The 72,089-nt window shown below is 43.0% G+C and overlaps 2 protein-coding genes across 3 annotated transcripts; one reads left to right on the top strand and one right to left on the bottom strand.

The window, feature by feature from the left end:
- The first annotated feature begins 17,635 nt into the window (after positions 1-17,635).
- Positions 17,636-33,160, top strand: spata2l (spermatogenesis associated 2-like). Of its 2 annotated transcripts, XM_060837620.1 has the most exons (5): positions 17,636-17,734; positions 21,433-21,598; positions 22,180-22,481; positions 31,037-31,346; positions 31,664-33,160. In XM_060837620.1, the coding sequence occupies exons 4-5, from the start codon at positions 31,038-31,040 to the stop codon at positions 32,678-32,680; spliced, it is 1,326 nt and encodes a 441-aa protein (XP_060693603.1). In that variant the 5' UTR covers positions 17,636-17,734; positions 21,433-21,598; positions 22,180-22,481; position 31,037; the 3' UTR covers positions 32,681-33,160. The 2 variants fall into 2 exon arrangements, with proteins under 2 accessions (XP_060693603.1, XP_060693602.1); XM_060837619.1 differs by lacking the exon at positions 21,433-21,598.
- Positions 33,161-41,245: 8,085 nt separating this feature from the next.
- Positions 41,246-68,779, bottom strand: cdk10 (cyclin dependent kinase 10). The gene is made up of 14 exons (XM_060837618.1): positions 68,611-68,779; positions 60,140-60,212; positions 56,564-56,635; positions 54,979-55,081; positions 53,445-53,526; positions 53,155-53,222; positions 50,920-50,972; positions 48,686-48,755; positions 48,189-48,248; positions 47,892-48,015; positions 46,142-46,281; positions 45,178-45,230; positions 42,323-42,445; positions 41,246-41,635 (listed from the first exon to the last, which is right to left on the bottom strand). Exons 1-13 carry the CDS (start codon positions 68,695-68,697, stop codon positions 42,351-42,353), a joined length of 1,080 nt encoding a protein of 359 aa, XP_060693601.1. The 5' UTR covers positions 68,698-68,779; the 3' UTR covers positions 41,246-41,635; positions 42,323-42,350.
- Positions 68,780-72,089: the final 3,310 nt, after the last annotated feature.

Below are 72,089 nucleotides of genomic sequence, written 5' to 3'. Positions count from 1 at the left end.
CCTTGTTGCTGTTGGAGGGGTGAGGTTTGAGGGCAGAGGTGCAGGACATGGATGAGATATGTTGGAGGGTATCTTCAACCACGTGGGACGGGAAATTATGATCTTTAAAAAAGGAGGCCATCTGGTGTGTTCTGTGGTGGTCTTCCTGGGAGCAGATACGGCAGAGGCAGAGGAATTGGGAATACGGGATAGCACTTTTCAGGAGGTAGGGTGGGAAGAGATGTAATCCAGGTAGCTGTGGGAGTCGGTGGGTTTGTTAAAAATGTCAGTGTTAAGTCAGTTGTCATTGATGGAGATGGAGAGGTCCAGGAAGGGGAGGGAGGTGTCAGAGATGACCCAGGTGAATTTAAGGTCAGAGTGGAATGTGTTGGTGAAGTTGATGAACTGCTCAACCTCCTCGCGGGAGCACGAGGTGGCGCGGATGCAGTCATCAATGTAGCAGAAGAAGAGATGGGGAGTGGTGCCGGTGTAACTACGGAAGATAGACTATTCCATCCAGTCAACAAAGAAATAGGCATAGCTGGGGCTCATGTGGGTGCCCATGGCTACCCCTTTCGTCTGGAGGTAGTGGGAGGATTTGAAGAAGAAATTGTTACGGGTGAGGACCAGTTCAGCCAAACGAATGAGAGTGTCAGTGGAAGGGTACTGGTGGAGACATTGGGAGTGGAAGAAACGGAGGGTTTGGAGACCCTGGTCATGACGGATGTAGGTGTAGAGAGAATGGATGTCTATGGTGAAGATGACGCATTGGGGGTCAGGGAAACGGAAGTCTTGGAGGAGGTGGAGGGTGTGCGTGCTATCTCAAACATATGTGGGGAGTTCCTAGACTAGGGGGAATAGGACAGTATCGAGGTAGGTGTAGATGAGTTCGGTGGGGCAGGAGCAGGCTGACACAATGGGTTGGCCGGGGTAGTCAGGCATGTGGATCTTGGGAAGGAGGTAGAACCGGGCAGTGCGGGGTTCCCGAACTATGAGATTGGAAGCTGTGTGTGGGAGATCCCTTGAGGTGATGAGGTTATGTATGGTCTGGGAGATGATGGTTTGGTGATGGGGGGGGGGTCATGGTTGAGGGGCAGTAGGAGCTGGTGTCTTTGAGTTGGCACCTGATTTCAAGGGTGTAGAGATCACCACGCCAAGTACCACTGCAAACCCTATATCTGCTGGTTTGATGGCGAGGTTGGGATTGGAACAGAGGGAGTGGAGGGCTGCGCGTTGTGAGGGCGAGAGGTTGGAGTGGGGTAGACAGGTTGAGGCAGTTAATGTCTCGGTGGAAGTTGGAAATGAAAAGATCGAGGGTAGATAATATGCCAGCGGGTGGTGTCCAGGTGGATGGAGTGTGTTGGAGGCGGGTGAAGAGGTTCTCGGAAAGTGGGCGGGAGTCCTGATTGAAAAAGTTAGCTCGGAGGCAGAGGCAGCGAAAGAAGTGTTCAACGTCACGACACATATTGAATTCATTGATGCGTGGACAGAGGGGGATAAAGGTGAGTCCTTTGCTGAGGACTGATCATTCATCCTCAGTGAAGGAGAGGTCTGGGGGGATGGTGAAAACTCGGCAGGGCTGGGAGCTAGGACTTGGTATAGGTGTGGAGCTGGGAGTGGGGGCAGGGCCTGTAACTGGATTGGGAGTGGTGGTAGGGGGAATGGAGCTGGAGTCATTAGCAGAGGTGATATTCCCCTCAGGTGAGGGGGGGTGCGCAGGATGGTGACAGTGGGATCTGTGCAGGCGTGTTGGCAGTATGCAGGTGAGTGGCATTCGTGGGAGCGGAAGTGGTGGCGAACACAGCATGGGGGGGTGGAAGTCGGAAATGCGTGACATCAACGATGATGTGAGGGTGGAAGTGATGTCACGCGTGGTGCATGTGAAATCAAGAGGGGCGGAAGTTACATTATTGATCGCCGTGGGAATGGTGGCTGTATCAGCCTCATGGTTAATGGCGGTTGAGCTGTTCCGGAGGCGGGGAAGCTTCTGGAATGTTTGAACAGTGCTGGTTATGGAGGTGGGTATATAAAAGTTTGTTGTACTTAGAGTTTTTGATGATTGAGATGGTGTAGAAATACTGTTTGTTGAGAGTGTGAATTCTTCTTAGGAAAAAGTACAGAAGGGGTCCTTTGCAGTTCTGAGAGAGTGTGGCTCTCAGTTGAGGCATAGCTGACTGTGGAGTGGTTAGGTGGAGGCGCATGGCTGCGAGTGTGGAGCAGAGGATCCTGAAGGAGAACCATAGTTGGTGGTGTAGTCTGTACTGGTTGTCCTGTTCAGATCCAAACTGTGCTGGTTCAAATGTAGTCCGGAGTCCATGTGGGATCAGTTGATCGCGGAGGCAAGCACTGAGGAAATAGATGTGGCTGTGGTAGCAAGTCTGTTTTGAGACATGGTTGAAGAGCTTCAGGGCAGAGGAGATGACCTGGGGGTTGCAGTGAGATAGAGACTCACTGAGATTCTTATGGAGAGAGGAGAACTTCTTCAAGGTATCTAATCAAGCCATTCGAAACATCTATATACTCTCAAGTACTCAATTCCTTATAACAACCAACAAATTGGTATTCACAACACAATGGATTGAATTTTTACTCTAGAATGATAGATAGTCCCTGAATCCAGAGGCTTCCTGCCCATTTTCAAGCGATCCCTTTTTAATGGGTAGGTGAAAGAGAACGGTGCATGAATCACATAGGCAGGAAGCCCAAACTCAGTATCCTGCACCTACTGCCACAGTGCAGAAGCTCCACCATTTGTGTGAGTTTCTACCTAGATAGACAGCATGAACCAAAATATTTCTTCCGGTTATCTGCCACAGGAGTCAAAATTTGGCCCAGTTAATCCTTTAAGCTCTTTGAGCTGCCATCAAACTGTGATTTCATATGAAGGTAATCATCAGTTGTTTGAAGCCGCCAAACATTAAAAATGACATAAGGTAGTCTTTGGAATCATGTCAACAAATAACGATTGTAACTGTTAAGACAAATATTTTATCTTATCTCACTGATGCATGCAGGTCATTTTTCTTTTTTCTCTCTCTTTATCAGAAGTGCACTTGCACACAACTGAATTTTTTTTCATCATCAAATCACCCGTGTTATTTTTTTCCCCATTTATTAACCACCACCAGCAAATCAGCCACATTTTCCAAGTGAATAGTTATGTGTAAAGTCCATTCACAGTAAGGAAAATCATCAAAGGGTGAAGAAGAGGTAGGGAGAGAGGGGAGGGAGCAAAATCAAAGTGGAACTGGAAAGGCCAGGCTTTTTTTTTAAAGGAGTAGAAATAATTATAACCACGTAAGGATGAGATTTTAAACCCCTTTGGTTGGTCACAATATGGATTTTTAAGGCTTTTTAACAAGCAGCGAAATTACACGATAAACAACAATTAAAAGGTTAGGCCAAATTTTGAACTTTTTTGGCAAATTTGACTTGTGTTGAAGTTTTGGAGAGTTGTTTGTCATGAGGCCTAATGGGTTCTATATCTCGCCTCATTAATGATCTACCTTGCCTTTACGGCATCATTCACATCCTCCAATTTATGCCCTATCTCACTACGTGCTGTTCCCAGAACAACTCACCTCTCAGAAAACACCCCAGAATTCACCAGCTTCCTTTGCACCTGCACAATCTTTTAATGCCCATTGTGCAGTCAGACAAGTACTGCCAGTCTGTAATTGCCCTGCACAGTTCCTGACATTTGTCCTGGACGTGGCAGGCAGGGGGACATCAGAGCCCTGCTTTGTGGGCAGGGGCCTGGAATTCTGGTGGATGGGGTGACACAGAGGCAGGATGTCCCCCATGACTGGTTGGGGAGGCTGCGACCATCAGACAATCCATGGTTGCCACTCAGGTCAGTGCAGGCTCAGCTCCCTGGCAGAATACACAGCACTGGAGGAAGAAGATCAATATTCTTCTCCATTCTGCCAATATAAATATCACCATCTTTTCTCTGATGCCTCACACTTAAGCGAAGGCCGACTGGTATTATAGCTGGACTGTTAATCCAGAGATCAAGTTAATGTTCTGAGGTTTGAGGTAAAAATGCTGGGATGCAGAGGGAATCACAATGGTGAAGGAAGGAATGGCAGATGGTTTAATTGAATTCAACAAAAGAAATGGAATTAAGAGTCTAATTATTACCATGAATCCATTGTTGATTGTCAGAAAACCCAACCTAGTTCACTGGTGTATTTTTGGGAAGGAATCTGCTATTCCTAACGGGTCTGGCCCTCATGTGATTCCAGATCCACAGCAATGTGGGTTGATTCTAAAAGTGCCCTCTGGACAATTAGGGATGGGCAATAAATGTTGCCTAGCCAGTTATGCCCGCATCCCATGAATGAATAAAATTTTAAAAACTCTGCGCAAGTGTTTCTTAGCACACATCATCTCAAGCCTGGATGTTGTCAAAGTCATGATTAGATTAGATTAGATTACTTACAGTGTGGAAACAGGCCCTTCGGCCCAACAAGTCCACACTGACCCGCCGAAGCGCAACCCACCCATACCCCTACATATACCCCTTACCTAACACTACGGGCAATTTAGCATGGCCAATTCACCTGACCTGCACATCTTTGGACTGTGGAAGGAAACCGGAGCACCCGGAGGAAACCCACGCAGACACGGGGAGAACGTGCATGTTGCATGTGGGCATAGGCTGCTTCACTATCTGAGGAATTACAATTGGTACTGAACAGAACACAATCATCATCAACAGTCTCTCCTCTGATCATATGCTTGAGAATGATAATTGATAAAGTAGCTGAGGATAGGTGGGCCGAGGACCCTATCCACAGGAATGTATTCAGTTTTGTCACCAGGTTGAGAGGATTGACCTTTGTAAGAAACAATATCTTTATGATGTTTTGAATATACAGACTAAAAATGCAAAAACATGAATAACATATTTAAAAATTAGTTACAAGGATTTGTTTGCAACCAGTAAGGTAAATGTTAGCTCAGTTAGCTAGATGGCTGGTTTGCAATACAGAGTGATGCCAACAGTGCAGGTTCAATTTCCATATCTGTTGAAGGTGCTATGAAGATCCTGCCTTCTTAATCTCTCCACGTGTCTGAGGCACGGTGACCCTCAGGTTGAACTGAAATGATTCCACAGAGGCCGATATCCCATCACCAAGATGCCCTTTATTTATAGATGGAGAGTACTTGACACTGGCCCACCTTCCTCAGAACTAGCTCTCAGAATGAACAGAATCTCTGACACTCCTGTTCATATAGAGTCATAGTCATAGAGTCATAGAGATGTACAGCATGGAAACAGACCCTTCAGTCCATGCCGACCAGATATCCCAACTCAATCTAGTCCCACCTGCCAGCACCCGGCCCATATCCCTCCAAACCCTTCCTAATCATATACCCATCCAAATACCTCTTAAATGTTGCAATTGTACCAGCCTCCACCACACCCTCTGGCAGTTCATTCCATACGCATACCACCCTCTGCGTGAAAAGGTTGCCCCTTAGGTCTCTTTTCTATCTTTCCCCTCTCACCCTAAACCTATGCCCTCTGGTTCTGGACTCCCCCACCCCAGGGAAAAGACTTTGTCTATTTATCCAATCCATACCCCTCATAACTTTGTAAACCTCAGCCTCTGACGGTCCAGCGTGTTCAGCCTCTCCCTAGAGCTCAAATCCTCCAGCTCAAATCTTTCAACCCTGGCAACATCCTTGTAAACCTTTTCTGAACCCTTTCAAGTTTCACAACATCTTTCTGATAGGAAGGAGACCAGAATTGCCTGCAATATTCCAACAGTGGCCTAACCAATGTCCAGTACAGCCACAACATGACCTCCCAACTCCTGTACTCAATACTCTGATCAATAAAGGAAAGCATACCAAATGCCTTCTTCACTATCCTATCTACCTGCAACTCCACTTTCAAGAAGCTAGGAACCTGCACTCCAAGGTCTCTTTGTTCAGCAACATTCCCTAGGACCTTACCATTAAGTGTATAAGTCCGGCTAAGATTTGCTTTCCCAAAATGCAGCACATCGCATTTATTTGAATTGAACTCCATAAGCCACTTCTCAGCCCATTGGTTCATCTGATCAAAATCATGTTGTAATCTGAAGTAACCTTCTTCGCTGTTCACTACACATCCAATTTTTGTGTCATCTGCAAACTTATTAACTATACTTCTTAAGCTCACATCCAAATCATTTATATAAATGACGAAAAGTAGTGGACCTAGCACTGATCCTTGTGGCACTCCACTGGTCACAGGCCTCCAGTCTGGAAAACAATCTTCCATGACCACCCTCTGTCTTCTACCTTTGAGCCAGTTCTGTATCCAAATGGTGAGTTCTCCCTGTATTCAGTAAGATCTAACCTTCCCATGGGGAACCTTGTCGAATACCTCACTGAAGCCCATATAGATCACATCTACCCCTCTGCCTTCATCAGTCCTCTTTGTCACTTCTTCAACAAGTTCAATCAAGTTTGTGAGACATGATTTCCCATGCAGAAAGCCATGTTGACTATCCCTAATCAGTCCTTGCCTTTCCAAATACATGTACATCCTGTCCCTCAGGATTCCCTCCAACAACTTGCCCACCACTAAGGATCAGGTTCGCTGGTCTATAGTTCCCTGGTTTGTTCCTTTCTTGAACAATGGCACCACATTAGCCAACCTCCAGTCTTTCAGCAACTCACCTGTGACTATTGATAATACAAATATCTCAGCAAGAGGCCCAGCAATCATTTCTCTAACTTCCCAAAGAGTTCTAGTTTACACCTGATCAGGTCCAGGGGATTTATCCACATTTATGTGCTTCAAGACATCCAGCACTTCCACCTCTGTAATATAGACATTTTTCAAGATGTCACCATCTATTTCCCCACAGTCTATAGCTTCTATGTCCTTTTCAACAATAAATACTGATGCAAAATACTCGATTAGAATCTCCCCCATTTTCTGCGGCTTCACACAAAGGCCGCCTTGCTGATCTTTGAGGGGCCCTATTCTCTCCCTAGTTACCCTTTAGTTCCTAATGTATTTGTAAAAACCCTTTGGATTCTCCTTAATTCTATTTTCCAAAGCTATCTCATGTCCCCGTTTTGCCCTCCTGATTTCCCTCTTAATTATACTCCTACTGCCCTTATACTCTGGTAAGGATTCACTTGACATATGCTTCTTTCTTTTTCTTAACGAAACCCTCAATTTCTTTATTGAAAAATGTGTTGCTGGAAAAGCGCAGCAGGTCAGGCAGCATCCAAGGAGCAGGAGAATCGACATTTCGGGCATAAGCCCTTCTTCAGAAGAAGGGCTTATGTCCAAAACGTCGATTCTCCTGCTCCTTGGATGCTGCCTGACCTGCTGCGCTTTTCCAGCAACACATTTTTCAGCTCTGATCTCCAGCATCTGCAGTCCTCACTTTCTCCTCCTCAATTTCTTTAGTCATCCAGCCTTGCCCATACCTACCAGCCTTTCCTTTCACCCTAACAGGAATATACTTTCTCTGGACTCTCGTTATCTCATTCCTGAAGGCTTCCCATTTTCCTGCCATCCCTTTACCTGCAAGCATCTGTCCCCAATCAGCTTTTAAATGTTCTTGCCTAATACCATCAAATTTGGCCTTTCTCCAATTTAGAACTTCAACTTTTAAATCTGGTCTATCCTTTTCCATCACTATTTTAAATCTAATAGAATTATGGTCGCTGGCCCCAAGGTGCTCCCCCACTGACACCTCAGTCACTTGCCCTGCCTTATTTCCCAAGAGTAGGTGAAGTTTTGCACCTTATCTCGTAGGTACATCCAGATACTGAATCAGAAAGTTTTCTTGTGCACACTTAACAAATTCCTCTCCATCTATAACTTTAACACTATGGCAGTCCCAGTCTATGTTTGGAAAGTTAAAATCCCCTACCATAACCACCCAATCCATCAGCCATGGTTCCCTGATTGGACCAGATTAACAGCCCCAATCAGGGAACTCATATTCATTGAGGTCCATCTGGCTGACCTCATTACAATCATCACAAAACCATCTCTCAATTGAGAGCAGCTCTATGAGACTTTCCCTTTGCCTATATTCTTACGCTTCATATCATTCCTGCTGTTACACCCAATTGTGAGTTTTGAAACAAACCTCTCACACTATTCACACCACTAGTCTGTAAACAGATTGTGATTCTGTTGATCCCCCTCTTTTTAAATAGCGTGTGCATATTTCCCCCACAACAACACAGTAATAAAGTTAAACTAAAAGTCAAGTTTATTTCACACATTCTTATAGTCTAGTGAAAGTCTTGCAAAATAATGCATTTACAAACCTATGAGGAAATATTGGCTTTGATATCTGATGACTAGATAATCGTTGGAGAAGCCCACTGGTCCCAACAATCCCTCCAATTCACTGACCACAACGCACCCACCTCCCTGACCTACCTTAAGCAAAATTAAAAATCACACAACACCATGTTATGGTCCAACAGGTTTAATTGGAAGCACTAGCTTTCAAAGTGCTGCTCCTTCATCAGGTGGTTGTGGAGTATAAGATTGTAAGACACAGAATTTTTAGCAAGAGTTTATAGTGTGATGTAACTGAAATTATATATTGAAACAAAAGCTGAATTATCTTAAGTTTCACATCTGTTAGAATGATCATGTTGGTTTCAGTTCTTTCATATGTAAATCACAAAACTTTTTAAAAAGTTACATTCTCAAGTGAACTTTAACACTTGGTACACTCCAACCCAACACCAGCATCTCCAAATCATGACTACCCTCAACACTTCATCACTTTCATGGCATTCTACCCACCTGGTACTCTAACCCTTAACCAACAGCCACCCTACCCCCACATACAGCAGCTTTCAAAATGTCTGAAAGAAATGCAGAGAATGCTGGAGAAACTCAGCAGGTCTGGCAGCTTCTATGGAGAGAGTCTGGTATGACTCTTCTGTCAAAGTTTGGCATTTAACTCTCAGATCAGCACACTGCTGCAAAACAAAATCGGTATGAATTTCCCTAACTATCCCACAATAGAGGGAAATTGTGTTAATTCCAGCTACATTTCACATTTCTGAAGGAGTCAGGATCAGATTTCTGGACTAAAAATACATAGCTCTGTCCTGGGATTGTCCCTCCTCATAATAACCAGACAACAGAATTTAGATTGATAAAGGGATTATTCAATTTGTAATGACTTATATATTAAATGTCTGGGGGTTACCCATTTATCAATGTTCTAACTTTTTAAGATGACGCCCAAAAGTCCAAAGTTGGAGGTTACAGTGTGGTTATTCTTTGTTAGGATGGATTGGTTGGTTGGCCAGCAGTTGAGGAATTATAGGCAGTGTCTTCTATTCAAAAATCCTTTTAAAGTCTTCTGACGATGTTTTGCTGAAATGTGTCTTCTGCTTCACTGTTTTGATGAAAAAAGGCTTTTACCTTACAGAGTGGACAAGTATCAGCTGGTGGCTACATTTTACAAGTCAAACTTTTTTGTTTTTTAGCCCAGAGACAGGGGTGTTGATTTTGTCAGTAGGTGTGGTATGATGCAGCGCTGACCCCTGAACTATCTTTCAAAATTTTACAGTGAAGAAAGCAGCCCTGTTCAATATTGTGGGACTCATGTAATTATTCCCCCTTTCTGCATTGGATGTCAGCTTGGATATACCGGAGTCAAAGGCTTGCATTGCAGATATCCCATGGAATGGCCCATAGACAGTTGTTTAAATGGAAAGTCTTCAGAATACCTTCCTATAAGATAGTGTAACTCACAATTCTATTGAGTAGAAGGTTTTCCTGAAGCAATTATCTCTCTGTCAGCTTATAATGCATTAGAATAATATTGTAGCCTCATCAGGATCTACAACTGTCATTATCTGGCTGATGTTGACCTATGAGAAGCTTCCAGAAAAGCATTGCTGAGTTCAGTCATGTGATTATAATAGCCATTTTGTTGGGTTGTTTAATTGATTATTAAAACAATCATTAAGTATATACGCAGATAAGTAGTATCAGCTGTTTGTCTTCATTCAATTCATGACACTACTAACAAACTTCCAATAACATATTTAGATTAGATTAGATTACTTACAGAATACCTTCCTATAAGATAGTGTAACTCACAATTCTATTGAGTAGAAGGTTTTCCTGAAGCAATTATCTCTCTGTCAGCTTATAATGCATTAGAATAATATTGTAGCCTCATCAGGATCTACAACTGTCATTATCTGGCTGATGTTGACCTATGAGAAGCTTCCAGAAAAGCATTGCTGAGTTCAGTCATGTGATTATAATAGCCATTTTGTTGGGTTGTTTAATTGATTATTAAAACAGTCATTAAGTATATACGCAGATAAGTAGTATCAGCTGTTTGTCTTCATTCAATTCATGACACTACTAACAAACTTCCAATAACATATTTAGATTAGATTAGATTACTTACAGTGTGGAAACAGGCCCTTCGGCCCAACAAGTCCACACCGACCCGCTGAATCTCAACCCACCCATGCCTCTACATTTACCCCTTACCTCACACTACGGGCAATTTAGCATGACCAATTCACCTAACCCGCACATCTTTGGACTGTGGGAGGAAACCGGAGCACCCGGAGGAAACCCACGCAGACACAGGGAGGACGTGCAAAGTCCACACAGTCAGTCGCCTGAGGCGGGAATTGAACCCGGGTCTCTGGCACTGTGAGGCAGCAGTGCTAACCACTGTGCCACCGTGCCGCCCACGAAATATACCATATTTCTTTTTATTCTCCAAACCGCTCCTTTCTCTCCTTTGTTGAAGAACTTAACTTAAGTGACTCTCTGGAATGGAATTTTGTTTTGAAAATTGTTCCCAATTGGGAAAACGGGAACGTGTGTCACATTTCCCATGAGATTGAAATCGAAATTTAAAGTGTTTGATGATGTGCGTGGGAAACATGGCTGAGTGGACAGCAGGTCATGCTTCTCAGTAGTGAATGCTGGTGTCAAATGATACTGCAGCAGGTACAGGTAGACTATAAGAAAGACTTATATGCAAACAGGGAGGCTATGTATAATGGCCACAAAGTTTCTGTCCAATTCCATTGTAATTAGGGTAAGACTTCTTGTGAGCACAAAGGTCAAGCTGGTGCTTTTTTTCAATCTCAGATTTCATTGGTAAATAATTCACATTAGATTGGTTTCAATTTATTTTTGTGCACATCATGATTTGTTGAGCCTAACTTAAAGAGCTGACGACACAGGAATGCCCTTATGCTTGGCACGCATTGACGGCATGAAGTATTTCTTGTGAAAGGAAACAATGCTGTGTTTGTTCTGGGAGAAAGTGAGGACTGCAGATGCTGGTGATCAGAGTTGAAAGTGTAGTACTGGAAAACCCACTAGGTCAGGCAGCATCCAAGGAGCAGGAGAATTGACATTTCGGGCATAAGCCCTTCATCAGGAATCAGGAATGTTTGTTCTGGCCCTCTCTCCCAGTTTTATAAAGGACACTGTATGTGATAATTCTTAGCCACGATGATTGAGATGCTTTAGATGAATGAAAACCCTGTAAGGACTCTGTCAGTCAACACCATGTGATGGACCAACTTTTAGACAATATTGACACTGTACTTTAGGTTCTATATTTTCTTACCTTCCCTGAATTTTCCTAATACAGCCTAGACACCAGACCCTTCCCAATTCATTCCTCCAAGTCCTCCAACCTCACCCTCCATCCTCCCTTGGATCCCTGTATGATGCCTCATTGTCACTGATCTCACTTTATACTCTCCAACCATCCTTCACCATCTTCTTCCTGCAGATTTTCTCCATTTAAATAATATTCTGTTCTTTGTTCTCCCTTCCAAAATGAGCAACTTTACATTTTCCCACATTCTATACCATTTACCAACTTTTTGCCTATTTATATAACCCATCAATATTTCTCAATTTTCCTCCCATAGCTTGCCTTTCCACCTAAATTTTGTCTGTGTAATGATGGTAACGAGGTCAGCCTGCTGAACCTCATGAAATATGATTGGGACTGTTAATCTGGTCTAATCAGGGAGCCCTGGCTGACAGAAAAAAAGGGGAGTGTCAGTGATATTGGTATCCTGGAGCTGACTTGGAAGATATAATGTGAAAGTCTAGTGCTGCATGTGTAAATGTAGGGTGACATGGTGACAGGATACCGGCCTGTGTCGAGTTATTTCAGTGGCGATGAGAGTAAAGCACTATCCTGAAGAAACTCACTCACAATAGTTGTCTTTGAGTTGGAGCAAGCGTTTCTTACATCATGCCTTTGTTTGGGAAGCTTGACTCATTTGACCTTGTTGTCGAGGACTGGGCCCAGCATGTGGAAAGAATGCAATATTTTTTTTCTGTGCAAATAACATCATGGCAGATGAAAAACAATGATTAATTCTCCTGTCAGCCTGCAGAGCCATGGCTTTTTCTGTTTTTAGGAGCCTAACTTTCCCTGAGGCTTCAGATACTGAAACCTTACAAGAAGTGATGAACATAATTAAGGAATATTAAGACCTCAAGCCTCCTCTAATTCTGAGACACTGCCATTTTTACTGGACAATTCAAGAGCCATGGGAATCCATATTGGGATCTTTGTCGAGATTAAGATGACTGGTAGAAGCCTGTGACTTTGGTTTAACCTTAATTTGGCATGTGAGATTAATGATGTAACCATGCAAAAACACCAACTTGCTGAAGCTGAACTAGACTGCAAACATGTACAACAACTGGCTTTACTGGAAAATGAAGCACATGAAGCATATGGGTTGCTGGGTATTCCAGTAGAAGTGGACAACCTTGACAGGCTGATTGAGCTTGGGGAACACCACTTGAGTGTAAGCAATTGCATAGCCTCACTCAGGACATATCCTGATCTGAGTTACTCTAAGTCAGCCCACAGCAAAACCCTAAATCAAAGCCAAGCCTCAGCCAAATGGTTAAAATTTTCTTCAGGATTGTAATTGCTGCCTGTATTCAAACTTGACAACTAAAGAGTCCCACTAGACCTAAATTGAGTAAGATAGCTCATAGGCTGATATCCAGGAGAGTGCACACCCTTGAAAGTCCATCTTGTTTGGAACAGTTAAATTGGTTAGCAACATCAAAATCAGAACTAATCAAATTAAATGTCTGGTTAAACAGTCGTCTAGCTCTAATAGTGCACAATACTGGTGTGGCTATTTCAGTGATCACAGAACTGGTTGTTGACAAGATTCACACTGGACTCCAACTCTTAAGTATGCGCAAGACCTTGATTAGGCTGAGAACCTATACCAAGGTATATTTACAGATTAAGGGTACACATTCGGTTCTGGTCTCCTATGAAAAGCCACTGGTTTAGTTGCCATTGCTTGTAGGCTCATCGAGATTGCTTCAACATTTTCAATTATAAAATGGCTGCCTGAGTGATGTCCTAATTAAATACCCGAAAATCTTCTAGGAAGGTCTACGGACTATCAAAGAAGCCAAGGCCACCTTGGATGTTGCCCATAAAGCAATTCCATGATTCTGCACTGCCCACCCAGTGCTATTTGCCTTACAGATGGCTAGAAAGTGAAGGAATCATCAAACCAGTCCTGATTGAAGAATGAGCAGCACTGTTTGTACTGAGTTGGAAGCCCAATGTGTGGGTTCGCTTTTGTGGGGATTTTAAATAACTATTAAACTGTTTCTCACAGCTGGGTAAATACCCAATCCCTCACATAGATGATTTATATGCAAAGCTGGCAGGGGGTCAGTCTTTCACGAAACTGGACATGAGCCATGTGTATTTGTAATTCCATTTCAACAAGGATTTACCAGAAGTATGCTTCAATTAATACATATAAGAATTTGTACCACTATACAAAACTGCCATTTGGGATATCATCTGACTGTGCTATTTTTCAGTGGACGATGGAGAACATTTTACTAGGTTTATCTTAAGTCATCATTTACCTAGATGATGATCTAATAACTGGGAAAATTAATAATGAACACTTAGAGAATTTCAATATAGCTCTAAGGGGCTTTTTCAAGGTGAGCCTAAGAAGAGAAAAGTATGTGTTCCAGACCTGCAAGTGATCCATTTGGGTTACAGAGTTGACAAGGCCAGATTACACCCATTGGAAGATAAAGTGAGAGCAATCAAAGGTGTGTCAGCTTCTGTGTTTGTCCAGGAGCTTAGATCATCTCTTGGGCTGATAGATTATTATGGAAAATTCATATATAATCTGGCCTCCAAACTGGCACCTTTGCATCAATTCCTGAAAAAGGGCAAGCATTGGAAATGGTTGCATAAACAAGCCCTAGCCTTTAGTGAAGGAAAGAAACACTGTCATCTTCTAAGATATTGGCACACTATGATCCCAAGAAAGATCTGGTATTGACATACAATGCCTTCCTGTATAGCATCAGGGTAATATTAGCTCATAGTTGGCCCAATGGAAAGGAATGCCCAATAGCATATGAATCCAGGATTTTGGCTAATGCAGGATGTAAATGCACCCAGATAGAGAAAGAAGGATTGGCAATCATATTTGGAGACAGGAAGCTCCACCAACACGTTTATGGATGAAAGTGATAATAACAGACCACAAACCCTTACTTGGTCTGCTTAAGGAGGACAAGGTACTGCCACTCATAGCTTCAGGCTGCATTCAGCAGTAGGCTCTAATACAAAGCACTTATAATTACAAGTTAGAACACCACTCGGGAGACCATGTAGTGAATGTAGATGCATTGCGAGCTGCCTCCCATTAGCAGATATACCATAGATAGTACACCCAATAGAACAGTCCGTAAAGATTTTCTGGTCACACACCCAGTCACAGCTGACAATATCAAGACTTTGAAAGATCTAGTCCTTTCAAAACTGAAACAACTGATGATGGGGAAAACCAAAGGGCCATCACAATTAGAACTGAGATCTTTTTGGACCTGGAGATACCAGCACACAGTGGAAGATGGCATATTGTTATGGGGAGCAAGAATGATTGTCCTGAGCATAGGTTGCTGCCAGATTCTGACTGAACTCCACTAGGTTCATCCAGCGGTTTTCAAAATTAAAATGTTGGCAAGAAGGTTTAGGGAATGCTGGATGATGAAAGAAATTGAGGGTTTTGTTAAGAAAAATAAGGAAGCATATATCAGGTATAGACAGGATAGATCAAATTAATCCTTGGTAGAGTATAAAGGCAGAAGGAGTATAGTTGAGAAATTAGGAGGGCAAAAAGGGGACGTGAGATATCTTTGGCAAATGGAGTTAAAGAGAATCCAAAGGGTTTTTACAAATACATTAAAGACAAAAGGGTAACTAGGGAGAGAATAGGGGCCTGCAAGGATCAGCAAGCCTTTGTGTGGAGCCGCAGAAAATGGGGGAGATACTAAATGAGTATTTTGCATCAGTATTTACTTGGAAAAGGACATGAAAGATATGGAATGTAAGGAAATAGATGTTGACACCTTGCAAAATGTCCATATTACAGAGGAGGAAATGCTGGATGTCTTGAAATGGGTAAAGGCGGATAAATCCACAGGACCTGATCAGATATACCTAAGAACTCTGTGGGAAGCTAGAGAAGTGATTGTTGGGCCATCACTTGTATCATCGATGGTCACAGGTGAGGTGCTGGAAGACTGGAGGTTGGCTAACATAGTGCTACTGTTTAAGAAAGGTGGTAAGGACAAGCCAGTGAACCATAGACCAGTGAGCCTGATGTCAATGCTGGGCATGTTGTTGGAGGGAATCCTGAGGGACAGGACTCACATGTATTTGGAAAGGCAAGGACTGATTAGGGATAGTCAACATGGCTTTATGCATGGGAAATCACGTTTCACAAACTTAATTGAGTTTTTTGAAGAAGTAACAAAGAGAATTCATGAAGGCAGATCTATATGTACTTCTGTAAGGCATTCGACAAGGTTTCCCATGGAAGACTGGTGAGCAAAGTTAGATCTCATGGAATACAGGGAGAACTCACCATTTGGATACAGAACTGGCTCAAAGGTAAAAGACAGAGAGTGGTGGTGGGTTGTTTTTCAGACTGGAGGCCTGTGACCAGTGGAGTGCCACAAGGATCAGTGCTGGGGCCCACTACTTTTAATCGTTTATATAAATGATTTGGATGTGAGCTTAAGAGGTATAGTTAGTAAGTTTGCAGATGACACCAAAATTGGATGTGCAGTGGACAGCAAAGAAGGTTACCTCGGATTACGAGATCTTAATCAGATGGTCCAATGGGCTGAGAAGTGGCAGATGGAGTTTAATTTAGATAATGTGAAGTACTGCATTTTGGGAAAGCAAATCTTAGCAGGATTTATACACTTAATGATAAGGTGTTGGGGAGTGTTACTGAACAAAGAAACCTTGGAGTGCAGGTTCATAGCTCCTTGAAAGTGGAGTCGCAGGTAGATAGGATAGTGAAGAAGGTGTTTGGTATGCTTTCCTTTATTGGTCAGAGCATTGAGTACAGGAGTTGGGAGGTCATGATGCAGCTGTACAGGACTGTTGGAACACTGCATGAAATTCTGTCTGAAAGATGTTGTGAAACTTGAAAGGGTTCAGAAAAGATTTACAAGTATGTTGCAAGGATTGGAGGATTTGAGTTATAGGGAGTGGTTGAATAGACTAGGGCTGTTTTCCCTGGAGGCTGAGGGGTGATCTTATAGAGTTTTATAAAATGATGAAGGGCATGAATAGATAAATAGACAAAGTCTTTTCCCTTGAAGGGGGGTAGGGTCCAGAACTAGAGGGCATAGGTTTAGGGTGAGAGGGGAAAGATATAAAAGAGACCTAAGGGTAAACTTTTTCATGAAGAGGGTGGTAAGTGTATGGAATGAGCTGCCAGAAAAAGTGGTGGAGGCTAGTACAATTGCAACATTTAAAAGGCGTCTGGATGGGTATATGAATAGGAAGGGTTTGGAGGGATATGGGCCGGGTGCTGGCAGGTAGGACTAGATTGGGTTGGAATATCTGGTCGACATGGATGAGATGGACCGAAGGGTCTGTTTCCGTGCTGTACATCTCTGTGACTCTACAACTCTAACTTATGTCTGGTGAGCAGGACCAGATGCAGACATAGCCGCTTTGGTGAAGCGATGTCCAGAGTGCCAACAAGGACAAAGGTACCGCCAGGAACTCCCCCCATCCATTGGAATAGCTGGGTAAACCCTGGACTCAGTTACATGTCAACTGTACAGATCCTTCCATGGGGTAAATGTTCTTAGTCATTGTAGATGGAGGACGAGAGTGAAATTGTATGAAGGTGGTCCTGGTGCAAGAGGTGAACTCCCATCCATTACATGTTGCCCATATCAGACTCCAAGTCAGAGGAACCTGACCCGGCCCTAAAGTGCCCCAGGAGAGTCTCCAAGAAAAAGGAATGGCCAATGTTCTCAGAATCAGATGGGGAGAGATGTAGGTAAGTTATTCACAAAAAGCTCAGTTTTTAAATGACTGAGGTAAATGGGATCAGTATAGTTTGATGTTTGTTGGTCGGCATAGACATGATGGGTCAAAGGGCTTCTTTCTACACTGTACGTCTCTGGCACGCACCAAAAAATGTGATTATGTCAGGGATAAAGCATCCAGACAGCACTTAGCCCAACAGGACTGACCGCAACAACAACCTGTCAATCATTCGTTTCTGCCAATGAACATCTGGAGGTGGACTTATCTGTATCACATGAACGGGAAGTGATAATTTCAGCAGGATCTATTTTTGTGTTAAAGTTTACTGAGAGTTATTTTGTATTCCTCATCTGAAGCGCAGATATTTTGCAGGTGGAGTACAAGTGAGTTTAACGACAAGGTTTAAGAAATCCCGATCAATATCAAGCTCCCAAATATGTACTTACAGAAGACGTTTCATGTTTGAGTAAATTCTTGCGGGTTGTTTAAATCCGTAGAGCTACTGAAGAGTTTATTTTTTAAAAGAGGAAGCATTTTAGGCAGTTTTGTATCAGAACTGAGATCAGTTGTATTACCATGCCTTTCTCTTTCCTGTTTGTCTCGCGGTGTTTAACCAGTCTGGTAATGGTTTACATTGTAATCTGTGATGTGCTAGTGTAGCAGAATCGTGAGATTTCCCGCGGGTAATTGCAAAGTGAAATTGGAGTGAAAGGTTATTTAAACGCAATTTTGTTACCTCCGGTATGGGTTTGATCCTGTCGGGTTTGTGTTTGAGTGTTGGGATGCAAAGTGAAACTTAAACTAAATTTGTTTCCGTCTGCACAACTGCCCCCGCCTATCACATGTAGCTGCTCGTTAATCTTGAGTGTTATCGAGTTGGTCGATAATTGTTACGTTTTCACACAAATTACACCAAACAGTTGGTTAGCCAAACCTCAAATATTTCTGGTAACCACGGTTTCCAAGTTTTTAATCTGATTTTTTTTCTGATCAATCTGTTCAAAGTTTAATTCCACTGTAGTTTTTCAAATTGTTGTTGATGGACATAACTTTCTCAGGAACGTACATAAAAGGGGCGCGCTTCACATTTTAGGAGTCTAGACTTGCTCCTGGAAACTGCGTTTTTGAGTGCAAAAGTGTAATCGTATTATTAGATTATATCGGAATTTGAGTAGGCCGTTCACCCCCTGAATCATGTTCCACCGTTCAATTAGGTCATCTGTGGCCTAATTGCATATACCTGCCTTTAATACCTTTGTCTAACAAATAAAAAAACTATCTCACATTTAAAATTAATAACTCAACCAGCATCCGCTGCCATTTGTGGAAGAGCATTCCGAATATCTCCCAGCCTTTCGTGTAGAAGTGCATCCTAACATCTTGCCTGAACAGTCTGGCCCTGATTCACCGACGATGCCCCCTGTTCTAGAAACCTTAACCAGTGGAAATAGTCTATCTTTATCTACCCTGTCTTTTTCTGTTAATATCTTGAATACTTTGATCAGATCATCTCTTAACCTTCTAAATACTTGAAAGCAGGCCAACTTTACATAATCTGTCCTCATCATTTGAGGTCCAGATATCATTCTTGTACTTCCTTTTGACCAATGTAAAGTGTTGCCCAAATTTGCACTCTGTACTTCAAGTGACCCCAGAAGGTCAGGCAGCATCCAAGGAGAGAGAGCATGCTAACATTTTGAGCCTAGATGACTCTTCAGCCAAGATATGAAGAGTTGTCTTGACTTGAAATGCATGCTCTCTTTGATGGATGCTATCTGACCCGCAGTGATCTCCAGTCATTGTTGTTTTCAGGGACAAAGTATCTGCTGCAGTCTGCCTCTTCCCAGAGCATGCCCTGTCTTTCCATCAACACTGTCATCCATTGGCTGAACTTGTGAAGATGTTTTTGCTATACTCAGAATTTAAGATTGCCACAAGTATTTGTTGTCAAGATGAAGGACATCTATGATGGTTTGATTGGCCCATGGAGCTACTAATACTACCTTCTCTTTTGCTGGCAAATTTCTGGTCAGTCTCTGCCATTGAATTGCATAGTGTACTAAACTGCACTCTCTCCATCCATCTGTATATGAAACAGTATAGCTCCCTTTTCTAAGCATCAGCAATGATAGTGAGCAGCCCTGGCTTGCAATGTGCATAACAATGTGCTCAGATGATATGATTTATTATTGTTAAATGTTCCAAGATGCAGTGAAAAGTATTGTTTTGCATGCTAACCTGACAAATCATGCATTATGTAAGTACATCAGGGTAAAACAGAATGCTGAATACAGTGTTAAGGATACAAAGAAGGTGCCGAGAAGATCAGATATAATTCATAAGTCTGACAACAGCAGGGAAGAAGCTGTTCTTGAATCTGTTTGTATGTGTTTTCAGACTATGTATCTTATTTCCAACAGGAGAGAGTATAACCGGGGTGGGAGGGTTCCTTAATTATGTTGGCTGCCTTCCCAAGGCAGGAAGGGGAATGGAATGTTGTTCCTTATTTCAAGGGGTTTGCAGTGTGAGTTTGGTGTATATACCTTAAGGCAACTGTATATAAAAAAAAAAGTGGATGGCTCGGTGGCACAGTGGTTAACACTGCTGCCTCACAGCGCCAGAGACCTGGGTTCAATTCCTGCCTCAGGCGACTGACTGTGTGGAGTTTGCATGTTCTCCTGGTGTCTGCGTGGGTTTCTTCCGGGTGCATGGAGAAGGGATGATGTATGGGATCAAATTGCTGCAGTTGCTGGAATCTGTACTGAAAGCAACAAATGCTCAAGATCCCAGAGGGTCAGGCAGCATCCATGGAGAGAGAGCATGCTAACATTTTGAGCCTTGATGACTCTTCAGCCAAGATATGAAGAGTTGCCTTGACTTGAAATGCATGCTCTCTTTGGATGCTATCTCCCACAGTCCAAAAATATGTAGGTTAGGTGAATTGACCATAGTGTTAGGTGAAGGGATAAATGTAGGTGAATGGGTCTGGGTGGGTTGCGCTCCGGCAGGTTGGTGTGGACTTGTTGGGCTGAAGGGCCTGTTTCCAGACTGTAATTAATCTAATTAGGTATCACCAGATCTTTTGATTTTTTTTTTCTTAAACCACCTCTGTGTTCTGCTCCTGTGCAGTTTTTGTCGGAATAGTTAATGTAGTGGCTTGTTGACACAAATTTAGCCAACCAAGAGTAATGAGCTGTTCAATTCAAATGTTAAACATCTTCCCTAAGCGCACATTTGGGTTGGGCAAGAACATTCCAACTTAGTTAACATAAACATTACAGCACAGTACAGGCCCTCCGGCCCTCGATGTTGTGCTGTGCTGTGATGCCAATCTAAAGCCCATCTAACCCTACACAATTCCATTTTTAATCCATATAACGATCTAATGACCATTTAAATGCCCTTAAAGTTGGCGAGTCTAATATTGTTGCAGGCGGTGTGTTCCACACGGGGTAAAAACAATGACTGATGCTGGAAACAAGGTTCTGGATTAGAGTGGTGCAGGAAGAGCACAGCAGTTCAGGCAGCATCCAAGGAGCAGCAAAATCGACGTTTCGGGCAAAAACCCTTCATCAGGAATAACTCTACTGCGAATCCTCTTGCAAGGATGCCTGCCTTGAAGAAGTTTTCCTCCTGTCTCTACAAGAATCTCAGGGAGTCTCTCTCCTACTGCAACTCCCATGTCATTTCCTCTGCCCTGAAGCTCTTCAACCATGTCGTGAACAGCACTGTCCCCATGACTTGTCCGGACTAGTCCTACCTGCCTATCTCCTTTTCCACCTATCCACTCCACCCTCTCCTCCCTGACCTATCACCTTCATCCCCTCCCATTGTACTCTATGCTACTTTCTCCCCACCCCCACCCTCCTCTAGCTTATCTCTCCACGCTTCAGGCTCACTGCCTTTATTCCTGATGAAGGGCTTTTGCCCGAAACATCGATTTCGCTGCTCCTTGGATGCTGCCTGAACTGCTGTGCTCTTCCAGCACCACTCTATTCCCGAATGAGCTCCACACTCCTACTACTGAGTAAAGAAACTACCTCTGACATCAGTCCTATATCTATCACTCCTCAATTTTAAGCTACGTTGTACTAGCCATCGCCATCCCTACCTATCCATACCATACTATACCTATGAGTCTCTGGAGCTCAGCCACATGGAGGAACTGGAAATGTATGTATTATTCTTTCTTGTCTGGATTAACTCTGACACTGGATTCATCCACAATATGCAGAAGGATCTTGACAGTTAAGTTGCAAAAATTTACACTTGCATTTAGTCTTGCTTCTCTATGCTAGGATGTCTGCACTCAAGAAGCTTCTACTTGGTTCACTATAATTGATATCTTCTATCTCTTGGATCTTGCCATCTTTTGAGACTTTTCTTTCAGCTTAATCTGTAAAGTTTTTGCTGTCTGTGCCAGTGCAAAAGTTAGTGGGACAGTTGATGCATGTTCTTCCTGCTTCTCCTATTTCTGAATGTCTATTTCTTTCCTTTTTTATTTAACATGTACTGGGAGCTGATTATGGTTGACTCTGTCACCCTGAATTGTCAATTTGATTTTTTTTTGGTTCCTCAACTCTCCTTGCCTACTCAGCTGATTTTGCCTTTGACAATGTTGAGTCAACCTTCATCCTCAAATTGTCAGATAATGCATCATCTAAGACTTTGACAACAATTCTATCCTGATTAGTACTCTTAAGGTGCCATACTCCATTCTCTGCATATCTATACAGACTACTGCTTATAAGTATTAGTTATTTTCGTTTGTCATTGCTGTATGTTTATTAAATTTAGCCTACTCTAATAGTGCTTTTTGTTTTTGCAGATTAAAGTAGGCATCAAGGGCTTTTATTACTTCGTTCAGTCTTGGATCGTTGCCTGATAAGGATATCTTCTGCTGACCACCCATTAAGTACAATATCATACTGACCTGCTCTGTACTTGGTTTTGAAGCAAGGCTAGATGCAATAATACCTTGAAAATCTTCAGTATCAATTCACCCCGTGCATCAGCTTGATTGACACTTGCAACCTGCTAAGGAGGGCTTTCTATATTCATTCATCTACTGTCACCATATAATAACCTTGGTCTTATTGTGCTACAAAAGAATATTTAGATTCTACTGAGGTAAGCAAAACATTCATTTTATTTTGGAAACAACTTAGTATAGCTTCATCTTTTGTTGAGGCTGCAATACAGACAAAGCATGTGAAATTACATCGCTCCCAAGATGGACACTACCTCTTTAGCATATCAGAGAGAGACTTAATCCTTTATATTACAGCAGGTTACACTTGAAGGTGTGGCAATTTTCTAATAGGAGCCACCAAGGCCAATCCTGTTTCACAAAGTGCACACTGGTGTCATGGTTAGAATATTCCATAGCGATGTTACTCAACCTATGATGTTACCTCTTAGTTGAAGGGAAGATAATAATTTTCACATCAAGCACAGCATGTCAACGTTCACTACATTGGACTGCCCTTGCAAAACCTCATCCCAAATGCTTCTTAAGGTCATATTATATGTTTAGACTTGAGTGTAAAATTTGTCAAGGAATTTACAACACAGCTAAAAATTGCTTGCGTGCTGGTATTAGGGTAGGACATTCATCATTCCTAATCCATTTGGAATTGGGTCCATTTAACCAGAGCCGTTGAAGAACCACAGTTCTGTAGGCCCACAGGACTTGATTTTTGTGATGCATCAGCAAAAAGTGACAAGTTACTTCAATTATAAGACCATTAGTCATAGGAGTGGAAGTAAGGCCATTCGGCCCATCGAGTCCACTCCGCCATTTAATCATGGCTGATGGGCATTTCAACTCCACTTACCCGCATTCTTCCCATAGCCCTTAATTCCTTGTGACATCAAGAATTTATCAATCTCTGCCTTGAAGATATTTAGCGTCCCGGCCTCCACTGCACTCCGCGGCAATGAATTCCACAGGCCCACCACTCTCTGGCTGAAGAGAGTGATATTGATATTAGAAAAAATTGATACAATTGAGCCCTTGTACTAAATGTTCTTGAGAAGCAGTATGATGAATTTCACCTCATTTAGTAGTCAGTATAGAGCATCAAAATTATGATTTTGTCAATAACAATTTGTGTGAAGTAGTTTTGGCAGTGTTCTATAAAAACTTATATAACATTAGTACCACTGCAATGCCTGAAATCAGCTAATTCCAATCAGGAATCAATCATTGCACTTATCTATCATAATGTCACTTTGTGATGACTGTGGCCGTGAACTTTAAATTGGATTATCCCCTGCAATGTTAAAGTAATTATTTAAAGTTTATGAAGTGAGTCAAAAGTGTTTCGGTATAGTTTTAGCAATATATTAGTGTGGGAGAAATAACTTACAATTCATTATAATTCTCATCGCTTCAAAGTGGTTTATTCATGTAATGGCGTAATGAAGTCTGTGAACTAGACTGAACCTATATAATAAAGTTTATATTTGATGAAATATAACTTTCATGTGCAACAGCTTTCAGAAATGTTAAGATATATATTTTAGTACAAAGCTCTTGTTAAGTTTTCCTGTCATTATAAAAGTATTGTTACTATTGAATTTTCAATCTTTTTTTAAAAGTTAATATTTTGGGAACTAGTGAAATATTTTTTGCAATTTCATAAGAAGATAAAGTTTCCTGTGAACTTTGCAAACCACAGCAAGACAGTAGTTTGGTTTAGAACATAGACCTGTACAGCACAGGAAGAGGCCCTTCATCCTGCCATATCTGTGCTGACCACAATGCCATTCTAAACTAATCCCACTTGGCTGCCCCTGGTCTGTATCCCTCTACTCTTTGCCTGTTCATGTGTCTGTCTAAGTGTCTCTTAAACATAGCTATCATCTCTGCTTCTGCCACCTCTCCTGGAAACATGTTCCAGGCGCTACAGCCCTCTTGATTAAAAACAAACTTTCCTTGCTCATTTCCTTTTAGACTTACCCCCCTCCCCCCCCCCCCCCCCCCCCCCCCCCCCCCCCCCCCACCTTTAAACCTATGCCCCCTTAGTATTTGACAATTCCATCTGTGAAACAGACTCTGACTATCCATTTTATCCATGCTGCTCATAATTTTATCAACTTCTATAGTACTGTCTCTGCGTCATGTTTGTTCCTGGTTGCTAGGAATTGTCATATCTTTGTAAGTAGGGTTGTGGGCTTCTGGGGTTTGTTAGTGATCTGTTTGGTCTTGTGGAGATTTCACTGCAGCATGACATTTTCAGGCCTCTGCATTCATGAAAGTAAAAGGCTGCCGTGCCAGCCAACAAACCGTGTTATCATGCTGACACTGCACCTTTTAAAAAATAATTGGTCACTCTGCATTGTCATTCCACCAAACTGCCCTTTCTTCTTTCAGGTACAGTATATATCTCTTGCGCTCTTTCTCTCTCTCGTGTGTGTCTGTGTGTGGCTGTGCATGTGTGTGGCATTTGCAGAGTTATCCCACAAATGCAGCAGCAGTCTTCCTGTTGGTGTCCAGTCCTGCAGCCCGGGGAGGGGAGAGGAGAGGAGAGGGGAGAGGTGGAGGGGGAGGGATGGTGGTGGGTGGTGGTGGTGGCGGGACTGCAGAGTGGGGTTAGAGAGTGAGTGTAGATGCGGGGGTGGGGGAGGGGCGGGTGCTGGGGCAGGATGAGGGTGGACGGGGTTAGGGGCGGGCTGAGGCGGGGGGGTTGGGCAGACTGGGGCTTGCGCGCAATGTGCTGCTGCCTGCCTAGTCTCCTGAGCGGGGAGCAGACTTCACAGAAAACTCTGAGCCCCAGAGGAATCAATTAACCAAATAATCAATTATCTGATTGAAATAGTGCCCGCCCATCTCATTCGGATAACCGAGGTTCCTCTGTATATCTGACGTGACACTTACTTTCCATATTCATCTCCAGCCAGTGTTTAGCAGAAGACTCATTTCAGTCTAGTATTGGTTTGAGACATTAGCAGGTTTTCAAGTTTCTCGACACCATTTATTCTTAATAAAATTATTCAACTTGGGACATTTAATACATAACCTTGAATTTGTCTGACTTTAAATCTGGCAGTCCAATATTAGATTAGATTACAGTGTGGAAACAGGCCCTTCGGCCCAACTAGTCCACACCAGCCCGCCGAAGCGTAACCCACCCATACCCCTACATTTACCCCTACATTTACCCCTTACCTACCCACAGCCCTAACCTAACACTATGGGCAATTTAGCATGGCCAATTCACCTGACCTGCACATCTTTGGACTGTGGGAGTAAACCGGAGCACCCGGAGGAAACCCACGCAGACACAGGGAGAACGTGCAAACTCCACACAGTCAGTCGCCTGAGGCGGGAATTGAACCTATTTCTGCTCTGCACACTCGTCTGTATGTGGGTAAGACCAGCACACTGGCTGTCATTGAACTCTCTGAAGCATATAACTGGTTATACCAACTTTGGAAAAAAACGTACAGGTAGACTGGCAGTGTACAGTTGAGAAGCTGTATAACTTAGCAAACTTGGACTGTTAGATGAGGTCAACCACAAATAATGCACTGATGAGAACAGTTATACCTCTTAAGTATTGGACTCTAATAGTTGTGCTTTCCATGATGGGTGAATGAAGTGTACTGTTGCTTCAGAACTGGTAAATGCCCATGACAGGAAGTTAATGTGTGAAAGCCATTAATCAGATGGAGCCAATGTTAAGAACCAAAGTTGACTCCTCAGTTCCTGGAATCTAAACACACTTTTGGACTACTGTATCCTACTGCACTTTTGCTGAGTTTCCTCCCCCTGTCCACCTCTTCCTCTGGCTTGGCCTGTTGATGTCTTGTCCTCTCATAAAGGTGGTACAATTTGTGAACAGTTTTTACAGGGTAAAGAAAGATGTCTTGTTTCCACTAGTTGGTTTGTCAGTGACGAGGGGAATAGAAAAATTCAAGAAAAATGCTGTATTTTAATCCTTTTGAAAAACAGCTGATCAAGTCTTTGGTTTGTACAGCACTGAAGCAAAACCCTTTGGCCCAACTTAGACCATTTGCGTGTGTTTGGCTCACATCTCTCTAAATCTTGCTTGTTCATGTAGCTGTCCAAATGTCTTTTAAATTTTTGTAACTGTACTTGCATCCACCACTTTCTCTGGCAGCTTGTTCTATACACACACCATCCTCTGTGTTAAAAAAAATAAAGTTGTCACTCGATCCCTTTTAAATCTTTCCCCTCTCAAATTAAACCTAAGCCCTCCAGTTTTGAACTGCCCTGTCCTGGGGAAAAGATCTTGTCTATTCATGTAATCTCATTCACCTCATGATCTTATGAACCTATTTAAGGTCACCCCTCAATGCTCCAGGGAGAAAAGGTCCCAACCTCTCCAGCCACCTTTTCCAGTCTAATAATTTCCTTCCTTTAGCCAGGAAACCAGAATTGTACACAGCACTGTAAATGTGGACTTAACAATGTCTTGTATTGCTGTAACACCACATCCCAACTCCTGTACTCTGTTCTGACCCATCAAGGCTTTTGTGCCAAACACCACCTTTGCCAGCCTGTTTATCTGTGGTGCCATTTTCGGAGAGCTGTGTACCTGCACCCCAAAGTCTCTCTTTTGTTTCAAACATGCTTGCACATTAAACTGACCAAAGTTGGACTTTTCATGTTCAAAAGTGGGTACTGCAGTTGACAAAGATTTTGGAAGTTCAGCTCGTCAGGCAGCATCTGTGGACAGAATAGTATTAAGGTTTTGAATTGATAAATTTCATTGCTGTGAAATATCTTTCCCTGTAAAAGCTTCCTGATCTCAGTTTTTCCAGATTTAATTTTCTTTCATTTCAGATTTCCATCATTCAGTTTTGCTTTTCTCTTTCAAAACTAGGAGGTCTTTCCAAAAGTGAAAGTAGCAAACAGCAAGATTGAGCTGCTAGATGTTAGCCTTCTCCTTATCAGAAATGCATCTGCTGGGGCTTTAAGCTCATTTTTGTTTTATATCCATTTGTTCAAAGCAGAATATGGGCCTTCGTTACTCTTTTTCATATCTTTATTTCTGCAGTCAACAAACTGTTATGTCCATGAAAATACGCAAAGAGAGAGTTCCTTATAATACCACATAAAACAAGCACTTTAAATTCCTTTTAAATTAATGGAGCATTGAATTGGTAATTCATGTCATGAACTTCAAAGATAATAATCCCTGATGACCTGAGTGTCACTCAGTTTTAAGATTTGAGTTTGATTCATTGTTGTCACGTTCTAGGATTCAGTGAAAAGTGTTGGTTTATGTGCTAACCAGACAAATCATGCATTATAAAGTGCAGAATACCGTATTACTGGTGCAGAGAGAGATCAGAATTAACATTTGAGAAGTCAATTCAAGAACAGCTTCTCCTCAACTGGTTATCAGACTTTTGTATTTTTGAGTATTTGTACATTCAAACTTCTTTATCTTCTGCCTGATGGAAGAGAGTATAAGTGGTGTGGGAGGGACCTTTGATTATGTTGGATGCTTTCCCAATGCAGCAGCAAGTATAGAAGAAGTCAATGAATGCAAAGTTCGTTTGCGTGATGGACTTGTCTGTGTTCATGACTCTCTATAGTTTCTTGTGCTTTTGGGAAGAGCAATTGTCATGCTATGCTATGGTGCATCCAGATAGGGTGCTTCCCATGCTGCATCTCTAAAAGTTGGTAAGAGTCTTTGTGAACATGCTGAATTTCCTTAGCCTCCCGAAGAAGTTGAGACGTTGTTGTGCTTTCTTAATATTTGCATCGACATGGGTGGACCAGCACAGATTATTGGTGATGATCATTTCCAAGAACTTGACACTCTCAACCATCTCCACCTCAGCACCATTGATGCTGGGGCATGCCCTCCACTCCACTTCCTGAAGTCAATGACCAGCTCCTTCATTTTGCTGACATTGATGGAGAGATTGTTGTCTTTACGCCAAGACACTAAGTACTCCAATCTTTTTCTTGGATTTGGTCTCGTCATTGTTTGAAATCTGGCCTGCAACGGTGGTGTTGTCAACAAACTTGTAAATGAGTTGGAGCAGCCTTTGGCCACACAGTTGAGTTTATAAGGAATATAGAAGGAGGCTGAGTACCCAGCCTTGTGGGGCAACAGTGTTGAGGATTATGATAGAGAAGATGTTGTTGCCTATTTCTACTGATTTTGGTCTACGGATCAGAAAGTCAAGGATCTAACTTCACAGAGGGGGAGGTGGGTAGTGGAGATGAGACCTAGGTCTCGGAGTTTAGAAATGAGTTTGTTTGGAATTGTGGTAGTGAAGGTGGAGCTGATGGACCAAACAGCCCACAGTTGAACACGTAGTTCTGTGAGACGTGGGAGATTTTGATTCATTGAGCCCTTGCATCTGTACTCTGGAAGGAGGGTACTGGTTCTTTGAGTCCAGCTCCACTTATACCAGGCTGGGAACATTTGTCATGTTAAACCTAATAACTGGTGTTTTAAATTAATATAGATCAAGTGTGGTCAGAATTTACAAGTCAACAAGTTTGAAGTATATGGAGAACCTGGCAACTTGGACAAAGAAAGCTTAAGTCTATCGAGAAAGGACAGGGTACGTTACAAAGTCCAGTAGTGAATAAGGACACACGGGGAAAATGAAAAATCAAGGGTGCTGGAATCAGAATGCGCAAAGTATTTAAAATAATAGGAAAACCAGTGGCACAAATAAAGGTAAATTGACTTGATTGAGTGGCCATGGTTGCATGGCAGACAAAGTTGGAGAAAAAATATTGTGGTGTAGTTGACTTTTCAACCTGATGGATGCAATGGAAAAAATGTTGGGAGAAACCTTGAAGGGATGTAGAAGGAGTGTCGTGAGGAAGGATCTAAAAGAGAAGAGAATCAGTATTGAGGAGATGAGAAAGAAGAGGAAGAGGAAAACATAGGAGGAAGTGGAAGGCCTCCCTGCAGCAACATTCCTGTTGGACAGGGCATTAATCAAGAATCTCTGAAATAGGGAAGGAACTAGAAAGTAGAAGTAATTTTGCAACCACAAGCAACTTTGTCGAATTAAATAGATAAGTCTTTTGGAGGATACATTCATGGTATAGATTTGAGATGATTTCCCAGAATAATACGTCCAGGAACACAGGAGGTTCTTTTAATGTGGGACAATATGGTTATTTGTTTTGTTCAAAAACTAATAACTCAAAGTGAGAAGAGTTTAGAGGAGTTTAGAATACTTTGAGTATGCTTGGAGGTGCAGCATAAAGTTAAAATGCAGATATTACAAATGATTCTGAAAATAAGTTCTTTATTGCCAAGAAATTGGAATATGGAAAGAAGAATGTCTTACCGCAGTTGTAAAGTCACTGCAGTCACACCTGAAATATCCAATAAAATTTTGATCCTGTATCTAAGATACACTTGCACTAGGAACGAATGTTTCATTAACTTGATAACTAGAATATGTTGTAATTGATGTTTTTAAATTATGGGATTGTGGTTTTAAATGTCAGATAATGAAACAAGTCACCTGATCTCTGACCTTTTTCGCTTAGACCATTTATTAATCCTATTTCATTGCACAGTATCCGATCTAGTGAAGTATACACTTTACTTGACTCTCGAGCATGCTATTCTCAGAAACCATTCTCAAAGCACAAGATTCCTCAGTTATGCTATAATTTGCCGATCCAATCTTTTCCAAGTCTGTGTTAGATTAAAAAATACCCCATCCGACAAGCTTCCATTATTTCTTTCGTTTATGCTCTATCCTCCTGTGTGATCACTGTTAGTGGCCATAACCATCCTCCCAAAAGTTACTACTTGTCTACATTGTTTCTCACCACCACTCGAACTGTTTTTGCAGTCCTGAACTTTAATCATCCTTCTCTTTTTTTATGCTATTAAAAAAAATGCTATAATTTGGAGAGAAAGCTACCTTTCCACTTTTTCTAGTATCCTACCGATCTATCCTTCCTAACGTCTTGGAAAAGTGAAGAAACTATACTTTCATTTAGCATAAAAATATGAAAAACAAAAGTGGTGTGATGAGATCACATTCCAAAACTATACTGACCACATTTGCTGTTAAGTAATCTGACATTGTGTTTGTTTATTACACCTCCCTGTGAAATACAGGGCATGGGTGCGCAAGTGCTAAATACTGGGGCCTATGCCTTTTGTTGGTGGGAGCACTGTGATGAAGCTGGGCCAGGAGTGGCCAGTTGCATTGAGAGGTGATTCCAAGCAGCATGTGCAACAGGCAGTGTGTCTTGCCCCTGGCCCCTGATCTGGACAAGGGAACAGAACCAGGAGGGATGTGCACTGATCTGCATCTGGGCTGCAAGTTTGGATAGTGGGGGCTGTTTTGTGGATTTGTATCTAAAGCTTACTACCACCTTCTCCCATTGGTGAAGAGAATATGGTCATAGGAGGAAACAGATCAGAGAAAAAGGTGGTTGAAAGAGTGGGTGCAGTAGGAAAGGAAGGCATTACAGTGTAGGGGGTTGTTCATTCAACCCCCTTTTCAATAAAAGGGGAGAATTATGGTGGTAAATTACAAATGTAGTCTGAAAATTTTAATCAATGTTTTCTGTCTACCTCTTGGTAAATCTTCAGTGCTGTCAGTCTCAGGCATACTTTTATCTTTTCAGCACCATATTGAAGTAATGGAAACAAGTCTATTGATCTGAAATTTATCCTAATATATTGTGATATTGGATTGCTTTCTTTCAGAATGAGCACTGGATTTAGAATTATTTTTGATCAATATAAGAAGCTCTATGAAGATGGTCGTTCAGGGCAAAACACAACCTGCCAGGATGCAGAATTAAAAGGATTAGTCAAACAGAAGTTAATAGAAAGGGCTGCGGATTTACCCCTCTTCCTACAGGATGATATGGTTGAAATTATTTCCAAGTCTTTGCACAAGACAGTGAATTACACAAGTACATTAAAGTCGCTGATTAGGGCTTTTGAATTACTGGAGTTGGCTGCTGTCAACCTCTTCCTGTACCCATGGAGAAATGAGTTCAAAACAATTAAAGTAAGTTCCTTCCTGAATGTTCATACAGTTACTTGCTATTTACATTGTTCTCTTGCACAGTTTAGATTGATATTGAAATGTCAAATAAGTTGGAACATCAATTTTAAATCTCTTACTTTCATTATGTATTTTGAAAATGAAAGTGAACATATTCCTTTATCATATGTATGTCCAAAATTTGAGTACTCTTGATCATCCACCAATTTCCAACATATACTTTTATCCCTCACCCCAGTGTCTCATTTGGGATTCTATGCTAGACCCTACTGTTCAATAGTTTTCTATAAATAAATGTCTTAATCTTTTTCCCTTTTTAGATGTTTTCAGGAGCATATGTGCACTACCTAAAACCTGCAATATGTAATGAAGACCTTATAAGATTCTTTAAGAAAATGGGCTATACATTAAAGGATAACCTCCAACTAGAAATTAAAGACCTACCATATTCTTTGGAATTGATCAGGTTGGCCTTTGAATTCTTTGTTATGAGAATTGAATGTGAAATCTTGTTGGAGATAGTAATCAAGTTGGACCACTACCAAGTTTCAGTTGATGAATTGCTTCAAGAAAGGAAATTGATGGAAAACATTGATATTTGTGTGAGTAAACTGAAGCGCCTTCGTGTTACTGACAGAAACCTGAGAGAAAACCTACTCAAAAAGACACCCTTCGCTGAAGATAGTGTTGGCAAGGACTTGGGGATTTCTAGTATAAGAAATCAAGCTGGTTCTCATTCCCAGAGGGACTATGATGGAAATGCAATCCATTCACCAACATGGAAATCAGTGTGGCCTACTCCGGAATGCCAGTGCAAGGATGGTGATGGTGATTATAACAAACACTTTACTGGGATTCCTGATACAAATTGTGTTCCTTCAATGAACCAACACCAAGCAAAAGATGGATATGAGTTTAACTCCATTAGTAACTTGCAGACAGTTAGAGATAAAAAAATGGTATTGTTGGAAAACATTGATGCTAAAAACTATAAACAGCACTGCTGCCTTAGTAATGGTGAATCTGTTCACTTCTGTTGTACAACATGTCTTTCATTGCACACCATTATGTGTGAAGCTGTTAAAAAGTGTGCCAATCATGGTCATTCCGTGACATTTTTTGGTGCTCAGAGCTCAACATGTTTGCCAGAAGCGGAAGCTTCTAATAGTGATTTAAAACAGCTATCATGTGCAGACATAGCAAAATCAGACACAAACTGTGGTATTTGTAGTTGTGAATCTGTAAGGTTTCTTTATAAATGTGGTATGCGTGTGTGTTTTCACTGTGCTTACAAAAATATTTTGATCTGCGAGATCTGTGGCAGTAGCATTTCATAAGCTTGAATCCTACTTTTAAAAGCAATCGATTATAGCTTGATATTCAATAGCATAAATGAATCTTCATACAATTAAGTAATTATATGTGGTGGGTTGATAAAATTGTGATTTGCTTTGAAAAACCTATATTAAACACCATTTTCCTCAAAATATCAATTTTTGCTTTGGAAATATTGGGAAATAACCAAAGAATTATGCTGATTGTAAATTAAATGCTGTTCTAAGTATGCACAGTTATCATTTTATTGCAAGCCATTTTGCACAGTCATTTCGATGCAAGCTGAATTATTTTTGATCAGTGTTGGACGTGTTTCAATAATTAACTTTTTTTACATTTTTCAAATTGCAGACGAGAAAAAAAAATGTATTACTTGGAAAAATGTATACTGACTTACAGCTGATTTCTACTTTGAAATCCGAATTCTAAATATATGTACGAATAGTGTTTACTGGATGGAGTGCAACCTTTTGTTATTTCACATGAAAGAAAGCAAAATATAAGAACATGAAAAATTTTATTTTGTGACTAGTAAAAGTTTCTGACTTTGGAGTTGCAAGAATATCATTGCAGCCATTGGACAAAATCTTCAATTCTATCTGAAATGCTTTCCTGAAATTAAGGATAGAGTCCAGAATTTTTATAATGTAAGCAGTATTGTTTCTGGCAGTACTTTTGTAAATACATAAATGTCACGTGGAATCTAAATGAACAGTTCCACACCTCCCAATTCAACACTAATTAGTCTTCTCCTGATTTATCACAATTTTAAATTCCTTTAGTTTTTAATTGCTTCTCAACTGTGAGTTTCATATCGGGAATAGACATTTATCTTAAAGTAGGCTTCACTTAGATAGGAAATTGAGTGGGGGGGGGAGAGGTGGTGGTTTAAAAAGTCCCAGGACATTCTGCAGGTAAATCTCATCAGAGTCACAGTTAAGGAGAATTTTATTTTCAGACTCCTTTACAATTCTCCCTGTATCCATCACTCCTTTTTTTTAAGCTTTACAATCTTCCAAGAGCTCCCTGTTCTGTTTCTGGTTTTCTTGTGCAACCCAGATTTCCTTCATCTCGGCAATTACAGTCACGTTTTCAGCTGTCAAGGTCCGTTGAATCTAAGATCCTCTCCTTAAAGATCTTAGCACTCCTTTTTGAACACTTTTTTCTGGACAGTTATAGATCATGGTTGTCATAGCTCATGGTTTTGTCAAATTCTAGGCTAATCCTGCAGTTCTGTCTTCCGATGTACTTACAAAACATATTTTAATTTTTTCTTTAGGAAATAATTTGCTTTACTACATTGTCGCTGCTATTACACGTGGTCAGAGATTTTTAAATGACTAGCACATTACTACTGAGAAGGCTGCTTCCGTTCATTTGAGCACATAATAATACAACTTTTTAACATAGAGTAAATTAGTGTTAAACAACAACTAACTTTTCAATCAAATGTTACAATACTCAAATGAAAAACAAAAATGAGAATTTAATCCATTCAAGATTGTGGCTGTTTTGTATCATAATCTCCCTGCATTGGTCCAGGTTTTCATCCCTTTTTCTTGACAAATTTCCTATTGCATATTATTGAACTACACTCGTTACTCTTGGCTGTATGCTGTCGATGAAAGCAGTCACTGTTTTAAAAGAAAAATGTGAAGAAATATTTAACAATTACAATCACATTTTTTTGATGGCTGTACTCTGGGAACAGTTTATGATAGTTAACGTGGAAATGCTAGAGCAAGATTTTTTTTTTAGAAAGTTAACAATGCAATGGAACAGGACATGGCACAATTGTTAAAAGATAATGTTGCTTCTGAGAGTTGGCTTTTTTAAAGGAGTTCCAAAGACCACAAGTGAGATACCCCTACATCCTCATTCTGAGGTGCAAGACTGGTTGTTAGGAGTCCAATAACAAAGTTGACACTGTCCTGCAAGCATTCTTATTGACACTCCTGCAGTGGAAACAATCTTCCTTCAATTGTCTGTTAGAACAATCCCAATGTCCTGTGACAAGAGAGGTAGTTGTTGTCAAGATAAAAGGGAAGAAGAATGTGTGTGCGTGAACTGAGGTATCCTGACATTGAAAGGAAACTTTTTGTTCTTGTGCTGAGACCAGGTGGGCAAGCCCTAATGGACTGGAGTGGTTCACTCTCCAGTAACAATATCGGTGCTGTTGGGGGACATCACTTTTTTGAGCCTTCAATCACTCAAATGAACAATTGCATCAACATAACTGGTAATCTTCTCACATGATGGTAGTAGAGAAGTGAGAAAGAAGAGGGTTGTCATATGTAGCTCGTAGAATGCCTGTTGAATCTAATTGCTGGCCAGCCAGGAAATTCAGTAAAATGAATGAGACATACTGGTCTGACTTGTCTCATACTTCAAAATGGATCTCCAGATTGATCAGTACATTCACTTCCAAGTATTATCTCTTTTTGTAAAAACCCTTCAACATACCACTTGATAACCTTTTTAATTGACTAGCTATGCTTTTTGTTGTTCCAGTCTGATCCCAGGCTCTCCTGCCAGTGTTCAATCACCATTTTAACAGGCTATTTCCAGAGAGTAAATTCTTGATTTTTTTTGTACCTGTTAGCTAAGATCTCAGCATTTAACATAAAAGACAGCCTTTGCAACATGTTCTGCTCCTTTGTGCTGAATTAGTCGTTTTACACCGTTCAATAGACCTAATGTTTAAATGTTGTAAAATCACTTGTACATATGCATATCTGAAACAATGAGCAAAAATAATCCATGACCACATAAACAGGCAAAACAATGTAAACGTCCATGGAGGTACACTGCTGTAAATAAATAGACAATAGGTGCAGGAGCAGGCCATTCTGCCCTTCAAGCCAGCACCACCATTCATTATGGTCATGGCTGATCATCCTCAATCAGTATCCTGTTCCTGCCTTATCCCCATAACCCTTGATTCCACTATCCTTAAGAGCTCTATCCAACTCTTTTTTTTTTGAAAGTACCCAGAGACTTGGCCTCCACAGCCTTCTGGGGCAGAGCATCCCATACACCCACCACTCTCTGGGTGAAAAGATTTCTCTTCAACTCTTTTCTAAATGGCCTACCCCTTATTTTTGAACTGTGTTCTCAGGTTCGGGACTCACCCATCAGGGGAAACATGCTTCCTGCCTCCAGAGTGTCCAATCCTTTAATGCGTCTCAATCAGATCCCCTCTCAGTCTTCTAAACTCAAGGGTATACAAGCCCAAACAACGTAAGATAGTCCCGCCATTCCAGGAATTGACCTTGTGAATCTACGCTGCACTCTCTCAATAGCAAGAATGTCTTTCCTCAAATTTGGAGGCCAAAACTGCACACAATATTCCAGCTGCGGTCTCACCAGGGCCCTGTACAGCTGCAGAAGAACCTCTTTGCTTCTATAATCAATTCCTCTTGTTATGAAGGCCAGCATGCTATTAGCTTTCTTCACTGCCTACTGTACCTGCATGCTTGCTTTCATTGACTGATGTACAAGAACTTCTAGGAGAAAGTGAGGACTACAGATGCTGGAGATCAGAGCTAAAAATGTGTTGCTGGAAAAGCGCAGCAGGTCAGGCAGCATCCAAGGAGCAGGAGAATCGACGTTTCAGGCATGAGCCCTTCTTCAGAATTCCTAGATCTTCTTGTACTGCCCCTTTACCTAACTTGACTCCATTTAGGTAGTAATCTGCCTTCCTGTTCTTGCCATCAAAGTGGATAACCACATATTTATCCACATTAAACTGCATCTGTCCACTCACCCAGCCTGTCCAGGTCAGCCTGTATTCTCCTAACATCCTCACATATCATCCTGCCACCCAGCTTTATATCATCAGCAAATTTGCTAATATTACTTTTAATACCATCATCTATATCATTAACATATATTGTAAAAAGCTGCGGTCCCAGCACTGATCCCTGCAATACCCCACTGGTCACCGCCTGTCATTCCGAAAGGGAGCCGTTTATCACTACTCTTTGTTTCTTGTCAGCTAACCAATTTTCAATCCAAGTCAGTGTTTTGCCCCTAATATCATGCGCCCTAATTTTGCTCATTAACCTCCTATGTGGGACTTTATCAAAGGCTTTCTGAAAGTCCAGGTACACTACATCCACTGGATCTCCGTTATCCATCTTCAGAGTTACATCATCAAAAAATTCCAGAAGATTAGTCAAGCATAATTTCCCCTTCATAAATCCATGCTGACTCTGACCTATCCTGTTACTGCTATCCAGATGTGTCGTAATTTTATCCTTTATAATTGACTCCAGCATCTTTCCCACCACTGAGGTCAGACTAACTGGTCTATAATTCCCTGCTTTTTCTGTCCCTCCTTTCTTAAAAAGTGGGACAACATTGGCCACCCTCCAATCCGAAGGAACTGATCCTGAATCTATAGAACATTGGAAAATGATCACCAATGCATCCACGATTTCTAGAGTCACCTCCTTCAGTACCCTGGGATGTAGACTATCAGGTCCCAGGGACTTATCAGCCTTCAGACCTAACAGTCTCTCCAACACCAATTCCTGGCAAATATAAATTCCCGTCAGTTCAGGTCCTTCAGCCACTATTATCTCTGGGAAATTGCTTGTGTCTTCCCCAGTCAACACAGATCTGAAGTACCAATTCAACTCTTCTGCCATTTCCTTGTTCCCCGTAATATATTCCCCTGTTTCTGTCTTCAAGGGCCCAATTTTAGTCTTAGCCATTTTTTTTTTCCTTTTGCGCACCTAAAAAAGCTTTTACTGTCCTCCTTTATATTTTTGGCCAGTTTACCTTCGTACCTCATTTTTTCTCTGCGTATTTCCTTCTTCGTTATCATCTGTTGTTCTTTGAAAGCTTCCCAGTCCTCTGTTTTCCTACTCATCTTTGCTATGTTATACTTTTTCTCTTTTGACTTTATATGTTTCTTAACTTCCCTCGTCAGCCATGGCCACCCTTGCCTCCTCTTAGGATTTTTCTTCCTCTTTGGAATGAACTGATCCTGCATCTTCTGCATTATACCCAGAAATATCTGCCATTGTTCCTCCACTGTCATCCTTGCTAAGGTATTGCACCATTGAACTTTGGCCAGCTCCTCCCTCATAGCTCCATAGTTCCCTTTATTCAACTGAAATATTGTCATTTCCGATTGTACCCTCTCCCTTTCAAATTGCAGATTAAATCTTATTGTATTATGGTCACTACCTCCTAATGGCTCCTTTACTTCGAGGTCCCTGATCAAATCTGGATCGTTGCACAACACCAGATCCAGAATTGCTTTCTCCCTGGTAGGCTCCAGCACCAGCTGTTGTAAGAATCTATCTCGGAGGCACTCCACAAACTCCCTTTCTTGGGATCCAGTACCATCCTGATCCTCCCAGTTTACCTGCATGTTGAAATCCCCCATAACAACTGTAATACTATCTTTGCCACAGACCAATTTCAGCTCTTTATTCAACTTACACAGTACATCCAGGCTACTGTTTGGGGGCCTGTAGATAACTCCCAAGAGGGTCTTTCTACCCTTAGAATTTCTCAGCTCTATGCATACTAACTCTACATCCCCCGATTCTAGGTCCCCCTGCGCAAGGGACTGAATATCATTCCTTACCAACAGGGCCACCCCACCCCCTCTGCCTGTCAGTCTGTCCTTACGATAGCACGTATAGCCTTGAATATTCATTTCCCACGCTCTGTCCACTTGAAGCCACGTCTCTGTTTTCCCCACAACATCATAACTGCCAATTTCCAAATGAGCCTCAAGCTCATCCACCTTATTTCTAATGCTTCGTGCATTCATATATAATATTTTTAATTTGTTACTGCCTTCACCCTTCCCATCAAACCCTATTTCACTCAACCTTACACATGATTCCTTTTTGAGTTTTCTGCTCCATTGATACTGTTGTCTTTCTTGACTTCTCTTGTTCTAACTTTCCCTTCAATTTCCTTCTTAAACTCCTAGTTTGTCCCCCCCCCGCTATTTAGTTTAAACGTAGCTGTGTTGCAGTGGCAAACCTGCCTGCCAGAATGCTGGTCCCCCGCCTATTAAGGTGCATCCCGTCCCTCTTGTATAATTTATCTTTACTGCAAAACATACCCCAGTGATTCAAGAATTTAAATTCTTGCTTCCTGCACCTGTTCCCCAGCCACACATTCAAGTCCATTATCTCCCTGTTTCTGGCCTCACCAGCCCAAGGAACTGGAAGCAAACTGGAGATAACCACCCTGGACGTCCTGCTTTTCAGCTTTCTCCTGAGTTCTCCAAAGTCCCATTGTAGAATGTCCCTCCTCTTCTTCCCGACATCATTTGTGCCAATTTGCATCACCACCTCTGGCTCTTCACCTTTGCCCTTGAGGATTTCCTGCACTCTGTCTGCGATGTCCTTAATCCTAGTACCAGGAAGGTAACACACCATTCTCAAATCCCACCTGTTGCCACAGAAACCCCGTTCAGTCCCTTTCACTATGGAGTTCCCTATTACCACGGCTCTATGTGATGTCTTGACTCCTTGGTTCTGCCTCCACGCCAACTTTTGATTGGCAGACCTGACCGCCTCTCAGACTGGCAGTGTCATCTGTCTCTATGGTTTCCAAAAGATTCAACCTGTTCCTGACAGGTACTTCCCCTGGGGTCTCTTGCACTTGTCTCCTCTCTGCCTTCCTCATAATCTTCTCCCTTCTACTCTCTTCTGGTATGGTCAATGAATAATCTCACTGAAGGTCGTGTCCAGAAAGATTTCATTCCCTCAGATGAGCCAGAGATAATTGAGTTCTTTCATCAGTGCTGCAATATGCTGTCAGAAGCTGAACTTGTACACACTTTCCACAGGTATATGAGCCAGCTACACCAGAGTCCTTGATCTCCCACACTGAATCAGCTTGGCAGTCATGTCTTCACCGTCTCCAACTGTGGCGTAATTACTTCACTCAACCTCCTTGTCAAAGACTCCTGAGCCAAAGACTCGCTCTTTTCTCAACAGAAACTTCCCTGGACCCCTTTTTTTTTGGTCAAGTCTGCAGACTTTTAATTTAGGTTTGAGGAGGAGGGTGGGAGGGAGGCCGTACCGTGTAGGACTTGGGGTTTAGAACACACCTACTTAAATAACAGTCACTCACCTTCCCAACTGCCTCTGTGCTCCGACTTCACTTTCGCACAGCTCCCGCCGTTCTCTGCTGCAAAAAGCAGAGCTCCAGGAATATCCACTTCAGTGCTTTTTTCGAGAATATCCCCATATTTCTTGATGTTGTTAGTAACTAAGAATGTACAAGTCTCTTCACCCTCATGTCAATATGCTTTCCCACCATGTTTTGTATCATCTAGAAACTTGGAAATATATTGCAATTAGCTCCCAATTCATACTATTGGTACAGATTTTGAAAAGTTAGGGACCATAGAGTCATAGAGCATGGAAACAGACTCTTCGGTCCAAACCGTCTATGCCGACCAGATATCCCAACCCAATTTAGTCCCACCTACCAGCACCCGGCCCATATCGCTCCAAACCCTTCCTATTCACATACCCATCCAAATGCCTCTTAAATGTTGCAATTGTACCAGCCTCTACCACACCCTCTAGCAGCTCATTCCATACACGTACCACTCTCTACATTAAAAAGTTGCCCCTCAGGTCTCTTTTACATCTTTCCCCTCTCACCCTAAACCTATGCCCTCTAGTTCTGAATTCCCCAATCCCAGGGAAAAGACTTTGCCTATTTATCCAATCCATGCCCCTCATAATTTTGTAAACCTCCATAAGGTCACCCCTCAGCCTCTGACACTCCAGGCAAAACAGCCCCAGCCTGTTCAACCTCTCCCTGTAGCTCAGATCCTCCAACCTGGCAACATCCTTGTAAATCTTTTCTGAACCCTTTCAAGTTTCATGTCTTTCCGATCGGAAGACCAGAATTGCACGCAATATTCCAACAGTGGCCTAACCAATGTCATGTACAGCCACAACACTGACCCTTGTGGCACTCCACTGGTCACAGGCCTCCAATCTGAACAGGTACTGATCCTTGCAACATTCCACTGGTCAGAGCCTGCCAACCTGAATGACCCATTTATTCCTACTTTCTCTCCTTTCCACCTATTAAGCAATCCTTAAACTGTGCTAATATGTTACTTGAATCTCACACACTTTAATTTCGCTTACTAACCTCTGGTGTGTAGATGGGTACATTAGGATTTTCAAAATTTTTGGTAATGTTTTCAAATAAATCCGACACGATCGTCCCCAAATTAATGTCTGCTATTACCAGTCAATTTTAAAAGCAGAAACATTATTAGGACTGTTCTTTTCAGTCACTTCTGCTTTTTGGCTCAAGACTGAATCAAGGTTATCATATTCTGTTGATCCCAGTTAAATAAGTAATAGATTCCAGCAACTTTTATAGTGTTGTCCTCAAATATGATGCTGAATATTCCTCAAGTCTTACTGCACAAAGTATAGAAATGAATGCCACAACATGTAGAAAAATAACAAACAAAACACATTTTTAAGCATATAGCAGATTTATTAAGTTCTGATCAAAACATTCTGTAACATTACATATACAAAAATATCCTAAAATAACTTTTCAAAAATGTTACATCCAGACACAGCATAGTTTTCAAAGTAATCATCTCATGACAATGTAGTAAAACAAAACGTTGGCAAATTGTTCAGTTTATGGACTTTTCAGGCAACAGAATAGCAAAGTTTAAAAGATTGTTGATTAATTTTATACAACAATGAAGTATTTTAAAGTCTTTTATTTATTCTGTATAAATGTTTCTTTTTCTTCCCCCCAACCATGTTTTGGATACAGTCACATCCTTGATTAATTTTTTCTCCATTAGATCACGTTCAATCCTGAGCACTGATTTTCACTAGAGCATTGCCTTAGGTTGCTCATAGCAAGAGCCACTTCAACCCATTTACCATGGAATAGAGCACATTCTTCCTTCTCCCTTGATTAGTAATCTGGATGAAAGAATAAATAATATATAGAATTTAAAAATTACAATATTTTGATAATTTACATCAGATCGATAATTATAGGCACTAAGTTATTGCTGTAGTAAGCTTTTAGTCAAATGTTATAATGCTCCAATATCTTCACATAATGCATCAAAACATTATTTTCTATTTAGATATGAAATCTATAATAGTATGTGAAAGATTTGCACAGAAATTGACACAAAATTTGAAAAGTAGAAGAACAGTAAAACTACTGCAAGCAAAAACCAGCCATCAGACTTTTCTTGATTATAAATAAACTTGCATTTAATTACTATCTAAAATCAAATGATTTAAAAAAAAAACAACTCAAACTACTGGAAAATATGCACATTATCAAAGAAAGGTTAATTCTTAATAGTGCAATCAATCATTTTATTTGAATGCTTTTTAAAAATGAGATACCGATTGATAAATACAATTCAGTTAGAGGGGAAAAGTAAGGAATGGGATTTTTGAAATTTGAAACCAAATAATGAGAGAGACATCCAATTCAGAGAACGTTTTTTTTAAGAAAACGAATGTTCAGAAAGGGACTACAGCAACAGATACCATATTACTTGCATTCAAAATACTGCAACGCAGATAGAATACAATAGACCCAACAAAAGACAAAGCTACTGCATGTGAATGCAAAAGTCAGCCCCGTACCTGCGACTGTTTCAGCAGGTTCCTTACATTACACTTTCACACGTTTTTGTTGATTGTCCATGCTAGAAGCTGCCCGCTTGTTACGATGATGAGGGAAGGTAGGCATCAGCTCTGGTTCACATGCTTAACAGAAATAGTTTTGGTTTAGTTTATAATAATTCAAATTGCACCTCACTGAATTTCAATCTTTTTCCCTCTTTTTTTCCATTCTGTCCTGAACAATAGTGAATTTGGCAATTCAAGCCTGACACTTACCACACAATGTTGAAAATGCATTTCAAGATGTTGAACTCATTTTGCAATGGTCCCTACTTGTAATGACAAGAATATCAGGAAGCTGCAGTCTAAGTTACTCTTTCTCCAAAATCTTTCCTATACCTGACTGTCCTTCAAAGATTCTCTATTGAAATAGATGGGAAGGCATGAAGTTGCTATAAAAAAATTAAATAATTGTGTCGCCAGCTAAGAAAACACTTCCTACCAATCCCTAATTGCCCTCGTCAAGGTCCTGTTCAACCTACTCCCAGAACTCAAAAGCGTTGCATTGAAATGTCAATGATGGTGTTTCTGCAGCTGTGTACTTTTAAATCTGGCATTTTTGTTTGAACACCAAGGGCTAAATATGTAGGATTTTCTGCTGGTCAGTGACAGTTACTCCCATTCATTTTCAGATGTGGTTGCACCTTTCAGAAACTAATTTTTCTAATGTGAGATTGAGATTCAAGTAGAATTATGGAACTATCCCTTCAATCAACCGTCCAGTTATAATAGTGAAACTGGTTATTTAGCTTACTAAGAAACTGTGATTAGCATTAGCTATGTTTCCATATCCAGCTATCCAATATTAACTTAAATATTAACATAAGTTTCTGCTTCAATTCTGAAAGTGTTACCACAGCTTCACCACTCACCAAACTCTGTTCTTTATCTCTTGCATTTCAGCTCACACCTATGGTTGCTCTCTCTAGATCCTATAACAATGAAATACAGACCTACTTGTGTCTACCCTGCCCCATCCTTGCATTATTTTAAAGCATGTCTATATTATACTGAACTAAATTTTCATTCAGGGTCAAGAACATGACACGTGTTACAGATATGCCCACTACTACTTTGAAAAGGGGAGCCAATTAAAGAACATAGTGTCCTCACCATCCGATTAAGGAGAGTGTGGGGGGGCTCATGATGGTAGAGGGCTTATCGTTTGGATTAGCAGCCCCTTGGATAGGATGTAGCCTGCCAGCTATGGAACACAAGAGGGGAAGTTAACTTCTTGTTTTTTTTAAAAGAAGGCTACAGCTGCCCTGCCTGATCCTGGAGAGGAAGCCCCTCCAGGGAGGGCTTGCAGTCATGATCCAGTGGTCCTTACATACGCAGTGGTGAGATAGGACCTTGCACAAAGAATCAGAGCTACCATGTCCCCCATTCTAAACAAATGATTGGATTTTTCTTTTACTCTAAGTTCCCTACAGTGTAGAAACAGGCCCTTCAGCCTGACAAGTCCACAGTGACCCTCCGAACAGTAACCCACCCAGACCCATTTCCCTCTAACTAATGCACCTAACACTGTGGGCAATTTAGCATGGCTGATTCACCTAATCTGCACATCTTTGGACATGGAAGGAAACCAGAGTACCCAGAGGAAATGCACGCAGACACGAGGAGAATGTGCAAACTCCACATAGGCAATCGAACCTGGGTCCCTGACACTGAGGCAGCAGTGCCAACCACTGAGCCACTCGCAAGGTTATTGTGCCCATATTACTGACTGGAAATCCCAGTTAGTATGGAAATGAGATTATGATAAGCTGTTTAAGTAAATTAATTTGCTGATTTAAAAAAAAGTTGCCTGCCGCTTGTTAACAGTGTTGCTGCTCCAACACTGAGCCATTCTCTTTAAAACTGTTTTGAGATTGTGGTGGGGAATCAATACAATAGCTGACAGTATCCACCTTACATAAGAACCCCAAATCTAGTTGGTAAATTAGGCCTGAGCAGTCATGACAGTCTTTATTAAATTTTTGAACAAGTTGATTAAAAGAACTATAACCTAGCTCTAATAGCATATATAAAGAAACAGGCCTTAAGGAACCAAATATTCACATGTATACACTCTGATTCTACCCGCTAATGACCTGATGCAGTATTAGATTAGAGTGGTGCTGACAAAGCACAGCAGGTCAGGCGGCATCCGAGGAGCAGGAAAATCGATTTTCGGGCAAAAGCACTTCATCAGGAATGAAGGATGCAATATTAATCAATCTGGAACAGTAATTTTGCATTTAATATTTCAATTCCCTCACTGCTAAATATTGCTGTTTTTCATCAAGGAAGCTGGGTTTGAAACTTTGAAAATCTGGACAGGAGAAGGAGAGATCTAGACAGTCAACAAAAGCAACGACTTGTTGCAACAATACTTACCTCACAACTCAAAAGGAACAGTGGCTCAGTGGTTAGCACTGCTGCCTCACAGCACCAGGGCCACAGGTTAGATTCCAGCCTCGGGTGATTGTCTGTGTGGAGTTTGCACATTCTCCCCATGTCTGCGTGGGTTTCCTCCGGGTGCTCCGGTTTCCTCCCACAGTCCAAAGATGTGCTGGTCAGGTGAATTGGCCATGCTAAATTGCCCATAGTGTTAGGTGCACTGGTCAGAGGGAAATGAGTCTGGGTGGGTTACTCTTCAGAGGGTCGGTGTGGACTGATTGGGCCGAAGGGCCTGTTTCCACACTGTAGGGAATCTAATCAAGCCTATACAAGATCCACTGAGATACCTCTAATTTCTGCAAAAGGAATGAGCATATTCAGAATCAAGTCTGGAGTGTTTTTATATGATAAAATGATTTGAAATTACTTACGTAATGGCTTTTCTTTAAAATAGGAACTCTCCAGACTGTCCTCTGCTGTTGCCCTAAACATAGAATAGTATCCGTCATCTTGTATCACATGCTAAACACACAAGCACAGTGCTATAAAATACACATGCACAATCCTGCAGATCTGCACAATACTTTGTAAAATTCTATCTTCATTTCACAATTACTTATTCAAGTTGCTGAATAATCAACAACCCAGCAAACCAAAATGCATGCTTAGGGTAACTTTGCAGCAGTTTGACCAGTGAAAGAACATTGGGAAAAATATTAAAAAACAATGTATGAGATGCAATGATCTTCATCAACAAACTCAACCCAGGCTAAAAGCCCAAACCAAAAAACAAACATCCTCAGATACAGAGATGGTGGATATCCAAGATAAAATTCACATGGTTATATTCAGGACCAAGTGGGCGTTATGGGACAAGATGAATCACATTGAATTTTCTGTTACAATGAAACAACGATCCCAACCTTCACATTTATAGCAGCAGACTAAAAGTTTATTTTTGTTTGTAGTGGTTTTAATACTACAATAATGCTAAAAGGTCAAAAGTAATATTATTTAAAATTCATCAAATACCATAAATGCTATATTAAAGTATTTATTACAACATTTATGTTGGTTTATTACTGTGACAAAAATATTTATTTCAACATCATATCAGTTGAAAATTTAAAAAGGACAGGTGTTGCAACTGGAAGTTTCGTAGTAACTTCCGTCGTAAAGAGTAAAATACTTTTAGACCAGGACATGAAATCCAATATCAATCAATATTCCGACCTGACCCTATGCTGAATTATATAGTCTAATCTTCTTTTGCTGTGCTAGCTCAACAAAAATAGTGATATAATACATGGAAGCACTAACTTCCCCAAATACCCTATTTCCATCAGGACACAAAAAAGAAATCCATCACCATATATAAAAGAGATGTTGGAATACCTCTTTTTTGGATCATACATGAAGAGGAAGTTGAGAAGTCGGAGACCGGCTTCCGACAACCATGGAAATTTGTGCTTCAGGTTATTGTAAGGCTGTTTTCGCAGAGTGTACTGACCCACTAACGGCAAGTTGGAGAAACCCTAGAGCACATCATAAATACAGACAAATAGCAATTCAACAAAATGGGAGGAGTATCAAAAGCAGTGTGTTAACATCTACATGACCACTTAATCGGGGAAATACTCCCAAAACTGGACAAAAAGGAAATCTTAGAGCAGAAGCACATCAATGAAAGGTTGAACAGACTTCAATATGTGGAAAAGTAACTTTTATTTTTTTTATAAAACTAGTAGCTACATTCAAACCTACTTTAAGTGATAATGTAGAAAAATAGTGCAGTTGCTGAAAATCTTGAAATAATGGCACAAATTCTTGCAATTAAGTCAGCAGATGTAGGATCATCTGAGAGAGAAACAGAGTTAAAGGGCCAAAGATTTTACTGATCATGGAAGTGGATAGCCTGCAATTTCCCACCATCAGCAGATAATATAGAATGTTCCCACCTTAAGGAAACTTCTAGAAACATGTCAATTTGGCAGGCAATGGCTACTTGCACACATTGGTGGAAAGCCAATTATACCCCTTAATGTGCCATTAAGATTACAGCACAGATGCTGACCTGAATCTTTCATTTGGCAGTAAGGCACCACATGATGACTGAATCTTGGATGAGCTGGATACCAGCAAAATTCCAAAAAGGGCCACCATTCTTGCTATAATTTTCACTCCACCTCCTGTGTGTGTGTATCTCTCCCTCTCTCTGTGGACACAACTGCAAGATAGTGATAGCTGCAGCCACAAGTCGTCCATTACAGGGGCACACCTTCAACAATGCTGGCCTGGAAGCTGCAGCTTCATTTCATTTTAAGTCTTTAATAATTCTTCATAGGGTGGGCCTAAGGTGGATGTGAAAAGGATTTCTTTTGGTGAGTCCAGAACTAGAGGCACTGTGCTAAAATTAAGAGTCACTTTTATAAGACTCAGACGTGAATACTTTTCTCTCAGAGGGTTGTACCACATTAGGAACTCTGCCTCAGAAAGCAGTGAAGGTAGAATCATTAATTTTTTTTTAAAAGCAGAGGTAGATAGATTCTTGTTAGGCAAGGGAATCAAAAGGTTATCAGGCAAAGATAGAAATGTGGCATGCGGAACACAAACAGATCGACCCTGACTTTATTGAAAGTCAGAGCTGGCTCAAGGGGCTGAATGGCCTACTCCTGCTTCATACCTTGACGCATTCTTCCTCCCCCAGCCCCATCTTCCCTCAGCTTAAAACTGTTGCCTTTCCAATTTTAGTTCTGATGAAAGGTCATAAACCTGAAACATTCACTCTGTTTCAGTCCACAGATGCTGCCTCACGTGTTGAGTTATTTTTGCTTTTATACTTTGTTTTTATGTCATCTATGATACAGTGACAAGACCTTTAAACCTCCATATCCCTATTGCATGTAATTAGTCAGAATGATCACTAGTACAAGAGATGCTTGTATCTGAATTTTCTAACAAAGCCTTGACTTTATACAAGGGAAGAATGACTTAAAAGCTAACAAGTTGAAATTACACTTTCAAGGTGTAACTTACCACACTTAGAGAGTTATGCTCTACAGTATTCACTGTATCTTAATAAATGTTATTAAAACATTTTTACAGTGAGGTGGCAAATCTCTGATTAGTTCACACCAAGACTTACTGGCCATATATTCTCATTCGGAGTCCCTAATAACTGAACAATCAGATCAATCTGATGGATCTCAGAGCTTCCAGGAAGCAAAGGTTTGTGAGCCAGCAGTTCTGCAAGAATACAACCCACTGCCCTACAAACAACAAAAAAAAACAAATTATGAGAAAATCTGCAACAAGGTTTGCAATAAACAAAAGTCTGAGTAAGGCCCAGTAAAAGAATACCTTGTTTGCCACAGATGCTGCTCATTTACTGATAATTTCCATGGTAGTATATTGTTTATCTTACACTAAATAAGATACCTACCACATATCAATAGCTGTAGTCTGAGTCTTTGTTCCTAATAGTAATTCTGGAGCTCTGTACCTAAGAACAAAGCATGCAATATTCAATCAGAATTTCAGAGCTCCCAAATATTCACAAGCATCTTCTATTTTTAAACACTTCACAAGTCAAAATAGGCAAAAGTAGTCATGGGGTCTTTGGTTTGGTAAAATAATTGCAACTGGAACATGGCAGAAGTTGCAAACATGGAAATGTAATATTTCTACAAGTCTGTGGATTCTGATTGACAAATTGCCCATTTAGTTTCTTTGACTAATTACTGATAATGTTCATCTTCACAGCAACACTCAAACCATAACACTTGCAACAACAATAGGCCAAGAAAACCTCTCAGAGATCTTTCATGCTGATGGCAGGATCATGCTGCTTGAAGTGTTGAAGTATCCAAGTTGCGTGCCACCTTAGCATCAAATATCATAATCATCAGGAAACAGCTTAGTTTGTGTCAGCCAACCTACCATAATGTTACCACCTTTGGAGTCATAGGCTTCAGAGGCACTCCATATGCACGCGCCAACCCAAAATCAGCTGGAAAAAATAATACTTAAAACAGTTAGAAGAGGAAAGCAATGTAGTGTCTAATCAGTACAAGGTGGCAAAAGAAGAATGTGTATTTATATTGCATTTTCATAAACTTCAAAGCATCCCAATAGTTTCAAAGCCAAATAGTTACTATTGAAGGGCAGTCATTATTTTGGCAGTCAATAACTGTCCATAAATAGCCAAGAGATAAATGATCAGGTAATGTGTGGATGCCAAATCCCTAAACACAGACCAGAGAACCTGACATCAGTGGTGGGCAAGCTGTTGGAGGGAATCCCGAGGGACAGAAGGTATACGTATTTGGAAAGGCAAGGACTGATTAGACATAGTCAACATGGCTTTTTGCATGGGAAATCATGTCACACAAACTTGATTGAGTTTTTTGATGAACAAAGAGGATTGATGAGGGCAGAGCAGTGGACATGATCTGTGTGGACTTCTGTAAGACGTTCAACAAGGTTCCCCAAGGGAGGCTGGTTAGCAAGGGTAGATTTAAGGGCGGCACGGTGGCACAGTGGTTAGCACTGCTGCCTCACAGCGCCTGAAGACCCGGGTTCAATTCCCGACTCAGGCGACTGACTGTGTGGAGTTTGCACGTTCTCCCCGTGTCTGCGTGGATTTCCTCCGGGTGCTCCGGTTTCCTCCCACAGTCCAAAGATGTGCGGGTCAGGTGAATTGGCCATGCTAAATTGCCCGTAGTGTTAGGTAAGGGGTAATGTAGGGGTATGGGTGGGGTTTCGCTTCGGCGGGTCGGTGTGGACTTGTTGGGCCGAAGGGCCTGTTTCCACACTGTAAATCTAATCTAATCTCATGGAATACAGGGAGAACGAGCCATTTGGATACAGAACTGGCTCGAAGGTAGAAGACAGAGGGTGGTGGTGGAGGGTTGTTTTTCAGACTGGAGGCCTGTGACCAGTGGAGTGCCACAAGGATCGGTGCTGGGTCCACTACTTTTCATCATTAATACAAATGATTTGGATGTGAGCATAACAGGTAAAGTAAGCAAGTTTGCAGATGACACCAAAATTGGAGGTATAGTGGACAGCAAAGAAGATTACCTCAAGAGTACAGCAGGATCTTGATCAGATGGACAAATGCACTGAGGAGTGGCAAATGGAATTCAATTTAGATAAATGCGAGGTGCTGCACTTTGGAAAAGCAAATCTTAGCAGGATTGATACACTTAGTGGTAAGGTCCTAGGGAGTGTTGCTGAACAAAGATATCTTGAACTGCAGGTTCATAGTTCCTTGAAAGTAGAGTTGCAGGTAGATAGGATAGTGGAGAAGGTGTTTGGTATGCTTTCCTTGATTGGTCAGAGTATTGAGTATGGAGTTGGGAGGTCATGTTGCAGCTGTACAGGACATTGGTTAGGCCACTGTTGAAATATTATGTGTAATTCTGGTCTCCTTCCGATCAGAAAGATCTTGTAAAACTTAAAAGGGTTCAGAAAAGATCTACAAGGATGTTGCCGGAGTTGGAGTATATGAGCTATAGGGAGAGGCTGAACAGGCTAGGGCTGTTTTCCCTGGAGCGTTGGAGGCCGAGGGTGACCTTTTAGAGGTTTATAAAATCATGCGGGGCATGGATAGGATAAATAGACAAAGTATTTTCCCTGGAGTGGGGGAGTCCAGAACTAGAGACCATAGGTTTAAGTTGAGAGGTGAAAGATATAAAAGAGACCTGAGGGGCAACCATTTCACCCAGAGGGTGGTACGTGTATGGAATGGGCTGCCAGAGGAAGTGGTGGAGGCTGGTACAATTGCAACATTTAAAAGGTATCTGGATGGGTATATGAATAGAAAGGGTTTGGAGGGATATGGGTCAAGTGCTGGCAGGTGTGACTAGATTGGGTTGGGATATGTGGTCAGCATGGACAAGTTGGACCGAAGGGTCTGGTTCCATGCTGTACATCTCTATGACTCTATAATTCTACTGGGGTAAATAAAAGTTGACAAATGAAAAACTGCATTACTTTTCAAAAGCTTATTATAAAATGGTTCCACAAAGCAGTCTAAACCTGTCAGAAGAAATCCCATCTTAAATTTCTGAAACATTTGCATTTAATGAAATTTATCAGCAATTTAAACTGACCTAATTTTATAACACCAAAAGCTAATGAGAATATAACTAAAGTATTACACATCTTACCTATCTTAACACACCCTTTATCGGTCATTAACAAGTTAGACACCTTAAGGTCTCTATAAAAAATAAAGATGTTTGTTACCAACACGTCACATGTTTGAAAGCTCATCCAAAAGCTGTAGATGAGGTGCAAGTTGATCATGCAGCATTGAATCTGAGCAAACCAAACTGACTTCTGACCCAGTTCATCTCGAAGGCAGGGGCAACAGTATTAATCAACAATTAAAATTATTCATACAATAAGAGTTAGAATTATATTTTTGAAAAAAAAAGTCATCAACTGAAATAAGTATTTCCTTAAATAAATAAATAAAGCCTGGGGAATGCAGATGTTCCAGTTGTTCAATCAATTCAGGTTCTGCTATGTCAGCTATTTGTATAAATATAACCACAGATTAGTGGTATGAATTCAGGAAGCTTGTTGGTTACTTACATGGTGGAGCTGAGCAACAGAAATTACTGGCAGGAGGTTTGGCAGACATTTCTGAGGAACCGTGCAAATAATCAAGTAAACGTGCCCCTCAATAATTCATTTTAGAACTAGCACAAGTCTTTAATATTTGAATGGGGCAACATCACTACTGCGATGTGTAACACCGAAAAGTTTTCAAAAATTTTGTGCCAAAGAATCAATTCAAAATGGATAGAACAGAAAGGGGAAATCAAGAATTATTAGCCAGGAGGGGGCAGATGTCTTTATGTTTGACTTAAAAAATGGTGCCATGGATTCTTCTCCGTTCACCTGAAAATGCAGATTAGTCTCACTGAATGCCCTATCCAAACATCTGCACTCCAGTACTGCTCTGAAGTGTTAGCGTTAAATTTGAGCAATTCACTGAGTGGAACTTAATCCCACAACATTATGACACAGTTGTGCAACTAAGTCATGCTTGGCTTGGAAATGTGCTACACCGAGAACCATGTTGCCTGTAGGTGTAATCCTAACCCAACCCTATCGCTTTCTTAATCACTTGCTGAAGCTGCATACTAAATTTTGTGATTCTCATACTACAACATCAGTGCTCCCTCTAAGCTGCACAGCTGAAAAACCCTACACACACTTCTTCATCCTCCACTTCTGACAGCACTCTGGTTTTAAATATACATTACACAGAACTTAGGAGTTTATGTAGGAACAATCTGAACCACCAAGTTCTGCAAGTTCCCTCTATTTCAATTACTGCTTTTTTCTATTCTTCCTGCCAAAATGAACACATTCACATTTTCCTATAGTATATTCCATCTGCCAATTTACTTAATCTATCTTTATACTTTTTCAGACCGTCTATCTTCTCTTGGCAACTTACTCTCGTACTTTGGTGTCATCAACAAATTTAGACTCTGTACATTCAATCCCTTTGTCCAGGTCATTGTTACAGATTGCAAATGTTGAAAACTGAACACTGATCTCTGAGACACTCTACAAGTTACAGCTTGCCAATTCAAAAATGACACCGTTAACCCTGTTTCCTATTAGTTAACTAAGTATTTATTTACACTAATGTTATATGCTATAACACATGCTCCTACCTTACAGCCATGGAGTAATAGAGATGTACAGATGGAAACAGACCCTTTGATTCAACTCGTCCATGCCAAACAGATATCCTAAATTAATCTAGTCCCATTAGGCAGCTTGTGTAGGAACAAGATATTTTGGCTTCTTATCAAGCATATTTTCAAAATCCAAGTATACCATATCAACAAGTGCCCCTTTATCCCTCATATTTACTACTTGTTCAAAAAATTGATATTCCATAAAAATGATTTTTCTTTTACAAAATTATGTTGGCTTCACCTCATCACATAATTTTCCAATGATCCTGCTACAACTACCTTAATAATTGATTCTAGTGATTTTTCTAAGACAGATATTAGGCCAATTGGCCTAGCTTCCTGACGGAAAGCAGTTTTGAGGTATTTTCGAGTCAACCCATTTAAAAATGTTATTACACAGCTCTGGAGCACATGGGACACTAGATATTTTCTAACCAATCCATTTAGAGATATATTACACATCTCTGAAGTACATGGGACTTGAACCTGGGCCTGAGGATTGAGAAGTAGAGTCACCATTCAGCCGCCTGGTAATTAATCTACTAGTCAACAGAATTAAATGTCAGATTCTGTTTATAATCAGGATGCTGGTTTTTTTTTTAAGTGCATGTTACATCTGCCAGATGTTTTAGACTGGAAGCAGTAGTATATCTATGGCACTTAGTCTCTCAATTCTCTCACCTGTGAATAATGAAGTTTTCATGCAGATATCGCAACCCCTTCAATAATTGAAGAATTATACATTTTACCTGAAAAGGGAAGTAATCCAAGAGTTAATGTATTAAACATTTACAAAGACAAAAGTATAATTTTATATGGCATTTTTAGTCCCTACAATAGCATAAAAGAACCAAAAGTAAGAATGAAAAGTGATGCTTTTATTGAAAAGTTCTTACCTAGTTAGACTGTGAAGTTATTTGAATAAACAATTACTACAAGTATTCGAATATCTGAGACAGTTCTATACTTACCTGAGCCTCTGAAAATGGTGACTGCATATTTTCTAAAAGACTTGCAAGATCCTGTTCACAGTATCCCATTACCAGGAAAATACTGTAGAAATAAAAAGTGACCAAATTCATCATGCATTAATTAGCTTCACATATTACCTTAGTAGCACCATTAAATGATAGTCCAGGCCAACTGTATAAGAAGACACTTATATTCCTAACTGCATATAATATCCAGGTAAACAATGCATTACTTTGACACCAATCAAAGGATTACGCTTCTATAGTGACATATTCTCTTGGTACTACAGTGGATTAGCATCAGCACAAATCAGGAATGTTGTATTGATGCAATAGAAATATTCTAAGTTTTACTGTTTTATATATATATTTCCATCTTTAATCTGTCATTCTATTAGAACTGCCATTTTGTACATTTACTAGGTAGAGAAAATACAACCAAATGATCTTCCATTTTCCTCTTAATACAGAAGTAAACAGGAAATGTTTTGTCAATCTTATCATGAAACGCTAATGAAAGATAAAGATTTATTGCAGGAAAGCTGCGTACACATATATTATAAAATAAATTTTCTTTTAATTGTCATCTATCCCATCCATTGTGAGCTTGCCCTGAATAGAGCACCATTCCGCAGTTCTACTATCCCATTCTGATTATGTGTAAGGTCCCCTTGTCTCTTCTCTTAGGATTCTCAAAGACCCCACTAATCCAGTTATGTATTTGTTTCCAGGACTGCCTGAACCACATTTCCTTCATAGAGATAACTGTTTATTCCCTGGCTGTGCAAGTGCACCAAGCCTCTGGGCCTAACGCTGAACTCCTTCAGTGCATGTTCTCAGCTATGCTGTTCTATTTAAGTGGAAGGAAATCATCAACATAGGCTCAACTCAGAACATCTCAGGAACAAGTCCCATTCATGTTGTTATCTTACAGACTGCAAATTCATGACCAACTTGCAGGTTTGCATGGACCCCCAAATGAGAAATTTGGTGAGTCTTGTTTACATAAAAGGATAACATTTATAAAGAGAAACAAATTGAGAATTTGGATGAAAGTAAAAGTTACACATTTGATATGGCTCACAGAGTAATGGGGCTTGGTTAGCAGCTCACTCAAAGTCATACAACCTGGAAACAGATACTTTTGTTCAACTAGTCCACACCAACCATGTTCCCAAACTAAACTAGTCCCACTGCCCTGTATTTGGCCCATATCCCTCCGGACCTTTCTTCTTCCTGTACATACCCAAAAGCTCTTTAAACATTGTATCTGTACCTGCATCCACCACTTGATCTGGCAGTTCATTCCACATACTAACTACCCTCTGTGTAAAAATGTTGCCCTCATGTCCTTTATAAATCCTTCTCCTCTCACCTTAAAAATACGCCCCTTGTTTTGAACTCGCTCACCTTGGGGAAAAGACCTTGGCCATTCACCTCCTCTCTGACCCTCATGATTTTATAAATATCTACAAGGTCACCCCATAACCTCCTATGCTCTAGTGAAAAAAATCCCAGCCCATCCAACACTAACCTATCGAGGTGGTTTCCCACGACTACTTCTTTTAGCTCCACAATATTAGGGTGCCGCAGTTTAAGGAGCAGATTAATCTCTCTCAAGCTACTTATGGGGATTCCTGCAAATAAACAAAAGAAAGACAGAAGCTTATATATGCAGCTGATAGAATTGGGAGCAATAAAATCCTATTTGGTTATAGTTATGTCACATTATTAAACTAAAAGTAATTCCTCTTCAAAATCACTGAAAACAACACTGGAAAGGCATGAGGCCATAACAGCTGCAGTGGAAATGCATTTTTTTAAAAAATGATCATACCCAGCTGCATTTGGGCTTATGCTCACTTTCTCTTTTACAAATTAGTGGAATTAGAGGCTTGGAAAGAATTGATATGTTGCTGTAAATGTTATTGATGAATAAGTCCATAATTGGAAATCCAAGACCTATTAACATGAGCTTTGCTGCTGAAAACTGATTCAACTTTATGACCTCCAAGGTTTCATAGTGCATATTTTAGAGATCCACAAAAGAGCAAACTGATTTGCTTACTATTCTTTAATCCACATTAGCATTCCAGTTTACAATATGATGCAATACTGACCAATGGTGGTGAGCAAACACACATTACCAGTGAAAAAACTAATGCTTAATAGAATAATAAGTGGCAGACATTTTAGCTACAACTTCACATTTGAAGAGGATATTAACTTTAGAAACAACCCATTTGCTGCAACACGTATGAACCATTTCCATTAATATTGGATTAATTCTATAACCCATTGTGTTTGGCATTTGTGTCATAATAGAATGTAATCTCAGTTACAGTTTGGCATACACTCTAAGGGACATGACGAGACTCTAGTAGCAATTTTATTCAATGTTTTCACAACTTAAAAATGAAAGTTAATGCACAAGATGACATTGATTACACTTGCTCCCATTTTCTCCCCCCAACAATGAAAAGAACATGCTGTATGGGGTGCCATCAGCATGATTTAGTGGTCTAGAAGATTGTAGGTTCAAGGATCACTCCAGAAACTTGAGCACAAAAATGTAGTCTGACACCCTAGTACAGTACTGAAGGAGTGGAGTACTGTCAGAGGAACCATATTTCAGAAAGACATTAAATTAACTGCTCTGTTAGGTGGATACAAAAGAACCTATGAATAATATCAAGTGAAGCATGGACATTCTCTCTCGTGGCCTGACCAATATTAATCCTCAATCAACATCACAAAAATATATAATCTGGTTATCACACTGCTGTTTGTTAGAGATCCCTTTGTGCAAATTAGCTGATTTCCTTCAAGACAACAGTAACTATATATTGACACCCATGTGGTACCTGGCTGTAAAGTATATCAGAAAATCCTGGGTCTTAAAAGGTATTACAAATGGAAATCTCTCTTATTTTGGAAACAGCCTAACGAACTGGTAAATTGTGTATGCAAAATTAGACCAAAGTAATACTGGTTCAAAATATATACTTGGTGTGCAATGCGTTTTGGTATTATTTCTGAAACGTTTGGTAAGTTTCTAAAAAGAATGCACTTTCACAAACAGATTGAAAACGCCACCGATTTTGATATTTCTTACTTACCATCCCTCTCTTTATCCATTCGAACCTTCTTAAGGGCAACAATTTCATCACTTTTTGTATCATGAGCTCGGTCTAAAACATGAAAAATGTAAATACAGAAATTACAACCTTGTGGGATCAGTTAGCTCAGCTGGCTGGACATGTGTCCATTCAATTCCTGCACCAGGTGAGGTTATCATGAATATATTTATTAGTTCAGTCCTAAAAATGGGGACATCTTTCTGCTGTGTTGTGATGGAGAATGCCAAGTCTCCCTATATTTAATTAAGAAAGGTATATACTCATGGGATTCTGTAGGGTGCTTGGTCCAGTTGCATTCACATGACAATGGTAGTAGACATACCACCAGAATGTCAAAAGGAACATAAATATACCCTGAGAGAATAGCTACTATATGTAACAAAAGTAACAAAGTTCCAAGGTAACAGTATTATACTGATCTCGTTATCCTAATGGAAAATGAACTTGTTAGTAAACTTGTAATTTGTTTTTCCTCTTAATATAATCTTTATCACCGGTCAGTGAGAGCAATGTTTAAAAATTGACTATATCAATTTGTAACCGTTAAAATGGCCAAAACACTCGGCTCTGAACTAAATGGGTACATTCTTGCAAATCCAGTGATGTAAAAATGGGAGATTCAAAAAAGACTTTTTAGAACATGCCATCCATTTTTAAACAATCTTAGTCAATAAAAATGAACTCCCTTGGACAATTCAGCACCAGAGTTTTTGTCTACTTTGCTGCTTGCACACTGATCTGTTCTGGCGCCCCTAGCAACCTCTGGTCCCACCTGATCAGGGCTGATCCGAACAGCCCACTGCCCAAAGCACCCGACTTCAAATCCAAAATCAAAAATCCAGTGAGGCCTTGGTTGCGAAGCTGTCAGTTTTGAGAGTGTGTATCTTCAATGCTCTGAGTCCCCCAGCTGTCAAGTTTCATTGTAAAAGATAAAAACAAGGATGGCAAATGCTGGAAACCAGAGTCTAGATTAGAGTGATGCTGGAAAAGCACAGCAGTTCAGGCAACATCCGAGGAGCAGGAAAGTTGAAGTTTCAGGCAAAAGCCCTTCATCAGGATTATTCCTGATTAAGGGCTTTTGCCTGAAACGTTGATTTTCCTGCTCCTCGGATGCTGCCTGACCTGCTGTGCTTTTCCAGCACCACTCTATTCTAGACTCTGGATTCATTGTAAGCAATGTTCCCCAGACTGTGCAGCCATAATCCTAAAGGTCCTGCACACGCCATGAACAAGTTGGTCCCTTTAAGTGACCAAAACTATATGGCCATGCAAAACAAAAATTAGAAGGGGTGTGCCCTTAACCACACATGCCCTTAAAATTTAGACTATAAGATCTAGGAGCAGAGCTGGGCCATTTGGCCCATTGAGTCTGCTCCACCACTCGATCATGCCTGATATGTGTCTCAACACCACTCTCCTGCCTTCGCCCCGTAATCCTCAATCCCCAATCCGGACGCCTGTGACCAGTGGAGTGCCAGAAGGATCGGTGCTGGGTCCACTACTTTTTGTCATTTATATAAATGATCTGGATGTGAACATAGGAGGTATAGTTAGCAAGTTTTCAGATGACACCAAAATTGGAGGTGTAGTGGACAGCAAAGAAGGTTACCTCAAAGTACAATGGGATCTTGATCAGATGGGCCAATGGGCTGAGGACTGGCAGATGGAGTTTAATTCAGATAAATGCAAAGTGCTGCATTTTGGAAAAGCAAATCAGAGCAGAACTTATATACATAATGGTAAGGTTCTAGGGAGTGTTGCTGTACAAAGAGACTTTGGAGTGCAGGTTCATAGTTCCTTGAAAGTGGAGTCGCAGGTCGATAGGATAGTGAAGGCGGCATTTCGTATGCTTTCCCTTATTGGACAGAGAATTGAGTACAGGAGTTGGGAGGTCATGTTGCGGCTGTACAGGACATTGGTTATGCCACTGTTGGAATATTGCATGCAATTCTGGTCTCCTTCCTATCAGAAGGTTGTGAAACTTGAAAGGGTTCAGAAAAGATTTACAAGGATGTTGCCAGGAGTGGAGGATTTGAGCTATAGAGAGAGTTGAATAGGGTAGAGCTGTTTTCCCTGGAGGGTCGGAGGCTGAGGGGTGACCTTTTAGATGTTTATAAAATCATGAGGGGCATGGATAGGATAAACAGACAAGGTCTTTTCTCAGGGGTGAGGGAGTCCAGAACTAAGGGGGGTGGTGGGCATAGGTTTAAGGTGAGAGGGGAAAGATATAAAAGGGACCTAAGAGGCAACTTTTTCTCGCAGAGGATGGAATATGTATGGAATGAGCTGCCAGAGGAAGTGGTGGAGGCTGGTACAATTACAACATTTAAAAGCCATCTGGATGGGAGGGTTTAGAGGGATATGGGACAAGTGCTGGCAAATGGCACTAGATTAGGTCAGGATATCTGCTCGGTATGGACAAGTTGGACCGAAGGGTCTGTTTCTGTACTGTACATCTCTTTGACTCTAAGAACCTATCTTTCTTAAAACACTCATTGACTTGGTTTCCACAGCTTTCTGCGGTGATGATTTCCATAGATTCACCATTCTTCAGCTGAAGAAATTCTTCATCTCAGTTCTAAAGGGTCATTGTTGCACTCTGAGGCTGTGCCCTTACCTCCTAGCCTCCCCGACTGGAGGAAATATCTTCCCCATTTCCATTCTATTCAAGCCTCTCAGTATTCTGTAAGTTTTAATAAGATTCTCCTTCACACTCCATGAAGTAGACCCAGAGTCCTCAACTTCACCTCATGTGATAAGCCTTTCATCTCAGGAATCATTCTTGTAAACGTCCTCTAGTCCCTCCCCCCTACCCCCCCACCACCATCCCCCCCACCACCTCCCCGCCCCCCCCCCCCTCCTCCTGCCGTCCAATGCCAGTACAATCTTCCTTAGATACAGATGCCCAAACTATTCTCAATATTCCCAATGTGGGTCTGACCAAAGCCTTATACAACCTCAGTGGTATATCACTTGTATTCTAGCTCTCTTGAAATGAATGCTAACACTGCATTTACCTCCCTAACTGCCAACTGAATCGGCACATTAACCTTGAGAATCCTGAACTATGACTTCCAAGTCTCTTTGTGTTTCAGATTTCTTAAACCCTTCTCCATTTAGAAAATAGTCTACACCACTATTCTCCGTATGAATATGCATAACCTCAAACGTTCCGACATTGTATTCCATCTGCCATTTCTTTGACCACTCTCTGAGCCTGTCCAAGTCCATCTGAAGCCTCCTGCTTCTTCAACACTACCAGTTCATCCATCTAGCTTTGTATCAGCTTGGAGGGAAGGTTGGTTATAGTATCCTTCATGTGCATACTTCGATATGACTGTATCTATCCATCACAATAAATAACAGCCATTCAGCCCCTCAAGCGTGACTTGCCATTCAATGAGATTTGATTGTGGCTTTAATTTAATTTTGTAGCAAACAAATTACGAACCTGAACATTTCAAGAGCTTTATCAATTTTGAATAGATAAAACATTTAATGAGAAACAAAAATGATCTCCTGACACAAAAATAAAGAAAATTAAACTGGACTTACACACAATACCATAGGTTCCTTCACCAATGCGATTTAATTTTACAAATTCTTTCACACTTCTGCTTCTTCCCAGCTACAAATAAAAATATAAACAATTAATTTCACACAGACTTTCTGTCCAGTGTGTTTGTATAATGGTTGGAAGTACCTTTTTGTATCTTAAAAGATCTCTCCAGCATCGAACAGACAAACTCTACTACTTGAAACAAGACTTATTCAGATGAGTAATTTTCACTGCACGCTTAGCAAAACAAATAGCAAAGTTACGGTCTGGGCTGCCTGCTTAAGAATGTTTTGAGTGGTCTGGCCTTGTCCATAACAGATTGGGGGCTCTTTGCAGGATTTAAACAGCAAGTGGTAGGTGCTAGTGTCTTTATTTCGGGTGTTAGTTTGTGTGGGCAGACAAAGCTTGGAATAGCAATAGCTCTTTCAGCTGCCAAGACTTTTCTGGAAGTGGATGAGGTGACTTTGGAAGTTTTACAGGCGAATAAGACCAAGCTGCAGGAGTTAGTGGACAAGCTGGTGTTGAAACTACCTCCTACTGGGAGGAGAGACAAGATAGTTACAGCAGTAGCTCAGCATTTAAATTTGCTGGAGAAACCATCAGAATCTGTGGGGATGGCAAAAATTCAATTGCAACTGAAACAGCTTGAATTAGAGGTGAGAGATAAGGAAAGGGCAGCAGAAGTGAAACAGTTTGTGTTACAATTAAAACAAAAGAAAAAAAAACAAATGGGTTTAGCAGAAGAGAAAGAAAAAGAGAGAAAGTTTGAACTTCAAAAACTGACAGTTAAAAGGAAAGTCAGCTTAAAGGCTGGAGATAAAGGCTGAGGGTAGGGTTTAGTAAGGAAGAAAGTGAGTATGAGCATACTCGTGGGAGGTGAAAGCCTGATGAGAAACTGTTTTGAGTATGTTCAAGCATTGCCTAAATTTGGTGAGAAGGATGTGCAAGTCTTATTCATCTCATTGAAAAAGTGGCGAAACAGTGCAGTGGCCAGACCATGTACGTTTTGTTGATCCAAAAAAATTGTAGGTGGGGCTAGTGAGGTCTTTGCATCACTATAAGAGGAGGTATCTAGGGAGTATGAGGTGGTGAAAAAAGCCATCTTAAGTATATATGAGCTTGTACTAGAAGCCTATAGACAACATTTCAGGATTCTCAGGATGGACCCTGGTCAAACCTATATTGAGTTTGAAAGGATCAAACAAAGTAATTTCAATGGATGGATAACATCTTTACAAATAGAGCAAATCAATGATGCGCTTAGAGAGGTTGTTATTTTGGAAGAATTCAAAAATCCACTGCCTGAAGAAGCACAAACTCATGTGGAAGAACAGAGAGTTAAAACAGTAAGTTTAGCAGCTGAAGTGGCAGATGATTATGAGCTGGTTCTTAGAACTCGGTTTGGCTTCCAGAATCAATTTCAGTCCATGAGGGATAGAAACTGGGGCAAAGAGAAATTCTCACATGGAAAGGGAAAGGTAGATCTCAGGGAAGATCATAAGGATAACTCACCACAGGGTAAAAAGGAAACCCTTGAGGGGATGGACAAAGAAGTTAAAATGCTCTGGTGTTTTCATAGTAATAAAGTGGGCCACACATTTCACAGTGTTGGTGGGCTAGGAGAAAGCCAGATGTAGGAAAACCAGACAAGCCCAGGAGTTTTGTTGGACTGGTAACAAAAAGGACAGAGAAAGTTAGAAAACTGCATTAGAATGCACAAACTGATCAGAGGTTAAGCCAGATTTGCTTAAAAATATATATAAAGGGTAAAGTTTATTCACATAGGCCAGGAGTAAAGAGGTCATGATATTAAGGGACACAAGATCTGCTCAGTCTGTCATACTGAAGGACGTGGAGATGTGTACTTCTGAAAGACTATGGCGAGTAAAGGTACTGGTAACAGGAATTCATGGTGAGACAAAAAGCACTCAATTATGTAAAGTGAGGCAAGAGTCCAGAGAAGAGTGGAGAATTTGTGGACAAACCCGCAGCTCCAGGAATACAATTTGTCCTTGCAAATGATATTGCTGATTCACTGGTAGGCGTGCTGCCTACTCTAGTTGAAAGGCCAGCGGAGATGCAGGCAACTGAAACACTTCAGGATGTTTATCCAGGAATCTTTCCAGATTGTGTCTTAACGAGATCACAGAGTCATAAGCTGAAGCAGGAGAGATCAAAAGGTGCAGATAAGGAAGCTGAAGTAGCCTTATCAAAGACTTTTTTTGATCAGATAAGTGGGACAGAGCAGGAGTCAAATGTTAAAAATGTAACTATCACTAGCTCTGCTAAGCTTATTGAGTTATAGCAGAAAGATAAGAACTTAAAGCAGTTGTATCAAAATACATGTACATGGAAGGAGAGTGAATGCATTCCTGTGTGTTATTACTTAATAAATTATGTCTAAATGAGGAAATGGAGACCATCACACATTCAAGCAGATGAGAAATGGGCAGAGGTTCATCAGATTGTTTTGCCAGTAAGGTATAGAAAGGAGGTGCTGCAAGTGGCACATGAGCAATTTAGCATGGCCAATTCACCTAACCTGCACATTTTTGGACTGTGGAGAATGTGCAAACTCCACACAGTCAGTCGCCTGAGGCAGGAATTGAACCCGGGTCTCTGGCGCTGTGAGGCAGCAGTGCTAACCACTGTGCCACCGAGCCGTCCATACCTACGAACTTTTTCTGAAAATGCCTCAATGTTTTACAATGACAGAGCACTTTAGAGATTTTGGAACCAAGTGAAGTTTAGCAATGAACAGCAATCAAACAAAACAACATGAACAAGTGAATAGCTAAAAACAAGGAAGCCTATAGGAGAAAAAAATTAAAGTATCTACACATAAGCCAGGTTCCTGCATATACAGAGGAAACTTGATTATGCGGCATTCGATTATCCGAATTTTGGATTATCTGGACAAGATCGCAAGGTCCTGATGCTTGGCTAAACTGTGATATCCAGCATTCAATTATCCTAACATAATACTCCTCACCCGAGGCGTTTGGATATCGAGGTTCCTTTGTATTTTGTTCTTAGCAGAGCTTGAAACATTCTGAACAGAAATTGAGAATATGACAAGCTTCTGTACAATACATAGATGCCTGGAGGGGGGGAGGGGCAGTGTGCGGGATTGGTGTAGGTAGGGGACACAGTAGTAAGGATGGGGGAGGGAGGAGTGACGGTGAGAGAGAAGTAGGTGTGGGGATGAGGGCAATTGGGGAGGGAGCGTAGGAATGGGGGAGTAGAATGGGGGAGTAGGGACAGAGGTAGAGACAGTGAGAATGGGGGGGGGGGAGGTGGGAGGCAGGTAGAGGCAGTTGAGTGAATTGGGAAGGAGTTGCAGGACATGAGAGAAGGGGACATGGGTGAAGAGAGTGGGGAGATGGGGAGGGAGAGATTGGGGTAGTGGGGAGAAACGGAGGGGGAGTGGGGAAATGGGGCAGTGGGGAAATGGGCGAGGGCAAGGGCGAGGGCGAGGGCGAGGGATGGGGAGGGCGAGGGATGGGGAGGGCGAGGGATGGGGGAGGGCGAGGGATGGGGGAGGGCGAGGGATAGGGAGGGCGAGGGGGGGCGAGGGGTGGGGGGACGAAGGGTGGGGCAGATGCAAGGTGGGGGGGACGTGTGGTGTGGGTGATGGGGGGACGTGGGGTGCAGGTGATGGGGGGGACGTGGGTGATGGGAATGACGTGGGGTGTGGGTGATGGGGGGGACGTGGGGTGTGGGTGATGGGGGGGACGTGGGGTGTGGGCGATGTGGGGGGGACGTGGGGTGTGGACGATGTGGGGGGGACGTCGGGTGTGGGTGATGGGGGGGACGTCGGGTGTGGGTGATGGGGGGACGTGAGGTGTGGGTGATGGGGGGACGTGAGGTGTGGGTGATGGAGGGGGACGTGGGGTGTGGGTGATGGAGGGGAACGTGGGGTGTGGGTGATGGGGGGACGTGGGTGATGGGGGAGTCGTAGGGTGTGGGTGTTGGGGGGATGTGGGGTGTGGGTGATGGGGGGACGTGGGTTGAGGGTGATGGAGGGGGACGTGGGGTGTGGGTGATGGGGGGACGTGGGGTGTGGGTGATGGGGGGGACGTGGGGTGTGGGTGATGGGGGGGACGTGGGGTGTGGGTGATGGGGGGGACGTGGGGTGTGGGTGATGGGGGGGGACGTGGGGTGTGGGTGATGGGGGGAACGTGGGTGATGGGGGAGACGTGGGGTGTGGGTGATGGGGGGGACGTGGGGTGTGGGTGATGGAGGGGGACGTGGGGTGTGGGTGATTGGGGGGGAACGTGGGGTGTGGGTGATGGGGGGAACGTGGGTGATGGGGGTGACGTGGGGTGTGGGTGATGGGGGGGGGACGTGGGGTGTGGGTGATGGGGGGACGTGGGGTGTGGGTGATGGGGGGACGTGGGCGATGGGGGTGACGTGGAGTGTGGGTGATGGGGGGGACGTGGGGTGTGGGGGGGAACGTGGGGTGTGGGTGATGGGGGGAACGTGGGGTGTGGGTGATGGTGGGGACATGGGGTGTGGATGATGGGGGGGACGTGGGGTGTGGGTGATGGGGGGGGACGTGGGTGATGGGGGGGATGTGGGGTGTGGGTGATGGGGGGGACGTGGGGTGTGGGTGATGGGGGGGGACGTGGGTGATGGGGGTGACGTGGGCGATGGGGGTGACGTGGAGTGTGGGTGATGGGGGGTACGTGGGGTGTGGGTGATGGGGGGGGACGTGGGGTGTGGGTGATGGGGGGGACGTGGGGTGTGGGTGATGGGGGGGACGTGGTGTGTGGGTGATGGAGGGGAACGTGGGTGATGAGGGTGACATGGAGTGTGGGTGATGGGGGTGACATGGAGTGTGGGTGATGGGGGGACGTGGGGTGTGGGTGATCGGGGGGGACGTGGGCGATGGGGGGGATGTGGGTGTTGGGGGAGATGTGGGGTGTGGGTGATGGGGGGAGACGTGGGGTGTGGGTAATGGGGGGAGACGTGGGGTGTGGGTGATGGGGGGAGACGTGGGGTGTGGGTGATGGGGGGAGACGTGGGGTGTGGGTGATGGGGGGGACGTGGGGTGTGGGTGATGGGTGGGACGTGGGGTGTGGGTGATGGGGGGGACGTGGGGTGTGGGTGATGGGGGTGACGTGGGGTGTGGGTGATGGGGGGACGTGGGCGATGGGGGGGACGTGGGGTGTGGGTGATGGGGGGGACGTGGGGTGTGGGTGATGGGGGGGACGTGGGGTGTGGGTGATGGGGGGGACGTGGGGTGTGGCTGATGGGGGGACGTGGGTGATGGGGGGGACGTGGGGTGTGGGTGATGGGGGGACGTGGGTGATGGGGGGGCGTGGGGTGTGGGTGATGGGGGGGACGTGGGGTGTGGGTGATGGGGGGACGTGGGTGATGGGGGGGACGTGGGGTGTGGGTGATGGGGGTAAGTGGGGTGTGGGTGATGGGGGGACGTGGGTGATGGGGGGGACGTGGGGTGTGGGTGATGGGGGGGCGTGGGTGATGGGGGGGACGTGGGGTGTGGGTGATGGGGGGACGTGGGTGATGGGGGGGACGTGGGGTGTGGGTGATGGGGGGGACGTGGGGTGTGGGTGATGGGGGTGACATGGGGTGTGGGTGATGGGGGGACGTGGGTGATGGGGGGGACGTGGGGTGTGGGTGATGGGGGGGCGTGGGTGATGGGGGGGACGTGGGGTGTGGGTGATGGGGGGACGTGGGTGATGGTGGGGACGTGGGGTGTGGATGATGGGGGGGACGTGGGGTGTGGATGATGGGGGGGACGTGGGGTGTGGGTGATGGGGGGGGACGTGGGTGATGGGGGGGGATGTGGGGTGTGGGTGATGGGGGGACGTGGGGTGTGGGTGATGGGGGGGGACGTGGGCGATGGGGGTGACGTGGGCGATGGGGGTGACATGGAGTGTGGGTGATGGGGGGTACGTGGGGTGTGGGTGATGGGGGGGACGTGGGGTGTGGGTGATGGGGGGGAAGTGGGGTGTGGGTGATGGGGGAGAACGTGGGGTGTGGGTGATGGGGGGGAACGTGGGTGATGAGGGTGACATGGAGTGTGGGTGATGGGGGTGACGTGGGGTGTGGGTGATGGGGGGGACGTGGGGTGTGGGTGATGGGGGGGGACGTGGGGTGTGGGTGATGGGGGGGGACGTGGGGTGTGGGTGATGGGGGGGACATGGGGTGTGGGTGATGGGGGGACGTGGGTGATGGGGGGGACATGGGGTGTGGGTGATGGGGGGACGTGGGTGATGGGGGGGACGTGGGGTGTGGGTGATGGGGGGGACGTGGGGTGTGGGTGATGGGGGGGACGTGGGGTGTGGGTGATGGGGGTGACATGGGGTGTGGGTGATGGGGGGACGTGGGTGATGGGTGGGACGTGGGGTGTCGGTGATGGGGGGGACGTGGGGTGTGGGTGATGGGGGGGACGTGGGGTGTGGGTGATGGGGGGGACGTGGGGTGTGGGTGATGGGGGGGACGTGGGGTGTGGGTGATGGGGGGACGTGGGTGATGGGGGGGACGTGGGGTGTGGGTGATGGGGGGGCGTGGGTGATGGGGGGGACGTGGGGTGTGGGTGATGGGGGGGCGTGGGTGATGGGGGGGACGTGGGGTGTGGGTGATGGGGGGACGTGGGTGATGGGGGGGACGTGGGGTGTGGGTGATGGGGGGGCGTGGGTGATGGGGGGGACGTGGGGTGTGGATGATGGGGGGACGTGGGTGATAGGGGGGACGTGGGGTGTGGGTGATAGGGGGACGTGGGTGATGGGGGGGACGTGGGGTGTGGGTGATGGGGGGGACGTGGGTGATGGGGGGGACGTGGGGTGTGGGTGATGGGGGGGGACGTGGGGTGTGGGTGATGGGGGGGACGTGGGTGATGGGGGTGACGTGGGGTGTGGGTGATGGGGGTGACATGGGGTGTGGGTGATGGGGGTGACATGGGGTGTGGGTGATGGGGGGACGTGGGTGATGGGGGGGGACGTGGGGTGTGGGTGATGGGGGTGACATGGGGACGTGGGTGATGGGGGGGACGTGGGGTGTGGGTGATGGGGGGGGACATGGGGTGTGGGTGATGGGGGTGACATGGGGTGTGGGTGATGGGGGGACGTGGGTGATGGGGGGGACGTGGGGTGTGGGTGATGGGGGGGACGTGGCGTGTGGGTGATGGGGGGGACGTGGGGTGTGGGTGATGGGGGGGACGTGGGGTGTGGGTGATGGGGGGGACGTGGGGTGTCGGTGATGGGGGGGACGTGGGGTGTGGGTGATGGGGGGACGTGGGTGATGGGGGGGACGTGGGGTGTGGGTGATGGGGGGGACGTGGCGTGTGGGTGAGGGGGGGGGCGTGGGGTGTGGGTGATGGGGGGGACGTGGGGTGTGGGTGATGGGGGGGACGTGGGGTGTCGGTGATGGGGGGGACGTGGGGTGTCGGTGATGGGGGGGACGTGGGGTGTGGGTGATGGGGGGGACGTGGGGTGTGGGTGATGGGGGGGACGTGGGGTGTGGGTGATGGGGGGGACGTGGGGTGGGGGTGATGGGGGGACGTGGGGTGTGGGGGATGGGGGGGACGTGGGGTGTGGGTGATGGGGGTGACATGGGGTGTGGGTGATGGGGGTGACATGGGGTGTGGGTGATGGGGGGACGTGGGTGATGGGGGGGACGTGGGGTGTGGGTGATGGGGGTGACATGGGGACGTGGGTGATGGGGGGGACGTGGGGTGTGGGTGATGGGGGGGGACATGGGGTGTGGGTGATGGGGGTGACATGGGGTGTGGGTGATGGGGGGACGTGGGGGACGTGGGGTGTGGGTGATGGGGGGGACGTGGCGTGTGGGTGATGGGGGGGACGTGGGGTGTGGGTGATGGGGGGGACGTGGGGTGTCGGTGATGGGGGGGACGTGGGGTGTCGGTGATGGGGGGGACGTGGGGTGTCGGTGATGGGGGGGACGTGGGGTGTGGGTGATGGGGGGGACGTGGGGTGTGGGTGATGGGGGGGACGTGGGGTGTGGGTGATGGGGGGGACGTGGGGTGTGGGTGATGGGGGGGACGTGGGGTGTGGGTGATGGGGGGACGTGGGGTGGGGGTGATGGGGGGGACGTGGGGTGTGGGTGATGGGGGGGACGTGGGGTGTGGGTGATGGGGGGACGTGGGGTGGGGGGGGTGGGGGGGATGTGTGGGTGATGGGAGGATGTTGGGTGGGGGAAAGTGGGCTGTGGGGGATGGGGGTGATGGGGATGTGGTGTGTAGTGGGGGATGGGGTGATGGGGATGTGGTGTGTAGTGGGGGATGGGGTGATGGGGATGTGGTGTGTAGTGGGGGATGGGGTGATGGGGATGTGGTGTGTAGTGGGGGATGGGGAGATTGTGGAGGAGATGTGGGGGGAGGGTAAAGGGCGAGGCTGAGGGGGTAGTTGTGGGAGTGGGGCAGATGAAGAGGTGCGTGAGGGGGCGGGTGCGCTGCTCATTAACTGCCCAGCGGCGCTACCTTGTCCTCCGTCGGCACCGTGAAGCTCCCTTCATATTTCAGCGACTTCAAGCGGATTTGATCAGGTTCCTCACCGCCATCCGCCATAATCCACAGCAGCTTCTGTCCCGGAGAGCCGGTGGCCGACTATCCACTGTCTCGGTGTGAACCCGGGGGTTGATGGCCGACCATGACCCGCCCAGAGTGAGGGAAGCAGCAACTGCGCCCCCTCGAGATTATCCAGAGGGTGGCCAACACTCAACGCTGCAACTCAATGCTGAACATTGATGCTGCTTAGCATTCATTCTATATGGTGCTTCAGGGTTGTCAATATTAGAAATATATCACTTTCACTAAGCAATTTAGATTCTTTAATTTCCTTTTCTTGTCATTAACTGTGGAATTTAATTTTTTTTCCTCAACACAGAATGGGGAAACGTTTGCCTTGTGGATCCAACATTGCAGTCAAGGGTGTTTTAAACATGAAGCGTCCCTCCTGCTCCCACTCCTCACTTTCCATAATCCTTCAACGTCAAACTGTGGTCAAATTGAGATGAGGACAATTCTGTGTGCCTGCATCAAGCTGTACGGAGACTGGGTGGTCAGTGTGCAAGCACTTTATGTTAGCATGCACAGAGCTTCTACCTGCCCCCATTATATAAAAATTAGGTTTGCTTATGCTGCCATAGACCATTTCATTTAGTTCGACCATACCCTGTTATTGTGGTACAGTTTGAGTGCTATAATCATACTTAAGAGAAACGTCTAGAGTTTAAGATCTTTGTGTTTTTTTTTAAATTCAGTATGACTATGACTCTAGAATTATTTGAACCCTTGGACTTCACACCAGGGCCAACAACAGCATTGACCTTCAGTCCCCTTCCATCATGTGATCTTTTCCATAATTACTGGTGTAGCCTATTGTTTATTTAGTTGAGTTTAGTTTATACTTGGTACAGCACATGTCCCTCTTAGAAAGATTTGTGAAGAAAATGCAACCACAAGACAATCAGAAAAAAAACCTGCATGTAATGTCTTTGAGGCCCTACAGGAAAAGGAGGTGGTGGATCCCTTTACATGCTTCCCTGAGTGAGCTGTCAGTCATTAGCAGAATACCTCATCTATAGAACTTTCAAACAAGCATCAAGATATTGCTTACATGATGGCAGAAAGAGTTCTCCCAGTCAGATCCTTCATGCACACTAACTACAGCAAATGAGAGGAGCAGAGAAATTGAGCTTTATTATGTCACGTCTTAAATTTCTTAATTAAGATATCCCAGACCTCTAAGAAGTCTGAGCAAAGGGTCCAGATTGAGAGAGAAAACACTAGAAACTAGATAAAATGGTTTGCTGTGCAGAGGGAAGACTACTGGCCAAATCAGAAGACAAATTGGTGAAGGGGATATCGGAATATGTTAGAATTCTGGTGAGGGAGTAAAGGGATGAGACTTCTTCTAAGGACAAGTTGTTCAAGTCAGAGAGGGGAAGGTTGGAAGATAATTCACTCCAACCCATCTTACTTTGAATTTGTTTCATTCCCTTCTCTTAGGTCTGACCATAACATTGTCAATGAACCTGCTGCCAAAGGTTTATCTGGCAAATCAACCTCTAACCAACATGGCCAAAGGCCAACTCTCAGACACTTTACCCTACCTCGCTCTGGACTATGATTCCATTACCAAACCTCAACCCATTGTTTTCAGGATTGTCACTGGTCTCATCTCTGGAGATCTTGCCCCATGGTGTTGGAACTCATCATGTCCAAAGATTCAATAGCCTACTTCTCGCTGCTTACCAATTTTCACAAACATGACTGCTCCAATCGAGCTACTGTTTCAGCTTGTCCCTGCTCAGTGATTTCCATTAGTTTCCATTCAGTTTTTCCACCTATTGTCCTGTCTCTTCACATCTATATCTATGACTACCAACATCCTCTCTTTGTCTAATACTTTCCAATTTCCTGGCCACTTCACCACAGATGTTTAATTTCTGTACAAAGCCATCCCCTTAGGGATACTGAGAGCTCTCTATGTCTTTTCTGAATGAAGACTCAACCAGATCCATCACCACCACCCTCCTTTACCTGGCTAAACTTATTCTCACATTAAAAGACCTTTTAAATGCATTAATTTCCTTCAGATAAAAGATGACACAATGAGTACCTGGATAAGTCCTTCCTTTTTGTGAAACATGTGAAAAATGTCTAGTTCCAGTTCTACACTGGTTCCTTCCCTCACCTCTTTTTCCAGCACAAGTGGTTGGTGCTACTAATCAACTTTGCCCTAAACTGGAAAAGTTGATCAACTTTGCTTCCTATTTCCATTCCTCTCTCGTATTCATAAGCTCTACTCATGATTCTGGCTTCCTTTCCTGGACTTCTCTTCCATTGCTGGAGATTGGGTGTCATCAAACATTCACTATAATCCCACTGATTCCCACAGCTGCATTTCCTGATACCTGCTTCCAAGTTTCCATTCATTTCTCCAATTTCCCCACCTCAGCTGCACTTGTTCTGATTTTTCAAATTTTGATATCAGCATGTTGACAGGTCCTTCTGAAATATCAGTTGTTAATGTAACCTAGAATATTAAATGTAGTGAGGCAGAGTACCATAGAATGTATATGAAAACTTGAATTGTATTGCACTTTATGTATCAAATTAGAACTGTTTGTTACAGTAACAAAAATATTACACACAAAATTGTAAAACACAAGAATAGCCCCTTTGCCCATATCTGTGCTGACTGTAATGCTATTTTAAACTAATCACATCGGCCTGCATATGGTCCATATCCCTTGATTCCCTGACCGTTCATGTGTCTATCTAAACAACTTTTGTAACATACCTGCTTCTACCACCTCCTCAGTGTGTTCCAGGCATCTACTAACTTCTGTGTAAAAACTTGCCTTGCACGTCTCCTTTAAAACTTTCTCCCTCTCACCTTAAACCGATACCCCTTAGTATGTGACATCTCCACCCTGAGAAAGAAACTCTGACCATCCACTGCATCCATGCCTCTCATAAATTTTATCTACATCTATCATGTCGCCATTCAGCCTCCATCGTTCTAATGAAAAAAATACAAGTTTGTCCAACCTCTCCTTCTAGCTTATATACTCCAATCAAGCAACATCCTGGCAAACCTCCTTTACATCCTCTCCAAAGCCTTTGCATTTTTCTGAGAGTGCGGCAACCAGAACTGTGCACAGTACTTCAAATGTGGCCTAACATCCCATGCAGTTGAAACATGACTTGCCAATTTTTATACTCAATGCCCTGACTGATGAAGGTAAGCATGCCATATACCTTTTTTACTACCTTCTATGAAGAACTTTCTTTAAAACAAAAGAATTTAGGTGAGGTGATCCATTGCTTTGTGCAAAAGGAGAAGTTTTGAGAAACTTTATTTGAGAGAAAAACAATAATACTGGGACATATGCCAAAAATTATTTGTCAAAAATTGATAGTTAAACTAAATGAGGAGGATTCAAGAGATA

This window comes from Hemiscyllium ocellatum, chromosome 17 (genome assembly GCF_020745735.1).
Source record: "Hemiscyllium ocellatum isolate sHemOce1 chromosome 17, sHemOce1.pat.X.cur, whole genome shotgun sequence".
NCBI classification, from domain to species: domain Eukaryota; kingdom Metazoa; phylum Chordata; class Chondrichthyes; order Orectolobiformes; family Hemiscylliidae; genus Hemiscyllium; species Hemiscyllium ocellatum.
This window is presented reverse-complemented; position numbering and strand designations above follow the sequence as displayed.

Excerpts from the sequence above, each read along its gene's own strand:
- spata2l (XM_060837619.1), top strand. The coding sequence starts at position 31,038 with ATGAGCACTGGATTTAGAATTATTTTTGATCAATATAAGAAGCTCTAT. Across the intron at positions 31,347-31,663 it reads ATGAGTTCAAAACAATTAAA|ATGTTTTCAGGAGCATATGT; the intron begins GTAAGTTCCTTC and ends TTCCCTTTTTAG.
- cdk10 (XM_060837618.1), bottom strand. The coding sequence starts at position 68,697 with ATGGCGGATGGCGGTGAGGAACCTGATCAAATCCGCTTGAAGTCGCTG. Across the intron at positions 56,636-60,139 it reads AGGAACCTATGGTATTGTGT|ACCGAGCTCATGATACAAAA; the intron begins GTAAGTCCAGTT and ends TTCATGTTTTAG. Across the intron at positions 53,223-53,444 it reads CACCATTTTCAGAGGCTCAG|GTAAAATGTATAATTCTTCA; the intron begins GTAAGTATAGAA and ends TTCCCTTTTCAG.